Source organism: Triticum urartu, chromosome 4A (assembly GCF_056163025.1).
Source record: "Triticum urartu cultivar PI428250 chromosome 4A, HENAU_Tu73, whole genome shotgun sequence".
NCBI lineage: Eukaryota > Viridiplantae > Streptophyta > Magnoliopsida > Poales > Poaceae > Triticum > Triticum urartu.
In genome coordinates, this window is record NC_141876.1 from 156,752,706 (window position 1) to 156,824,794 (window position 72,089).

Sequence of the window (72,089 nt, forward strand, 5' to 3'; positions counted from 1 at the left end):
TATCAACACCCCCCGGTCACTTCTCCAACCCCATGGAGAACCTCATTGCGGCGTCGGCTCGTTTGGCAGCTCTCCCTATGGAAGGCGACTTGCCAGCAGCAATTGAAACCCGGAGGGTAAGAGAGCTACTTCAGACAGCTTTGGCCCAGCAGGATGCATACTCCTACAGTCGAGACATGATTCATTCAACTCCTCGCCCAAGCCGGAGCCCAAGTTACAATAAGCACATGGAATCTGCAGAGATGTCAAGTAATGCTCAATGCCACAACCGGCCATATAGGCATGAGCCGGTGCAGGCTGGAGCCCTAAACTTGGCGGATCAGGAGAGGATTCGTCAAGAGGCGAAACGGGCGGCTCAGATAGCAGCAGAGCAGGCGGCTCACCAAGCCTTTCTGGCTTATCCAGCAACCTCGGTTGAGGCAGGAGTGGCTACAAGAACCGGAGGCATACCTTGCCTGGTCACAGCCATATGCAATGAGCGGTTGCCCAAGGATTTCGAGGGACCTCGTAAGGTACCTAACTACATGGCTGACTTACAGCCAGGGGCTTGGATTGAGAGTTATGAGATGGCTATGGAGCTATTGGAGGTTAGCGATGCTGCAATGGCCAAGTACTTTACCATGATGTTGGATGGAACGGCTCGGACCTGGTTCAAAGGATTACCACCCAATTCCATCGGCTCATGGGAAGAGTTGAAGGCATGGTTCATCCAGAACTTTAAAGACACGTGTAAGCAGCCAATGTCGATTGTGGACCTGACCAATTGCAAGCAAGAGGATGGAGAATCTACAACCCATTGGGTGCACCGGGTCAAGGAGATAATACATTCATCTGATAAAATGGACGCTGGCTCATCAGTTTTAATGTTGGAGAAAAAAATGCTGTTTTGAACCTCTGAAGCAGAAGTTGGGGCGGCTTAAACGTGATTGTAATGATATGGGAACGTTGATGGCGGCTCTTGTCAAATATGCCGATTCTGATACCACCAAAGACCCGGCATCTGATGAAGAAAAAGCAACGAAGGTGAAGAAGAACGACAACGGCAAGGGTCACCAGCATAACCCGACGAATCAAGGAGGTAATAAGCGTAAGGATGATGAGTTTGTTGCTAATACTAATGCGCAGGGTGGTAATCAATGGTGCAAGGGCAGACAACCCCCCCGATCAGGCGGGTCAGGCCCCACCCTTGAGCAGTTGTTAAATGAACCTTGTTTAAGACACGGCACGCGGGAGAAGCCAGCCACCCACTTGTGGAAGGATTGCATGATCATGAAGGCGTTTAAAAATTCAAACGCATTTGATGGGGGTCACGGCCCGGGTGGCGGCTCAGGTGGAGGCGGCTTTCAGGGCCCGGGCGCCGGTTCAAGCGGAGGAGGTTTTCATGGTCAGGGTCATCCTGGTCACCAGGGAGGATATTATCAGCAACACGGCCAAGGGAATCAACAATAGCAACAATCCGGCTATCAGAGCAAACCAAAGCACTTGAGTAGTGGACAGTATCATGTCTTTACTACCAGTTTATGCAAGAGAGACCAGAAGCTCCACAAGAGTGCTGTCAATGCCGTTGAACCGACAATTCCACGTTATCTGCGCTGGTCAGAGCAGACTATTGTGTGGAGCAGAGAGGATCACCCGCCCCGGGTTGATAATCCGGGTCATTTGGCTTTGGTCGTGGCACCTCAGGTTGGTGGGTACAATTTTACTAAGGTACTCATGGATGGAGGTAGCAGCATCAACATCCTTTACTATGAGACGTTCCACCAGATGGGATTGACGGACAAAAATCTTAAACAATCCAACACTGTTTTTCATGGTGTGGTGCCTGGTAAGTCGGCATACCCAGTTGGTAAGATCGAGCTGGAAGTAGCCTTTGGGAATGAGTATGACTCCAGAGCAGAAAAATTAACCTTTGAAGTGGTTAAAATCAAAAGCCCATATCATGCCCTGTTTGGGCGGCCGGCTTATGCCAAGTTCATGGCTCGGTCGTGTTATGTATATTTGCAGCTCAAGATGCCGAGTCACAAGGGAACCATTACTGTCCATGGGAGCCGGAATATAGCCTTGGAATGTGAAGAGGGGGATGCTGCCTATGCTGAATCTGTTTGTGCAACAGAGGAGTTGAAATTCTACAAGGATCATGTTGACCTGGCGGACATGACGTCGTTAAAGAAACCAACAAGAGAGCATGAGCCGGAGTTAAAGTTCAAATGAGCTGATGACACTAAGATGGTTGACTTTGTGCCTAGCGATTCATCCAAACAGTTCATCATCAGCGCAAACTTGGATCTGAAATAGGAAAGCGCGCTCATCGAGTTCATCCGTGAGAACCGGGACATCTTTGCATGGAAACCTTCAGACATGTCAGGTGTCCTAAGGGAACTCGCTGAGCACACTCTTAATATCGATCCAAAGTTCAAACCTGTCAGACAGTTTCTTCGGCGGTTCAATGAAGAAAGGCGCAAGGCCATTGGAGAAGAGGTGGCCCGGCTCTTGGCGGCCGGGTTCATTGTGGAGGTCTTTCACCCAGAATGGTTAGCTAACCTGGTGCTCGTGCTCAAAAAGAATGGCACCTGGCGTATGTGTGTGGATTACACAGATTTAAACAAGGCCTGTCCGGCTGATCCTTTTGCTCTTCCCCATATTGATCAGATCATTGATGCTACGGCGGGTTGCGCACGGTTGAGTTTCTTAGATGCTTACTCCGGGTATCATCAGATTAAGATGTCAGTCAAGGATTAAGAGAAGAAAGCATTTATAAATCCTTTTGGGGCTTTCTGCTATGTGTCTATGCCTTTGGGCTCAAGAGTGCTCAGGCGACTTACCAACCGTGTGTGCAGAATTGTCTTCATGATCAAATTGGGTGCAATGTTCATGCCTATGTGGATGATATAGTGGTGAAGTCCAGGGAAGAGGAAACCTTGGTCACAGACCTGAAAGAGACTTTTGATAATCTTCGGGTTTACAAGATGGTGCTTAACCCGTCCAAGTGTGTTTTTAGAGTGCCAGCCGGCAAGCTTTTGGGTTTTCTGGTGTCTAACCGAGGTATTGAAGCTAACCCGGAGAAGATCAAGGCAATTACATCCCTGGCCAAACCAACCTGTGTCAATGATGTTCAACGACTGGCGGGTCGTGTGGCTGCTTTGAGCCGGTTCATAAGCCGGTTAGGGGAAAAGGCTATGCCTCTATATCAGTTGATGAAGAAAACAGATGTGTTTGTTTGGAGCGATGCTGCGAACGCCGCTTTTGAGGATCTGAAGGCACAACTGGCTGAGCCGCCGGTCCTAGCTGCTCCAATTGAGAAAGAGCCGCTATTGTTATACGTAGCTGCCAACTCATGGGCTGTTAGTGTGGCTATGGTGGTAGAGCGCAAGGAGGCTGGCAAAGAGCATCCGGTTTAGCGGCCGGTTTATTATGTCAGTGAAGTGCTAATTGAGTCTAAGCAACGATATCCACATTGGCAGAAGCTTGTTTATGGGGTGTTCATGGCAAGCCAGAAGCTTAAGCATTACTTTCAGGGACATCCAATCACTGTGGTTAGCTCTGCTCCTTTGGGAGACATTATTCAAAACAGAGAAGCTACAGGGCGAGTTGCCAAGTGGGCAATTGAGCTTGGGTCTCATGGGCTGAAGTATGTTCCACGCACTGTGATTAAGTCTCAAGCCCTGGTTGACTTCATCAATGACTGGACAGAGATGCAGATGCTAGAAGAAAAGCCGGACAACACATATTGGACTATTCATTTTGATGGGTCCAGGCAATTGGAAGGCTCGGGGGCTGGAGTTGTATTAACTACCCCACGAGGTGATAAATTTTGTTATGTGTTACGATTGATGTTTCCGTGCACTAACAATGCAGCAGAGTATGAAGCATTGCTCCATGGTCTTCGAGTGGCAAAGGAGATGAGCTTGAGCCGCGTCAGATGTCTTGGTGATTCAGATCTAGTGGCTTAGCAGGTATCTGGCAAGTGGGATCCCAAAAACCCTCTCATGGCGGCTTATCGCCGAGAGGTCGATGCTGTTGCAGGATACTTTAAAGGTTATTAAGTGGAGCACATTGACCGTCGAAAAAACGAAGCAGCTGATGCTTTGAGCCGGCTGGGGTCTCAACGTAAGCCGGTACCACCCAACACCTTTTTAGATGTTTTGCATAACCCCTCTGTCAAGTTGCCCACAAAAGAAGATTTGGCTGTTCCTGACCCGGAGGCATAGTTGGTGGCGGCTCTTCACGTCATCCCAGATTGGACGGTGCCATTCTTGGCTTACATGACCCTGGGAGAGTTGCCAGCAGATGAGACCCTGGCTCGGCAGATAACCCAGCGATCTAAGTCCATAACGATTTTGGATGGAGAGTTATTTCATCACAGTGTTTCCGGAGCGTTTCAACGGTGTGTTTCCCCTGAAGAAGGTCAAGAAATCCTTCGCGAGATCCATGAAGGCGATTGTGGTCATCACACCGGGTTAAAATCCTTAGTGGCCAAGGCATTTCGTCACGGTTTTTATTGGTTGACGGCTCACGCTGATGCAAAAGATATGGTCAGTAGATGTGATGGATGTCAGAAATTTGCACGACGAGCGCATGTGCCGGCTCAAGAGCTCTGGATGATTCCAATCACTTGGCCATTTGCAGTCTGGGGGCTTGACATGGTGGGACCTTTCAAAAGGTCTAAGGACAAGAAGACACATCTCTTGGTGGCTGTTGATAAGTTCACTAAATGGGTTGAGGTGGAGCCTGTGAGTAAGTGTGATGCAGCCACGGCGGTTCAGTTCATGAAGAAAATAATCTTCCGTTTAGGTTTTCCACACAGTATTATCATAGACAATGGCACAAATCTATCCCAAGGGGCTATGGAAGAGTTTTGTCAGCGAGAGCACATCCGGCTTGATGTTTCTTCTGTAGCTCATCCTCAATCCAATGGTCAAGCTGAGAGAGCCAATCAGGAAATTCTGAAAGGACTAAAGCCCCGGCTTATGGTTCCTTTACAGCGAACGCCGGGTTGTTGGGTAGAGGAGTTGCCTTCAGTGTTATGGAGCATCAATACTACACCCAACAGGTCTACGAGTTACACACCCTTCTTCATGGTTTATGGGGCAGAAGCAGTATTGCCCAGTGACATCCGTCATGACTCGCCCCGTGTGGCGGCTTATGTTGAAGCTAACAATGAAAAAGCCAGACAGGATGCGCTTGACTTGTTGGATGAAGAAAGAGACTTAGCAGTAGCACGGTCAACAATCTATCAACATGACCTGCATCGTTATCACAGCCGCCGGGTTAAGACCAGGACTTTTCAGGAAGGCGACTTGGTGCTCCAGCTCATCCAAGATCTTTCAGATGCACACAAGTTATCCCCACCTTGGGAAGGACCCTTTGTGGTCAGTAAAAATTTAAACAACAGGTCTTACTACCTCATTGACGTTCGAGAGCATGCAGACTCGGTAAGTCGGAAGAGGAGACCCGCCGGCCGTGGAACATTGCTCAACTTCGGCCGTACTATACCGGAGCCACCGGCTCTCATCATGTACATACGTTCACATTGTATATATGATGATAAGCAATAAAGTAAGACCATCGGTCTCTTTTCTTTTCAAAGATTATGCATCTTTATTATTATTTTCACAAATGACTATTAAGGAGCTGATCATATTTGAATCAAGTTTAACCTTTTCTAGTCCGACTTATGATCATATTCGAATCTAGCTGTAAATCTCATGGTCACTTGGGGGCTTCCTATTCAAACATAGGTCGTATTCGAACCAAAGAGAACATAGCTGTCGTAACCCTCTTGATCGGCTCAAGGCCAAACTCACTTGGGGGCTTCTTGATCGTATCCGAATCATAGCTTAACCCCTTTTGAGCCGACCTGGATCGTATTCGAATCAGGGTCGTTAAAAACCTCTCAAGGTCATTTGGGGGCTTCCTATTCAAACATAGGTCATATTCGAACCAAAGAGAACATAGCTGTCGGTACCCTCTTGATCGGCGCAACGCCAAAGCCACTGGGGGCTATATGGTCATGTTCGAACCTTAGCTTAACCCCTTTGGTCCGGTTTACTGATCGTATTCGAATCAGAAACCCCCAATCTTTTAAATACAGAGTTAAAATTATGTTTTTTATCTGTTGCTTGCCTTTGAGTTTTTGTTGTTTCAATATTACAAATGAGATGGCCTGGTTTTCTTCGCCGGCTCAATTATTGGACAACACAGCCACCCGGGTTATCCAAGCCGGTGGTCTAAGGATCCAAAGGTATGAGCTACTGAGATATGATGATTATTGAATATTCAAGGAGTATTAACTTTTATACATATTGAATTATCAAATTCATCACCCGGGTTATTTGAAACGGCAATCTAAGAATCAACAAGGACAAGGTATGATTCTTACTTATACGCGCTTACCGACTACGTTAACTTAAGAGTTAGTATTAAACCTTATCATTTATTTATATTTGTCTCTGTTTTTTTAGGTGGAGATATGGGTTGTAAATTAGGTGTTTAAACCCAGTTGGTTCTAAACCGCCTTGCCAGGTTTTTCCTTGTGTTCACAGGAACAGAGTTTAAACATTGCAGAGACAAGCATTAAACGATGCATAAGAAAGCATTAAACATTGGCATCCGGAAGCACATATTCACATAGAAGTGTTTTATGCACGAGGGCATAAGCAAACACGCGGTGTTTTAAACAGTTAAGATATTACACGGCTTTATAAGCCCATGAAGATGATCATTGTCCTTCCCTCACCGGTTCACCATCTTGAGTCTGCTGGAAGTTGGATTTGGACCAATCAAAGCTGTTCATGGCGACAAATTCAGCTTCGTCGTAAATCAGGCCGACCGGGTCAATTTCTGGGGCGAATGTATCTTCTCTCACAGGTGGAACCAGATCGGCAACTTTGTATGAAGGAGTGGCCATCTTCTTGTTCGCACTGTCAAAACTCGGCTGGTATTTGTCCACGTTGGTGTCATCTCCAAGGCTAGTCGCCTGAGGTCGGACTTCACGGACGCAGGCTATAAAGTCATCTTGATCAAAAGGAGACCCGTCCTCCTTCACGGTAGGATAGCCCCTTGCCACGTCCGCCGGGTCTAGGTCTGGCACCCAAGCTTTGGAACGGCTTAGGGCAGTCAGTGCACCGGCTCGCACACAGGAGCGTTTTACCTCTTGGAATCTAGCAGGAAGGATGGACAGCTTCTTCAAGACATCACTAAGCTGGTTGGATCCTTGATTTACCAGGGAGATAGCGGCCAGAGCCTGTTGTGCACCAATGTATAATTGTTCAACCAAGGTGTATACTGCCTTCAGCTTAATCAACGGGTCTTGGCTCAGATTTTTGCTTCGCGGACCTGTACATATTTTTAACAGAGTCAGTTGGTGGATCATATTCCGGTTTGACAAAAAATATATTCAAGATCAATTCAGATGGCTTACCAAAAATCGCAGCAACCATCTGAGATACCCGGCCCTTCAAATTGTTCAGCTCTGTTGAAATTTCTTTCAAAGCTGTTTCGGCTGTCTCAGCTCGGCGGGTCAGGAGTGTTTTCTCATTCTCCCAAGTTTTCTCTTTGGTAGAAAAGCTGGTCTTCAAAGTCTCCGTTTCAGAAAGGCTCATTTGCAATTTGGAGGTGGAAGATTTGATTTCCGACTCCTGGCTTGCTAGCCGGGTCTTTGCGTCAGTCAATTGGGAGTTCAGTTCAGATAATGCATTCTGTGAAACATTCAGATAAGTCAAGATTTAGTTTTAAATTCCAGTATCCAAATTCAAAATTCAAAGTCCCAAGTACTTTACGAATAAACCACTTGGCGCTTGGGGGCTAATGTATGCCAAATCAAATTTTTGCAACTCTACTAGCATATTAGAAGTCCCAAGTCCTTTACCTCCCTGCAGGTAATAGCAAGAGAGTGAAGAACGAACGATCCTCAAAAAAGTCAGCAGTGAATGAGTCCGACTCGAGTTCGTGAGTCAAAGGCGTGGCAAGAGAGCGAGTTCGACTCACGAACGATCCGCAAGTGAAGGACCGATCCTTTAACGCCAGTACTGTTGCGAGACTAAGTAACAACACTTGGCACTTGGGGGCTAATGTACGCAGTTCAGCAAGGTTATCAAAGATAAACCGGAATGTTAAGTACTTTACAGATGGTGTTCAATTATGAAGTACCGATTCATTAATGATTAAATAAACCGGTCCTTGGGGACTATGGGAAAGTCTTGTTCTACCAATATCAGGCAAAGATTCAGAAGTAAAGGTGTCGGCCTATATTTTAAGTCTACAGGTTATTCTGTTTCTATCATAATCTACAGACTTGGGGGCTGAAGGAATATTGGTAAACCGGAAACTACATACCTCATACTTCAATTGAAGCTGCTTGACCATCTCAATCTCAGAATCATGACTGGAGTGTACATGACTGAGATAGCCAGATAAGATATCACTGGCATTAAGACGGTCATAGTTGGCAACATCAAGATGAACCTTCCGCCTCTCCAAAGCTTCTTGCTTAGCTGTGCACCGTGCCAATACCGTCGGGTTCCCCGGCTCAACAAAGCGGCTCCCAGTAATTTGAACATCTTGAACACGGGGAGACGGTGGGTCGGTTGAGCTTGATGGACCAGCCGCAGAAGGGTTAATAGTGGTCTTGACAAGGGATGGCTCTGGAGGATTTGCTTCATGGACAATAGGCGGGTCTTCTGGGGCGACAGTTAATGGAGAAGGTGGCCTAGCCGGCTCATATGCCAGTACTGGCGGGTCTTCCACTGGTTTTGTTGTCTTCGCTTTCTTGGACTTAGCCTGACCGCTAAAGAAAAATGTTACTGGATAGTCAGCATTAAGATAACAATTGATAAAACTCGGAAGAAAAGAGGATTTTTAATTACCCAGGAGCAGTCTTGAAAGCCGGAAATTGTGTTTGGGATGAGTCGCCCGAGGAACGAGACACCTCCTGAAAAGGTAAATGAAAGGAGTTAAAGGAAATGCAAGGAGCAGGATTCATTAAAACAAAGGTAAGGACAGTAATAAGTAAACCTTGTTCGGACGTTTCTGAGGGGTCTGTTCAGGGACGACAGTCGGCTCATCTTCAATCTCAACTTCACGGCGGCTTTCATGCTGCTGCTTTTTCAAATGAAAGTTGGGATCCAAGTGAGCTAAGGGGTTAGAAAACCTTACTTTACGGATCACTCGTCGAACTTTGTGTCTTGGTAAGGGCTCTGAGTCGGAGGAAATGATAGTTACCTCTGCTTCCCCGGCTTGACTAGCCCCAGTGTCATCCTGGTAAGGATCAGTATCAGTGAGATTGTTAAAAAGTTGGCCAAGGGAATCAAGGGCTACCTCCGAGTCAGATGAGTCATCAAGCTTCATTAAATCTTCAGCAGTAGTTTTCTTCTTCTTCTTTGATTTCCGGGTCGTCTTCTTGGTGTTCATAGCGGCGGCTTTCGCCTTCTTGGCAGCTTCGTGGTCATATTTCACCTTCCAGAAGTCAGAATTGGCCTGTAAAGACAAGAAGAAAGATCAGTATTAAGTACTAATAGCTGGGCAAAACACGAAGAAAAAGAGATCAGAATGTACGTACTTCCGGCACCGGATTAATCTTGCAGAAGGGACTTAACCCAACAATACTGCAATCTTCGTACTTCTGATTTACCAAAAGGGTTGACATCGAAACAATGTCTTCTTCGGTGAGTTCAACTGGGCTGTGACGAAGAGGGTTGTCCGGGCTTCCGTCATATTCATACATCAGTTGAGATCGACGACTTAATGGAATAACCCGCCATGAGATCCAGCAACGGGTCAGATCTACTCCGGTTAAACCATTACCCAACAAGCCATTGATTCTTCTAATGGAGGGAAGAAGCTTCCTACGTTCAGCGACGGTAAGCTTATTCGGAAGGGTGAACTTGGAGTCAAGACGACTAGGGCGGTAACCCGGCAGAGGCTTCTCGTTTGCTGGAGAAGTATCCTGACAATAAAACCAAGTTTGGTTCCAGTCCTTTGGGTGGCTCGATAAGACGATGAGAGGGAAAAAAGCACCCTGACAGCGCTGAATCGAGATGCCTCCAAGTTCTAAGCTAGAACCATTGGTGCATTCATTCTGACAAATCAGACAAAAGTACTCTCTAAACAGCTCTACGGTGGGCTCTTGCTGAAGATATGCCTCACAGAGCACTTGGAAGTTACAAATGTTGGTGAGGGAGTCCTGGATTAGGGGGTGTCCAGATGGCCGGACTATACCTTCAGCTGGACTCCTGGACCATGAAGATACAAGATTGAAGACTTCATCCCGTGTCCGGAAAGGACTTTCCTTGGCGTGGAAGGCAAGCTTGGCGATACGGATATGCAGATCTCCTACTATTATAACCGACTTTGTGTAACCCTAACCCTCTCCGGTGTCTATATAAACTGGAGGGTTTTAGTCCGTAGGACAACATATAGAACAACAATCATACCATAGGCTAGCTTCTAGGATTTAGCCTCTCCGATCTCGTGGTAGATCTAATCTTGTACTACCCATATCATCAATATTAATCAAGCAGGACGTAGGGTTTTACCTCCATCGAGAGGGCCCGAACTTGGGTAAAACTTCGTGTCCCTTGCCTCCTGTTACCATCCGGCCTAGACGCACAGTTCGGGACCCCCTACCCGAGATCCGCCGGTTTTGACATCGACATTGGTGCTTTCATTGAGAGTTCCTTTGTGTCGTCGCCATTAGGCTTGATGGCTCCTACGATCATCAATAGCGATGCAGTCCAGGGTGAGACCTTCCTCCCCGGACAGATCTTCATCTTCGGCGGCTACGCACTGCGGGCCAATTCACTTGGCCATCTGGAGCAGATCGAAAGCTATGCCCCTGGCTGTCAGGTCAGATTTGGAAGTTTAAACTACACGGCTAACATCCGCGGGGACTTGATCCTCGACGGATTCGAGCCACTGCCGAGCGCGCCGCACTATCACGACAAGCATGATCTAGCTCTGCCGCCAAACAATGCCCTGGAGGCCGCACCCGTATCGGCTTCGACCCTTAATTCGGAGCCAACTGCCCCGATCGAGGATGGGTGGTTGGACGCCGCCTCGGGGGCTGCGATCCCAACGGCGATCGAGCCGAACACCAGCCCCGCACTCCACGAGACTCATGACTCCAAGGAGCCGGACTCCTCTCCGGACTCCGAACCCTCCGCGCCCCTGCTGATCGAATCCGATTGGGCGCCGATCATGGAGTTTACTGTCGCGGACATCTTTCAGCACTCGCCTTTCGGCGATATTCTGAAGACACTAATGTCTCTCTCTTTATCAGGAGAGCCCTGGCCGGACTACGGTCAGCAAGGTTGGGATACGGACAATGAAGAAATTCAAAGCCCACCCACCACCCACTTTGTAGCCACTGTCGACGATTTAACCGACATGCTCGACTTCGACTTCGAAGACATCGACGGTATGGACGCCGATGCAGGAGACGATGAAGAACCAGCGCCTATTGGGCCCTGGAAAGCCACCTCATCATATGACATATACATGGTGGACACCCCAAAAGAAGGAGACGGCGATGGAACAGCGGAGGATGACTCCTCCAAGAAACAGCCTAAGCGCCGGCGTCAGCGGCGCCGCTCAAAATCCTGCCAAAGCAAATACGGTGACTCCAGCACGGGAGATAATAATACTCCGGAGAGCGCCAAGAAAACCCCCTCCAGCAAGATTCAGCACAGGAGGATGGAGAAGCCAGCCCTCACGAGAGAGCGGCAGACAGAGAGGTCGAGGACGATAACTATACGCCTCCTCCGAAGACGAGGCAAGCCTCGACGACGACGAATTCGTCGTGCCAGAGGATCCCATCGAGCAAGAGCGTTTTCAATGCAGGCTTATGGCCACGGCAAGAAGCCTCAAGAAAAAACAGCAACAGCTTAGAGCTGATCAAGATTTGCTAGTCGACAGATGGACTGAAGTCCTTGTGGCCGAAGAGCATAAACTTGAACGCCCCTCCAAGAGCTACCCAAAGCGCTAGTTGCTACCCCGATTAGAGGAGGAAGCACTTAAACCTACATCACTAGCACTTGATACGGCCGACCGGCCACCTCGTGGCCGCGACAGAGAGGCCTCTCGGCCCTCCACTCAAGCCACACCCCGTACCAAGGCACGGGAAAATGCGCCAGACCTGCGAGATATGTTGGAGGACAAGGCAAGGCAAACAAGATCGATCTATGGATCACGTGGGCACCCCATGACTCGAGACGGTAACCGTCACGCCGGACACAAATCTGGTAGGGCCGAACACAGTAGACAAAGCTCATTGGAGCTACGTCGTGATATAGCCCAGTACAGAGGCGCCTCACACCCACTATGCTTCACAGACGAAGTAATGGATCATCAAATCCCTGAGGGTTTCAAACCCATAAACATCGAATCATATGATGGCACAACAGATCCTGCGGTATGGATCGAGGATTATCTCCTTCATATCCACATGGCCCGCGGCGATGATCTCCATGCCATCAAATACCTCCCACTTAAGTTTAAAGGACCAGCTCGGCATTGGTTTAACAGCTTGCCAGCAGGATCAATCGGTTGTTGGGAGGACCTGGAAGCCGCATTCCTCGACAATTTCCAGGGCACTTATGTGCGACCACCAGACGCCGATGACCTAAGCCACGTAATTCAGCAGCCATAGGAATCGGCCAGGCAATTCTAGACACGGTTCCTAACAAAGAAAAATCAAATAGTTGACTGTCCGGACGCCGAGGCCCTAGCAGCCTTCAAGCACAATATCCGTGACGAGTGGCTTGCCCGGCACCTTGGACAGGAAAAGCCGAAATCTATGGCAGCACTCACGACACTCATGACCCGCTTTTGTGCGGGAGAAGACATCTGGCTTGCTCGTAGCAACAATATGACCTAGAACCCTGGTAATTCGGATACCAGGGACAGTAGTGGCAGGTCGCGTCGCAACAAGCAAAAGCGCCACACTAACGGCGACAATGCTGAGGATACGGCAGTTAATGCCGGATTCAGAGGCTATAAATCCGGTCAGCGGAAAAAGCCATTCAAAAGAAATCCTAGGGGCCCGTCCAGTTTGGACCGAATACTCGACCGCTTGTGCCAGATACATGGCACCCTCGAAAAGCCGACCAATCACACCAACAGGGATTGTTGGGTGTTCAAGCAGGCAGGCAAGTTAAATGCCGAAAATACAGACAAGGGGCTGCATAGCGATGACGACGAGGAGCCCCGGCCGCCGAACAACAGTGGACAGAAGGGTTTTCCCCCACAAGTGCGGACGGTGAACATGATATACGCAACCCACATCCCCAAGAGGGAGCGGAAGCGTGCGTTAAGGGATGTATACGCGATAGAGCCAGTCGCCCCAAAGTTTAACCCATGGTCCTCCTGCCCGATCACCTTTGATCGAAGGGACCATCCCACTAGCACCCGTCATGGCGGATTCGCCGCATTGGTTCTAGACCCAATTATTGACGGATTTCATCTCACTAGAGTCCTTATGGACGGCGGCAGTAGCCTGAACCTGCTTTACCAGGATACAGTGCGGAAAATGGGCATAGATCCCTCGAGGATTAAGCCCACCAAAACGACCTTTAAAGGCGTAATACCAGGTGTAGAGGCCAACTGTACAGGCTCAGTCACTCTTGAAGTGGTCTTCGGATCTCCGGATAATTTCTGAAGCGAGGAGCTAATCTTCGACATAGTCCCATTCTGTAGTGGCTATCACGCACTGCTCGGGCAAACCGCATTTGCCAAGTTCAATGCGGTACCGCACTACGCATACCTTAAGCTCAAGATGCCAGGCCCTCAATGAGTAATTACAGTCAATGGAAACACCGAACGCTCTCTCCGAACGGAGGAGCATACGGCGGCCCTTGCTGCGGAAGTACAAAGCAGCCTCTCCAGGCAGTTCTCCAGTCCGGCCGTTAAACGTCCGGACATCGTCAAGCGCGCCCGGAGTAACCTACAACAAGACCGCCTGGCACGTTCCGAGCAGGCGTAGCAATGCGGCCCCAACCCCAGCCCTCGCAAAAATACGACACCAGTACTTCGCGTACATAACTACGCTCTAGAAATACCATGGGTGCAGGGGGAGGGGCACCATCACGGCACGCCCGAAACATGGCTTAAACCGCACCAGGGGCTGCCGATTTTTTTTAATTTTCTCTTACTTTCAGGACTCCGCTCTTCTGAAGGCCTGTTCGGCAGTTCAATTGCCGCACAAACGATGCAAGAACCAAGGAAGCAGACAAGCCATGCCGCATTACGGAACTCCCAGGTGGTCTCTATCACGAGCAGTATACCTGTTTCGCTTACCATTCCGCAGCCTGCCCCTGGAACGGACATGTTAAATAGTCCAACCTTTTGCTTATCGCATTATTTGTATCGTTCTACTTTGATCGCAGCCCTTTTTCATAAACAATGCATAGCTTCTGTCTATTTTTGCATTACTCTTTTTCTTTACAAATATATGTTCCTTAACGACATGTTGCACCCGTACACTTTGGTACGGACAAAATACGCCAGGGGCTTTAGTACCCCTCAATATGGTGTGAGAAGTCCGAACACTTTAACAAGTGCGGCACCCCGAACTTATAGCATTATATGCATCGGCTCCGAATCATGTCTTGGGTCAATAGTTGGGTTTGCTCGGCTCCTATGTTTTGGTGCCTTACGTTCCGCTATATCGGCTAAGGTAGCACTAGGAGAACTACTACGATTGTGCCCCAGTTGAGCTGGGTCGAGCACCTCAGTAGAGAAAGCTAAAACTGACTGTCATGATGAAGCGAGAGCTGGTCACTGTTCGAGAGGTTTTTCGAGTCCCTAAAGACTTATGCTGCTTAGAGCGAGGAGTCGGCTCTGTCCAGCCAAGGCGTGGATAGCGCCCCGAATTCGGTCTTCCGAATACCAGGGGCTTCGCCGAAATTTAAAATTATAGAATTCTATGGCTAAGTGAGAGTGTTCACGCATTATAGTCCGATTGCCTTGTTCGTTGTGCTAAGCGCCTCCCTCGAAGGACCCAAACATGGGAAAAAGAGCGCTAAGGTTTATCCCCGAACACCCCAGCACTAGCGGCACGGGGGCAGAAGCCGACGACTCGCCATCTCTCAGAATTGATAAACAGCCGCACAGAAGGTAATATTTTAAATTCCAACAGCATTGCTTAGCACATATGAACAAGTTTTCAGTGCACAGGACAAAACGAGCGAGTTTTACTCAAAAATTACATCCCTGGAACATTCATCCTCCATAAGGCAGGAACCCTTCAGAACATCCTTATAATAATTCTCGGGCTTGCGATGCTCCTTCCCCGGCGGTGGCCCGTCCTTCACAAGCTTCTCAGCATCCAGCTTGCCCCAGTGCACCTTAGCACGGGCAAGGGCCCTACGGGCACCTTCAATGCAGACGGAGCGCTTGATGACTTCGAGCCTTGGATAGGCCCCCACTAGCCGCCGCACCAGCCCAAAATAGCTCCCAGGCAGAGCCTCCCCATGCCACAGCCGAACTATGAGGCCCTTCATGGCCTGTTCGGCCGCCTTGTGAAGCTCGACCAGTTGCTTCAGCTGGTCGCTCAGGGGCACGGGGTCTCCGGCCTCAGCATACTGAGACCATAACACCTTCTCTGTCGAGCTGCCCTCCTCGGCTCGATAGAATGCGGCAGCATCGGACACACTACAGGGAAGATCTGCGAATGCTCCTAGAGAGCTCCGGATTCGGGTAAGTAACAAGTAACTCACATTTATGTGTTTGCTTTGCATAAAGAATGCCTTACCCACCGCTATCTTTTTCACCTCATCCAACTCCTGGAGGGTCTTCTGGGATTCGGCCTTGGCATACTTGGCATTTTCAATAGCCACCGCGAGCTCGGACGCTCGCGTCTTTGAGTCAAGCTCCACACTCTCATGTTTTTCCCTGAGAGCTTGGAGCTCTTGCCGCACCTTGCCAACCTCGGCCTCATACTTCTCCCGCTCAGTGCGCTCCGTGGCCGCCCTCTTCTTGGCCTCGAGCAGCGCTTGCTTAAGGGTCGCCACCTCAGACGCGGCCCCTACAATAGCCACGATAATCCTGTCATTTTTTGCAATTGCACCTTTTTTTATATATATTTAAAACAAGGTATTTCTTACCTTCCTTCTCCTTGAGTTGCTTCTTGGCACGCCCGAGCTCTTGCTCGGACTGCTCGAGGTTCTACTTTAGCGTGTCCACTTCCGCAGTCAGTACAGCGGACGCCAGCAGAGAAGCCTGCATACGCATATTGACTCCTTTTTGTTGGACTCCTGCGAATTTTATTTGATCCTATATTCGGCTTTTCTTCCCGAATGCCAAACAGAGCATCAGGGGCTACTGTCTATGCGGTAATATTATTTACAGTCTTTACTTACCTCAAAGCCTGTTAAAAGGCTAGTACAAGCTTCATTCAGTCTGCTCTTGGCGGACTGAACCTTCTGGACCACCGCACTCATAATGGTGCGGTGCTCCTCGTCGATGGAGGCGCCTTTGAGCGCCTCCAACAGACTGTCCGGCGCCTCCGGTTGGACGGGGGTCACCGGCATGGAGGGCTTGCTCCTCTTGGAAGGAGGTCGCCCGCCGGACTCTGGAACCTTTGAAGGATCCGGAGCGGTGTCCGGCCTAGAGCCGGACTTGGAGCCCTGGGGGATTCTATCCCCTTCACTCCTGGAGTCCGGGAGGTTTCCTTGCGGCGCCTCCAAGACCACCTCCTCCTGGCTTGGAACCTGTTGGGACAACACTTCGGTGTCGTCCGTAGGGCGGGGGGAGGAAGCCGTCGGAAGCGAATTCACATCCGACGAGTCCAGTGAACCGCTCGACGACGCGTCGAGCCGGTCTTTGGGTGGGATGCATAATCATATTCGACATAAGGGAAAGCTGTGCAATAAAGGAATACTATGAATTACTCTGGTATCCGGATACTTATGATTTCGCCAGGGGCTTGGCCCTGAGCGGCCACTCCTCTTCGCCGTCGTCGGCGTTGGTGGAGTAGTCCGGAGGAAGGGTTTTCCCCTTCTTGGACCCTTCGGCCTCCCCAGTTGGGGCGGCCTTCCTTTTCTTCCCTTCCCCCGCTGGAGGGGGAGAGGTCTCTTCTTCCTCCTCCTCGTCTTTGTGGGAGGATGCGTCTTGGAGTCGTCGGATGATGAATCCGACACCTCCGGGCGCCGGGCACTCTTTCGAGTCCCCGTGGCCTTCTTCTTGGCCTTCTTCTCCGGCACCACATAGGGTGCCGGAACCAGCAGCTTCGCCAAGCGGGCATCGGCTGGGTCTTCGAGCAAAGGAGCCGGACAGTCGATCTGTCCGGACTTCTCTTGCCAAACCTGTCAAAGGTAAGGTAGCTTAGATCCCGCATAGAGTTAAACTATGAAAAACTAATACCCTGTAAAAGGTACAAACAACTTACCGCTCTAGCGTGACGCTGCGTGCTGAATCCGCGATCCTCGGTAGCAGATGCAGGAGCCTCGGCGCCCTTGAAAAGCACCTTCCAGACATCTTCGTACGTCGTGTCGAAGAGCCTGCTCAGAGTTCGGTGCTGCGCCGGGTTGAACTCCCACAGATTGAAGGCCCATTGTTGACATGGGAGGATCCGGCGGATGAGCATAACCTGGACTACGTTGACAAGCCTGAGCTGCTTGTCCGCCAGGGTTTGGATGCACGTTTGCAGTACAGTCACCTCTCCTTTGCTGCCCCATGACAGGCCCGTCTCTTTCCAGGACGTGAGCCGTGTTGGGGGTCCGGACCGGAATTCGGGGGCTGCGATCCACTCAGGGTCGTGCGGCTCGGTGATGTAAAACCACCCCGATTGCCACCCCTTCAGGGTCTCCACAAAGGAGCCCTCGAGCCATAAGACGTTGGGCATCTTGCCCACCATGGAACCTCCGCACTCCGCCTGGTTGCGGCGCACCACCTTCGGCTTGACATTGAAAGTCTTGAGCCATAGGCCGAAATGGGGGCGGATGCAGAGGAAAGCCTCGCACATGATGATAAACGCCGAGATGTTGAGGATGAAGTTCGGGGCCAGGTCATGGAAATCCAAGCCGTAGTAGAACATGAGTCCCAGGACGAATGGGTGGATAGGAAAGTCTAGTCCGCGGAGGAAGTGGGGAAGGAACACTACCCTCTCATGGGGCCTTGGGGTGGGGAGGAGCTGCCCCTCTTCGGGAAGCCGGTACGTGATGTCGTTGGATAAGTATCCGGCCTTCCTCAGTTTTTTGATGTATCCCTCCGTGACGGAGGAGACCATCCACTTGCCTCCCGCTCTGGACATGGCTGGAGAAGGTTGAGGTGGGAGTGCGGACTTGGGCGCTGGAGCTCGAGTGCGCAAGAATGGATAGGCAAAGGAGGAAGAAGGCGTAGGTGAAAAGGTGGATCCTTATCCCCTTATATGGGTGGACGCAACTATGTGTCCCCACCAGCCTGGTAAAGCTCGCTTATCCCCAAGCGCCGTAATCAATGGCGCGGTTGGGTTACCCACGCCCGTATTGATGAGAATCCCGGAATAAGGGGACACGATCTCTGCTTCAACAAGACGTGCCAAGGAAACCGCCTCGCATGACGCGCTGAGGTGGGATAATAAAACGATTCAAATAAAGGCTTGGCCGTGGTGTGTCACACTACGGAATATGTCAGCAGATTAGATTTTTGTAAATATTATTCTCTCTATGGCAATATGTGGAAACTTATTTTGCAGAGCCGGACACTATCTTTGTGTTCAAAATCTTCTATGAAGTACTTGGAGGAGGAACCCGCCTTGCAATGCCGAAGACAATCTGCGCGCCGGACTCGTCGTCATTGAAGACTGGTTCAGGGGCTACTGAGGGAGTCCTGGATTAGGGGGTGTCTGGATGGCCGGACTATACCTTCAGCCGGACTCCTGGACTATGAAGATACAAGATTGAAGACTTCGTCCCGTGTCCGGAAAGGACTTTCCTTGGCGTGGAAGGCAAGCTTGGCGATACGGATATGCAGATCTCCTACCATTATAACCGACTTTGTGTAACCCTAACCCTCTCCGGTGTCTATATAAACCGGAGGGTTTTAGTCCGTAGGACAACATACAGAACAACAATCATACCATAGGCTAGCTTCTAGGGTTTAGCCTCTCCGATCTCGTGGTAGATCTACTCTTGTACTACCCATATCATCAATATTAATCAAGCAGGACGTAGGGTTTTACCTCCATCGAGAGGGCCCAAACCTGGGTAAAACTTCGTGTCCCTTGCCTCCTGTTACCATCCGGCCTAGACGCACAGTTCGGGACCCCCTACCCGAGATCCGCCGGTTTTGACACCGACAGTTGGAAATAGAATTGGGTCCAAGGTCCTGAGGATGGAGTTTGAAAAAATGAAGGACCTCTCTGAAGAATTTTGAACCGGGCGGTGAAAAGCCACGGTTCATGTGGTCAGTGAAGATAATCACTTCTCCATCTTTTGGGTTGGGACGTTCTTCCTCCGGGTCAGGAGCACGATAAGACATGACATTCCTTGAAGGCAGAAACCCAACGAGGAAGAACTCTTTCAGACGCTCCTGAGTTATGGTTGAGGGAACCCAGTTGCAGATGGTGGGTGTCTTTGACGGCATGATGAACAAGGGACTGGAAAAGGAAAAATAAAGTGCCGGGTCAATTAAGAGTTAAAGGTTGAAATTGTAAAACAAGTAACGACGGCTTAACTAAGGGCTAATGACATATAAGGAAAAGAAAGCCGGAATGGTAAGCCGCCATGACTACAGATTTTTTCAGAAAGCAGATTCAGCTAAGTGTTGGCATAAACAAGTTTCACCAAGCTATCATTATCATTTTGGATCAAAAGACTGTTTCAAAAAGGAAAATATTCTAGACATAAAAACCTAGTACAGATGAATTCGTCGACTGTAAAGAAGCATCTATACAGGCAAAATGGATTTACTGATATCAAAAATGAATGCCAAAACAACTACCGCGCGAGTTATATCTCTTCTTTGGATCAAAAGAAGTTGCGGAGAAGATCTACAAGATGATCCATGGCGAACAGGAGAAGAACACTGAAGAACTTGCAAACCTAGAACAGATCTAGGTGCGAGATGCATTCCTGCCGCGAAGAGTCACCGCGTTCTCTGGTCGGACTCAAGGTAATGCAGCGGCCAAGCTTGACAACGACGATGAGAGTTGCAGTGACAGCAGAGCTCGAGCAGCGACGGAGGTTGCGAGAGGAAGAAGATGAGGAAGAAAGGAGAATGAGAAGGACCGGCCGCGTGCCTATTTATAAGGGCAGATGCGAACAGGCGGGCGCGAAAATCAAGGAGACCCAATAATAATTATCCAACTAAACAGACTCCTCGATTCTCGGAAGGCATTAAAAAATGAAAGATCCGTTGTAAGATGACGTCATGAAGGTTTTTTGTGTTTTCAAAAGATGACGTCACGGCGGGTTACAGAAGTTTTCAGACAGAGGATGGATTCCGACTAAGTATTGAAGGTTGACAAAGAACAAAGTTGAAAGTCAATCTGGGGCCTAATGTTGGGGATATTACTATCAGTTGAGACCCGCCCAGGAGGGGTCGGGTCAGCTTCAATGGCGGGTTATGCAAGAAGCTCAGTAAACATCCAAGTTTGTAGTTTATTAAGTCTTATAGAAGGCCCAAAGGCCTGGGGACGGCTTGAGGCCCGATATTGTAAGTAAACCGCCATGTGTAAGGAAATACTTGTACAGAAAGACATGTAAAGAAAGTCACCAAGCCGGACACGATTATGAGCCGGCCGGGACTCTGTAGGCCACCTGGCGTCAACTCGTGTATATAGGGGGACGACCCGGTGGCGGTTTAAGGCAAGAAACAACCAAGTCGATAACCAAGCCGGCGAGTTGAGCCTCTTGGAAGTCGAAACCCTGGCAATACCAATCCCAACTAGACGTAGGCTTTTACCTTCATCATAAGGGGCCGAACTAGTATAAAACTCTCTTGTGTCCTTTGTCCCGATTAACCCCTTTAAGCTGCCTAGTGCAATGGTCCTACGACTAAGTCCTTGCTCTAGGACATCTGCCGTGTCAACTCCACGACAACCTCCGTTCCGAATACCCGGAGTTCTTTTAGTCCTAGATCTCGGGACGAAATCCTTTCGTAGTGGTGGAGTGTTGTAATGCCCCGGATGTAATTTACCATATTTGTATTCCAACGGTTAACCGAGGAACCGTAAAGGCCTCATGTGTGTTGCAGCCTAACACCCCTCCAAAGTGGCCCAAAACCCATCCAAACCCCCTCCATCCTCTTGGCTGTTCGATCACGATCGCGTGGCCGAAAACCGCACCTAATTTTGAACCTTCTAGCTCCCTCTACCTATAAATATGTGCACTCCTCCGAATTTTCGCGCAGTCCAACCCTAGCCCCGCTCCTCCGCGCTGTCGGACACGACCGTCGCCGGCCGGACGCGTCCGCCGCCTCGCCCGCACCAATCCACGCCTGCCACGTGGCGCCACCGCGCCGCCTCCACCGCCGGCCCGTCGCGGCCCGCAGCGGGCCCTCCCGGCCCGGGTAGCCGCCGCCCGCGCCCCCGCGCCTCCCCGCGTTGGCCCTGCCGCCCGAGCCTGTACTCGACCGCGCCGCCAGGCCGCCGTTCGCCGCCGTCCGGCCGTGCCGCCCAGCGCCGCCGTCCACCGCCGCCTCACCCGCCTCCAGCGCCGCCGCCTTCGACCTCCGCCGCCTTCGACCTCCGCCGCCGCCCGCACCAGCTCCGGCCGGATCCGGCGAGATCCGGCCCGGACCTGACTACCCCGAGCTTCTCCGGCGAGAACTCCGACCTCCGCAACCTCCCTCTCCAGCAGACCTCGTAATCCGCGCCACCAGATCTGGATCTGGAGAATAGGGTTGACCCGAAATTCCCTCCAAGTCATTTTTTTCTACATCCTGGAGCACTATTCATCATGTCATAACTCTGCATCCGTAGCTCCATTTTGGGCGTGCCTTATATCAAAATGTTCGTTAGGATAACCTCTTCATTTTGTTCCATTGCACCATGATTGTTTGAGTCCATCTTGATGCCCAAAATGACTGTTTCAAGAGTGCTATAAAATGTTAGGTGCTGTTTCTTAACAGATCTTGAGCATTTGTCATTTTTGCCATGTTTATTGTGTGCTGCATATGGTCATGAGTTCTACATGTGTTTTGCAATATGCCATGCCATATTTACAAAGGTGTATGCCATGTATTTTTATGATCAATGTGGTGACTAGCACAAGCATGCAAAGTAGCTCTCGTGATGTTGCTCATTTCAAGGACTTAGAATTTCACTAAGTCTTTTCCCTGCTGTTATTTTAATGCCATGTATTCATGTCGCTACAGAGTGATCCATGCTTCTTTTGAGTATGTTCAGTAAGGATGATTTGGGCATATGGTTATGATATATCCATCCATGTCCCTATTTGCATTTATGGAGTACCCTATCATGACTCAATCTTGCTCTACTTTTGCTATAAAATGTTCCTGGCAGATTGTTTACGTGTTAGTCAATTTTGCCAAGGTTGTTGTAGTTGATCCATGCATTCTATGAGATTGTTCTTGCCATGGTTAGCTTCTTGATCATGTCTTCTTGCTGGTAGTATGCCTAGTTTGTCATGCAATGCCTTGTGTTGAGTGCATCTAGCTCGCAAACGTGCCTTCATAATTCTGTTTTTGCCATGTCCAGTTTTCTGCTAAGTCTGAATCTGTTAACGAAACTTGCTATGTTTACATCGGTGCCATCATGTTTTCTGTGCCCTTTTGGCCAATGGTCAATAAGGGATTTTTGTTATGTGCTTTGAGTAGATTCATGCCATGCCTTGTATTGCTATGTCCTGTTCGTGTAGCATGTTGATATCTTTCTCTAAACATTGCTTCCTGATGTTAAATCCTGACATGTTATTTTCACTAAGTCTATGATGCTGTTATCTTTTGCACTTTTGCCATTCTTGTTTGAACATGTTATTGTGTGATTTAGCCATAGCTCAGTGTTCATTTTTGTCAAGCATCTTGAGTAGATCACTTCCATGTGCTTTGTTGCTATGTTGGAGTGCAGTAGCTTAGTTTCTTATTGCATTCTAGATGGCATCGTGCCGATAATCGCAGAATTGTGCCAATATTGTTTTGCTTGCCATTTGCAAACCGTGCATCTGTTTCCAGTGATCTTTATATCGATTTTGACTGAAATCAACTCATCTTTCCAGCGACACTCTTGGTTTGCCAAGTTGAGGCCTGGTTCAATATTTTCCTTCCGGAGCACGCATATGCATTGCATATCACATCCCGCATATCATGCCATGTTTTGCATCATGTTGCTTGCGCATTGCACTGTGGTTGATTGTTATCTCATTTGCTTGTGTTCTTGCCTTGGGTAGAGCCGGGAGACGAGTACGTGATCGAGGAACCCGTTGAGTACGCTTACGAGGATCAAGCTTACGTCAACTCGGAGAACTTTGCAGGCAACATGACCATACCCTCGAAATCACTTCTATCTTTGCTTGCTAGTTGCTCGCTCTATTGCTATGCCGCGATACCTACCACTTGCTATATCATGACTCCCATATTTCCATGTCAAAGCTCTAACCCACCTTGCCCTAGCAAACCGTTGTTTGGCTATGTTACCGCTTTGCTGAGCCCCTCTTATAGCGTTGCTTGTTGCAGGTGAAGATGGAGTTTGTTCCTTGTTGGAACATGATTATTGTTGGGATATCATTATTATATCTTGTTTACTTTAATGCATCTATATACCTAGTAAAGGGTGGAAGGCTCGGCCTTATGTCTGGTGTTTTGTTCCACTCTTGCCGCCCTAGTTTCCGTCATACCGGTGTTATGTTCCTTGATTTTGCGTTCCTTACGCGGTTGGGTTATAATGGGAACCCCTTGACAGTTCGCCTTGAATAAAACTCCTCCAGCAAGGCCCAACCTTGGTTTTACCATTTGCCACCTAAGCCTTTTTCCCTTGGGTTCCGCGGACTCAAGGGTCATCTTTATTTTAAACCCCCGGGCCAGTGCTCCTCTGAGTGTTGGTCCAAACTAGAGCCCCTTGCAGCGCCACCTCAGGGAAACTTGAGGGTTGGTTTTAGTTGTATGGATTGCTTATCCGGTGTGCCCTGAGAACGTGATATGTGCAGCTCCTATCGGGATTTGTCGGCACATTCGGGTGGCTTTGCTGGTCTTGTTTTACCATTGTCGAAATGTCTTGTAACCGGGATTCCGAGTCTGATCGGGTCGTCCTGGGAGAAGGAATATCCTTCGTTGACCGTGAGAGCTTGTGATGGGCTAAGTTGGGACACCCCTGCAGGGTTTTGAACTTACGAAAGCCATGCCCGCGGTTATGGGTAGATGAGAATTTGTTAATATCCGGTTGTAGAGAACTTGACACTTAACTTAATTAAAATGAATCAACATCGTGTGTAGCCGTGATGGTCTCTTTTCGGCGGAGTCCGGGAAGAGAACACGGTCTCGTGTTATGCTTGAACGTAAGTAGTTTCAGGATCACTTCTTGATCTTATAGCTTCTCGACCGTGCTTTGCTTCTCTTCTCGCTCTCATTTTGCGTATGTTAGCCACCATATATGCTAGTGGTTGCTGCAGCTCCACCTCACTACCTTTTCCTACCCATAAGCTTAAATAGTCTTGATCGTGAGGGTGTGAGATTGCTGAGTCCCTGTGACTCACAGATTACTTCCAAAACCAGATGCAGGTGCCGATGATGCCAGTCCAGGGGATGCGACCAAACTCAAGTGGGAGTTCGACAGGGATTCAGGATGTTACTATGTTTCCTTTCTAGACGATCAGTAGTGGAGCCCAGTTGGGGCGATCGGGGATCTTTCGCATTTGGGGTTGTCTTTACTTTGGTTCCGTAGTCAGACCTTGATTGTATTCTGGATGATGTAATGCTATATTTATGTATTGTGTGAAGTCGTGATTGTAATCCAACTCTTTATCTCTTTCTTATTCAGTACATGGGATGTGTAAATATTACCCCTCTTGCGACATGCCTACAATGCGGTTATGCTTCTAAGTCGTGCTCCGACACGTGGGAGATATAGCCGCATCGTGGGTGTTACAATATACCCCGCGGTGTGACCCGACCGGAGATATGACCCGGCTAGGACTTAATGTTTTATTGGTAACCCGACAGACTATAAGCCGACGGGAACAGTTAAGTAGGCTAAGCAAGTAGACACAATCATGTAAGCCGGCAGACACATTCATGTAAGCCGGCAGACATAGTCATGTAAGCCGGCTGATTATTTACTGTAAGCCGGCAGAATGTTTAAGCTAGATAGTTAAGGAGACAGTTAAGCCGGACAGTTAAGCCAGACAGTTAAACCAGACAGCTAAGTCGGACAGTTAAGCCGGACAGTGAAGCCAGATGGTAAGCCAGATTGTAAGTCAACAGTTAAGAAGCCCAAAACGTTAAGAAGCCCATGGAGAGAAGTAAGAATAGTGAGGTCTTAAGTCCGAGTTGGACTCTACATGTAACCCACCCCTTCAACATATATAAGGAGGGGCAGGGCACCCCAAGAGGGAGAACTTGAATAATCATTAAGTCTAGACACAACTAGGAGAGCCGGAGTTACTGCGACTCCCTCATGATGATAATGAGACCTAGCCACAAACAACATGTAGGGTTGTTACCGGATGATGTTTCCCGGGGCCCGAAGCTGTCTAAATCTTCATCTTGCGTGTTGCGCCTCTCGATTCCGATCAACCCCTTCAAGCTACCGCATAGATGCGTTGGCCTCACGACTAAGTCCTCACACTAGGACATCTGCCGTGACGTTTCCATGACATATTCAACTCCTTGAACTTGTCGAAAACCTTTCGCAACAAGTCGAGCTTTGTAGATAGTAACGTTACCGTCTGCATCAGTCTTCTTCTTGAAGATCCATTTATTCTCGATGGCTTGCCGATCATCGGGCAAGTCAACCAAAGTCCACACTTTGTTCTCATACATGGATCCCATCTCAGATTTCATGGCCTCAAGCCGTTTTGCGGAATCTGGGCTCATCATCGCTTCCTCATAGTCTGTAGGTTCGTCATGGTCAAGTAAAATGACCTCCAGAACAGGATTACCGCACCACTCTGGTGCGGATCTTACTCTGGTTGACCTACGAGATTTGGTAGTAACTTGAAGTGAAATATCATGATCATCATTATTGGCTTCCTCACTAATTGGTGTAGGTGTCACATGAACCAGTTTCTGTGATGGACTACTTTCCAATAATTGAGAAGGTACAGTTATCTCATCAAGTTCTACTTTCCTCCCACTCACTTCTTTCGAGAGTAACTCCCTCTCTAGAGAGGATCCATTCTTAGCAACAAATGTCTTGCCTTTGGATCTGCGATAGAAGGTGTACCCAACAGTTTCCTTTGGTATCCTATGAAGACACATTTCTCTGATTTAGGTCCGAGCTTATCAGGTTGAAGCTTTTTCACACAAGCATCACAGCCCCAAACTTTAAGAAACGACAACCTTGGTTTCTTGCCAAACCATAGTTCATAACGCGTCGTCTCAACGGATTTAGATGGTGCCCTATTTAACGTGAATGCAGCTGTCTCTAAAGCATAACCCCAAAACGATAGCGGTAAATCAGTAAGAGACATCATAGATCGCACCATATCTTGTAAAGTATGATTACGACGTTCGGACACACCATTACGTTGTGGTGTTCCGGGTGGCGTGAGTTGCGAAACTATTCCGCATTGTTTCAAATGAAGACCAAACTCATAACTAAAATATTCTCCTCCACGATCAAATCGTAGAAACTTTATTTTCTTGTTGCGATGATTTTCCACTTCACTCTAAAATTCTTTGAACTTTTCAAATATTTCAGACTTATGTTTCATCAAGTAGACATACCCATATCTGCTCAAATCATCTGTGAAGGTGAGAAAATAACGATACGCGCTACGAGCCTCAACATTCATCGGACCACATACATCAGTATGTATGATTTCCAACAAATCTGTTGCTCGCTCCATAGTTCCGGAGAACGGCGTTTTAGTCATCTTGCCCATGAGGCATGGTTCGCAAGTACCAAGTGATTCATAATCAAGTAATTCCAAAAGTCCATCAGAATGGAGTTTCTTCATGCGCTTTACACCAATATGACCTAAACGGCAGTGCCACAAATAAGTTGCACTATCATTATCAACTTTGCATCTTTTGGTTTCAACATTATGAATATGTGTATCACTACTATCGAGATTCATTAAAAATAGACCACTCTTCAAGGGTACATGACCATAAAAGATATTACTCATATAAATAGAACAACCATTATTCTCTGATTTAAATGAATAACCATCTCGCATCAAACAAGATCCAGATATAATGTCCATGCTCAACGCTGGCACCAAATAACAATTATTCAGGTCTAAAACTAATCCCGAAGGTAGATGTAGAGGTAGCGTGCCGACAGCGATCACATCGACTTTGGAACCATTTCCCACGCGCATCGTCACCTCGTCCTTAGCCAATCTTCGCTTAATCCGTAGTCCCTATTTCGAGTTGCATTCTTGATTTAACACTTGATGCTCCTTCTTGATTTCTGCCTCCGCAGCCTTTAGCATTGCGAAGAGCTCGGGAATCGTCTTATCCATCCCTTGGATATTATAGTTCATCATGAAGCTTTTCTAGGAAGATTAACTCCCAGTTGAGTTAAGTGGTTATGGTACCCAGACATTCTGAGTATATGTTCACTGACAGAACTATTCTCCTCCATCTTGCAGCTGTAGAACTTATTGGAAACTTCATATCTCTCAATCCGTGCATTTGCTTGAAATATTAACTTCAACTTCTGGAACATCTCATATGCTCCATGACGTTCAAAACGTCGTTGAAGTCCCGGTTCTAAGCCGTAAAGCATGGCACACTGAAGTATCGAGTAGTCATCAGCTTTACTCTACCAGACGTTCATAACATCTGGCGTTGCTCCTACAGCAGGTTTGGCACCTAGCGGTGCTTCCAGGACATAATTCTTCTATGCAGCAATGAGGATAATCCTCAAGTTACGGACCCAGTCCGTGTAATTGCTACCATCATCTTTCAACTTTGCTTTCACAAGGAACGCATTAAAATTCAACGGAACAACAGCACGAGCCATCTATCTACAACAACATAGACAAGCGAAGTACTATCAGGTACTAAGTTCATGATAAATTAAAGTTCAATTAATCATATTTAAGAACTCCCACTTAGATAGACATCCCTCTAATCATCTAAGTGATCACATGATCCAAATCAACTAAACCATGACCGATCATCACGTGAAATGGAGTAGTTTTCAATGGTGAACATCACTATGTTGATCATATCTACTATATGATCCACGCTCGACCTTTCGGTCTCAGTGTTCCGAGGCCATATCTACATATGCTAGGCACGTCAAGTTTAACCCGAGTATTTCTACGTGTGCAGAACTGGCTTGCACCCGTTGTATGTGAACGTAGAGCTTATCACACCCGATCATCACGTGGTGTCTCGGCACGACGAACTTTGGCAACGGTGCATACTCAGGGAGAACACTTGTACCTTGAAATTTAGTGAGAGATCATCTTATGATGCTACCATCAATCAAGCAGAATAAGATGCATAAAGGATAAACATCACATGAAATCAATATAAGTGATATAATATGGCCATCATCATCTTGTGCCTTTGATCTCCATCTCCAAAGCACCGTCATGATCACCATCGTCACCGGCGTGACACCTTGATCTCCATTGTAGCATCATTGTCATCTCGCCAACTATTGATTCTACGACTATCGCTACCGCTTAGTGATAAAGTAAAGCAATTACAGGGCGATTGCATTGCATACAATAAAGCGACAACCATATGGCTCCTGCCAGTTGCCGATAACTCCGTTACAAAACATGATCATCTCATACAATAAAATTTAGCATCATGTCTTAACCATATCAGATCACAACATGCCTTGCAAAAACAAGTTAGACATCCTCTACTTTGTTGTTGCAAGTTTTACGTGGTTGCTACGGGCCGAGCAAGAACCGTTCTTACCTATGCATCAAAAACCATAACGCGGTATAGTGATTGCTTTTTGATCTTCAGAAAGAACCCTGTTCATTGAATCTGATTCAATTAAAGCTGGAGAAACGGACACCCACTAGCCACCTGTGTGCGAAGCATGTCGGTAGAACTAGTCTCGCGTAAGCGTACGCGTAATGTCGGTCTGAGCCGCTTCATCCAACAATGTCGTTGAATCAAGAATCAACTAGTGACGACAAGCAATATGTATATACCCACGCCCACAACTCCTTTATATTCTACTCGTGCATATGACATCTACGCATAAACCTATCTCGGATGCCACTGTTGGGGAACGTAGTAATTTCAAAAAAATTCCTACGCACACGCAAGATCATGGTGATGGATATCAACGACAGGGAAGAGTATCGTCCATGTACCCTCGTAGACCGTAAGAGGAAGCGTTAGGAGAACGCGGTTGATGTAGTCGGACGTCTTCACGATCCGACTGATCCAAGTACCGAATGCACGGCACCTCCGAGTTCAGCACACGTTCAGCTCGATGACGTCCCACGAACTCCGATCTAGTAGAGCTTCACGGGAGAGTTCCGTCAGCACGACGGCGTGATGACGGTGGTGATGTTGCTATCGACACAGGGTTTCGCCTAAGCACCGCTACGATATGATCGAGGTGGATTATGGTGGAGGGGGGCACCGCACACGGCTTGGAACAATCAACTTGTGTGTTCTAGGGTTCCCCCTGCCCCCGTATATAAAGGAGCAAGGGGGAGGCCGGTCGGCCCTTGCAAGGCGCGTCAGGAGGAGGAGTCCTCCTCCTAGTAGGAGTAGGACTCCCCTTTCCTACTCCTAGTAGGAGGAGGAAAGGAAGGAGGAGAGGGAGAAGGAAGGAGAGGGAGGAAATGAGGAAAGGGGGGCCGCCCCCTAGTCCAATTCGGTTTGGACTAGGGGGGCTGTGCGCCCTGCCTCCTCTCTTCCACCACTTGGCCCATGAGGCCCAATACTTCTTCCCCGTATTCCCGTAACTCCCCGGTGCTCCGAAAAATACCCGAATCACTCGGAACCTTTCCGATGTCCGAATATAGTCGTCCAATATATCGATCTTTATGTCTCGACCATTTTGAGACTCCTTGTCATGTCCCCGATCTCATCCGGGACTCCGAACTACCTTCGGTAAATCAAATCACATAAACTCATAATACCGATCATCACCGAACATTGAGCGTGCGGACCCTACGGGTTCGAGAACTATGTAGACATGACCGAGACACGTCTCTGGTCAATAACCAATAGCGAAACCTAGATGTTCATATTGGCTCCTACATATTCTACGAAGATGTTTATTGGTCAAACCACATAACAACATACGTTGTTCCCTTTGTCATCGGTATGTTACTTTCCCGAGATTTGATCGTCGGTATCTCAATACCTAGTTCAATCTCGTTACTGGCAAGTCTCTTTACTCGTTTCTGTAATGTATCATCCCGCAACTAAGTCATTACTTGCATTGCTTGCAAGGCTTATAGTGATGTGCATCACCGAGAGGGCCTAGAGATACCTCTCCGACAATCAAAGTGACAAATCCTAATCTTCATCTATGCCAACTCAACAACTACCATCCGAGACACCTGTAGAGAACCTTTATAATCACCCAGTTATGTTGTGACGTTTGGTAGCACACAAAGTGTTCCTCCGGTAATCGGGAGTTGCATAATCTCATAGTCATAGGAACATGTATAAGTCATGAAGAAAGCAATAGCAGTAAACTAAAATGATCAAGTACTAAGCTAACGGAATGGCTCAAGTCAATCACATCATTCTCCTAATGATGTGATCCCGTTTATCAAATGACAACTCATGTCTATGGTTAGGAAACATAACCATCTATGATCAACAAGCTAGTCAAGTAGAGGCATACTAGTGACACTCTGTTTGTCTATGTAATCACACATGTATTATGTTTCCGGTTAATACAATTCTAGCATGAATAATAAACATTTATCATGAAATAAGGAAATAAATAATAACTTTATTATTGCCTATAGGGCATATTTCCTTCAGGATGCGTGCAGCTGGAAGCCATGGTAGTCATGGAACCGAGGACAGGCCGGCCGTGCTTGGAGATTGATAAGCCGTCCTCTATGGTGGGCGTGCCATTGAGCACGACGAGGGGTAGCGACGGCTAGCACCGGTGGTGGGCGACGATGAAATTAGGGACGGAGGTGAGGCCGCGCCAGGAGCGGCAAATCGCGCGGCAACGGAGGATCTCCTTGGCTGGAAGGTGGACAAATATCTCCCACACTAGGATCTCCTCCGGCAGGTCGAGGGCTACACGGCGGCTGCGCATCCGCTTGGGTGCTCCTGCAGTCGCCTCCTCACGCCGGACCGCAAAGCTTTGTTTGGTGGCTAGGGCTACTCCTTGCTCGACAGTGGATGGAGGGTTGTGGGTTAGGAGAGAGATGACAAGTATCCACCGGCCGGGCCACCGCGCAGCCGACCGCGACCGCGGCCGCGACGAGAATGTCGTCCGGGCCATGGTAGCCAGAAGCAAGCGCAAAACCCTAGGTCACGGCCTTGTGCACGCACGGATGCTCCGCCGCCCAGATTGATACTTGGGTCAGGTTTTCTGCGGTGCATGTGGATGTGGTGAAAGGAGGAACGGATCCACCGGCCTGGACTGGCTCGTGGCACTAGGTGCGGCGGTGTGCTGAGATCGAGATCAAGACGGGTGTATGATTTGGTTTACTATAAAGATGGTACTGTTATCCCCAGCTGGGAGGGAGAAGGACCGTACTTGTCATAAGATTTCCAATGGTACTGATTTTTTCATCTGAATTATTATCTTTTAAAAGTAGAGCAATAACAGGATGTTGTCTATCAGTTTTAACCAAGGGCAAAATTTTGTTTGGCATCAATATATCTATTTCGAGATAGAAAGAATTTGAGGATCATCATGTTCTAGTATGAGACGTGGCTCAATGATATTTGCATCCCCAATGCCAAGCCCACCGAGTTCACTAAAAGCAATAAGCAGGAGATCACCATGATGCATATCGCCATCACATCCAAACCCAAATATCTAGGAGCTGAGGTGTGGACATGATTAAGAGGGCAGGGCAAAGTCAAGCCCCAGGGTGGTGGCGACGGCAATGGTGGCCTGCACGCTACGGGGCTAGCAGCGTGGCAGGCAGTAGTGCGCATCATTTCATAGTGGTGCGCGTGGCCAGTGCTCATGGAGACTGTGGATGATGAACTACTGGACCTGCGGTGAATGGCCATCCGCAAGATCTACATCATCATCTTTGGGTCAGTTCACCTTGAAAGCCATTCGGTGATACGAGGTTGTTCGAATATTATGTTTTCTGATTTTTGCACATGGGACTATTAGTGCTGATGCTACAACTGAAACCTAAAAATTTCTACTTACCACTTACCATGCACGACCAACTATGGTGCCAAGAGTTGACATCCAACTTACACACATTAGCAATAATTTCTACACATGTTTGAAACTGTCTTATTGGGATAAAATAAAGTATTTTCCACGGGATTCACAGTTTCCAGAGTGATGGTTTGAGGTCTGTTAGTAGCCTTTTCTTAAGTGCGGTTACTCTCTCTTTAACACCGGGTATCCCTGATCTTCATTTTAGCTGCTCTCCTCAAAGACATGCTCACTTTTTTTCTTGAAAAAGAGAAGACATGTCACGTCTATAAAGGTTATTAAAGTTTGACATGGTTTTCTTTTTATAAATGGGTGATCTACTCTACTCCATTGCACCTTATGTTCTCTTGTATTATCAGGAGATTTTGTTGGACATCCTTCCAATTGCTGAATCTGGAGATAAATGTGCACTATTTTACACATATTGTCAACCCAGATAAACAAGATTTTTGAGATCCCTGAGTTTTTGAGGTGGCACGGAGCCGCGAAGCATTTCTTCCCTGTGTCACCCTAACATCTTAATAAGAAATCATGCGAAGGTTAGCCCAGCCTCCCTGAAACTTACATTCACATCACATTCTCAACTGAGATGATGACCTAGATCTTTATATGTTATATGTGGATGAACAACAAACAAATTAAGTCTTGTTCACGTCCGTCCTCATGTACACATGTAGTTCTATTCTACGATTTCATCTCTGCACTCCATTCTGCATATGGATATAAATACTAAGGCAAAACCGACCATATATGAATAAATACTAGGGCCAGCTCATTTTTCCTTATGGGTTCAGTCAATTCTATGTCATTTCTGAATTTGCCGACTCAAGGAAAAAGAATCTCCACTGTGAGCAGTGCTATATTGGTTTGGATGTACAACTCTGAATTTTCAGATATGGTGAGATGTGACTTTGTGCTTCAGTGACATCTCCAAGAAATACTAGCGCATCTATACAAGATCAAACATAAAGGCGATTGCGAAATTGGTGTGTTTTACTTTTGTTTTGTGGGGATTTGTTGTATAATGGGAAAAGAACACTACTATTGGAGTGAGACCCATTATTTCTATTGGGATACAACCAAAATCAGGGTGAGACCAGATGCTTATACCAAAATATTCAGTTTAGTGAGCATAATTGAATCTTCTCTCCCGTTGCAACGCACGGGCATGTCTGCTAGTTACTTATCAACAAAGTAGTCATTGAATTGGTAAGTTTTGTCTAAAGGCCTCAACTTCTCAGCATATTGCAAATTATGATGTCACATGTTCTGCACTTAAGAGCTGAATATATCAATCGATCGTCGAATCATAGCTAGTGAATTAGTCTACACCTCTACTATCACTATCCATTACAGCTTGGGAGTGATACTCTCTAGGAAACCACTTAACTGTTATGTCCATTCATAACCTAGCAAATAGAACAATAAAGTACTCCCAGTTTACAAAGGGAGTACGCATTAGATTCTGTGAACTCCAGTATGGGACACTAGAACTTGTCAACTATGTCACTGGCAGAGGCGCACAGTAATTAGTTCATGTCATATAAAACAGTTGACTGATTTTCACCTAGAAATTGCAATACCTAAGAATATTTTGGTCATGGAGTGTTGGTTAGAGACATTGAATTGCATCTAAAAGGATAACGCAAACAAACAATAAGCCATGGGAAATTCTGTTGGGAAACATATACACAATTTACTTGGAAATGATAACATAGGCTTCAGAGTTCAGAATAGCAGCACTTGATGCTAGACATGCAATAAGTGAATGAAAACGGTTTGTATTTGGGGGAAAAGAGGAAATGGTGGTAGTGTTAGCACCAAAACTGATATAGAAGTTATTAGTGGATACTTCGTGTGTAACCAATATTCTGAAAGTGTCGACTCAAATGAAAAACAGAGATTGTATGGAGAACTCATATAGTAAAAACTATATCTAGATGGGAAAACTCATATATATTCTTCCATAGTGTTGTTTTTGCACTTAAAAGCATATATATCTAATTACTAGTAAAAACTATAAAAGATGGGAAATATATAGGGACAATAATCATATTATCATGGTACCTTAAAGGCTTAGAGACTTTGGAAAAATCTTTCTTGTCCAACAACTCGCCTCGGGAAAAATTCATGCTTGATGAGGCTTTCTTTAAACAATGTCCAAGTCCAATAACGTCCAAATCCCATGATTTCCATCGGAATTCCTGTAGCAACTTTCCGTTGTTGTCGCATTGGAACATGTGACGTGCGGATTTACTGTAGACCAACACATCTCCCTCATGGGACAAAACCATATGTTCTGTATCTGCGAGATTACATAAGCTCTCTACCGGGAATTTAACATGATACTTGAATGACCGCAACTCTTTCTCGTAGTCCTGCAACACCCAAATTCTGGCAACTGTCCTCCCATCGTCAAAGCAGCTGAAGCCAATCGAATCTTCCATGTCGCTCAAACGAGTGCAGAAGCTGGTAGCACCAGCCGGGCGACGCATGAACCTGAATGACTCTGTCAATGTATTGAAAACGACTATGCCAGCATCATGGTGAACCCAAGCATGATCCCAATGAAGGCAGCTACGAAACTTGATGGGTGGGGCCAAATTAGTAGGATCAATTGTGCGTGCGGCCAACATAGCTTTCTCGATGGCAGGGGTATCTGAAGGAACTCCAATGCACCTCGGCGAGCCCCTCCGTCCTACCATAATGATATAGTAGGTAGCTTGGTGTATCAGTTCCCAATACAAGATGTGGTACTCGCAGGACGGACAGTGCAGGTACAGTGCGGCGATGTTGATGAGACTACTGTTGGGGAGGCCTGTAAGTGGAGCGCACTGACGCGTGGCCGGGTTACAGATGCTGAAGCGGTCATTAGAGGGGGTGAGGAGGAGGAGGCCGTCACAGGATGCGTGCAGCTGGAAGCCATGGTAGTCATGGAACCCGAGGACAGGACGGCTGTGCTTGGAGATTGATAAGACGTCCTCTGTGGTGGGCGTGCCGTTGAGCACGACGAGGGGTAGCGACGGCTGGCGCCGGTGGTGGGCGACGATGAAATCGGGGACGGAGGTGAGGCCCAGCCAGGAACGACAGACCGCGCGGCAACAGAGTATCTCCTTGGCTGGAAGGCGGACAAATATCTCCCACACTAGGATCTACTCCCGCAGGTCGAGGGCTACACGGCGGCTGCGCATCCGATTGGGTGCTCCTGCAGTCGCCTCCTCACGCCGGACCACAAATCTTTGTTTGGTGGCTAGGGCTACTCCCTGCTCGACGGTAGATGAAGGGTTGTGGGTTAGAAGAGAGATGACAAGTATCCGCCGGCCGGGCCACCGCGCAGCCGACCGCGACCGCGGCCGCGACGAAAATGTCGTCCGGGGCATGGTAACCAGAAGCAAGCGCAAAACCCTAGGTCACGGCCTTGTGCACGCACGGATGCGCCGCCGCGCAGATTGATACTTGGGTCAGGTTTTGTGCAGTGCATGTGGATGTGGTGAAAGGAGAAACGGATCCGCCGGCGTGGACTGGCTCGTGCCACTAGGTGCGGCAGTGTGCTGAGATCGAGATCAAGACGGGTGTATGATTTGGTTCACTGTAAAGATGGGCCTGTTATCCTCAGCTGGGAGGGAGAAGGCCTGTTATCCTCAGGGCTTCCGACTTGCGTGACGAGGAGCCATACGATCATTTTCTCAAAAAAAAAAAAAAAACTAGCTCCTCGTTGCTGAAAGCTCGAATGTGTTGCTGCACAAGACGAGGAGTCCACAACCCCAATCCCCATCCCTTACATGCCAATGCTGCCGTACAAGGAGATGAGGAGCAACACCGGTTCGATCTCTTCTCTGTTCATCTCCGGACAGTGAATGAAATAGATAATGCAAGTTTTTCTTCTCCTTTGCGAGCGCGACACTTATTCGAACTTGAGCAGGACACATGGCGCTGCACGAGGTCAAAGTTTTGACTCACCTGAGTCTGGGGCCGTAATACGTAACATGTCATTCGCTAATCCAATTTTAGTAATCAGGATTATGCTAGATGGTTGGCTCGTCACAGGTCTGGGCCAGAGATAGATAGATATGCCACATGCTCCAAAGTTTCCATCCGTACTGAAAACTACCTAACACGCAGGTAATGCACATCCATTAATCTAGGCAGTGCTCACCCACGCTTTGTTGAGGGATCTCCAACTCGGATCCTCAAACATCCCGCATACGGACTATGAAAGCTATCCAACACGGTTCTGTATTGATTCGCGGCACGGTCTGGACGTGTTTTCTGCTGCAAATTGAAGAAATACGCGGGGGCTTTGCGGGAGTATGGACCGCTCTCACGTCCACTTCTAACCGCCCTGGCCTACCCAAACCCCTCCACCCTCGACTGCGCGCGTTCCCGTCCGGCGCTAGCTTCCCGCATTCATGTCAGTGTAGAGCGGCTGCTCCTCATTGAAGAGCGGACGAGACCTCTCACTGACGCCGGCATTGAAGCGGCTCGCCGGCCGAGGGCGCCGCCGGCGACGCGTCTCCGGTATCTGCGCCTGTGACTGGAAGGGATGGGACGAATATCTACCACGCCAATTCAATGTCCCGTCCGTCCGTATGCCGCCATTAAGCAGCCTTGCCGGCCGAGAAACCCACTCTGGCGACGCGCATTGACGCTCCTAGACGTCTCGCCTCACCAGAATACGCTATTTAAAGGCCGCCAAACCCGGCCAACTCCACACCACAACACAAGCCGTTCCCCATCTTCCTCCCTTGCACTACATCTGCGATGACTGCAGACGACGAAGCTCCATGGGAGTGCCTTTCCACGGAGATGAAGCACGTTGTGGCCACCCTTGCTGCCGCCTGGCAGAGTCCCCGTGCCAGATGAATCGAGGCCGGCTTGCAGGCCAGCTCGCCCGAGGTCTCAGACGACGAGAACACGATGGAGACGGGCTCCGACGACACCGCCCCGGCCCCCGCGCCTCCTGTGCACGTCGACTTCACCATGGATCGGGCGTAGGCGCACTACAACGCCGACATGGCAGAGGTAATGCCTGCGTCGGCGCCTTTGTCGGTGTTTCAATAGGCGCAGGAGGAACAACGGTACAACCTGTTCCTCCTGGAGCAGCACTGGCTGGTGGAGGGCCAGATCTACGGCGAGTGCTCGAGTAAGGAGGCCATGGCCGCGGCGAACCCCAACTTTGTCGCGGAGCAGCGTGCCACCTACGATGCCATCCACACTCAAGCCGCCGCTCGTCAGGAAGCGGCAACCGCGGAGGTGCGGCTGCAGGCGGTCGCAGAGGAGAACAATGCCTCCTACGCGCCACCGGCGAACTATCAGGCACCCAGGTGGGACGACGATAGCGCCGGTGCCACTATTTCCATCACGGACCTCACGTCCATCGGCGATGGATAAGTCGCAGACTCCTCCGAGGATGAGTAGGCCATGGGAGGCGGCAGGGCCTGATGTCCCATGTGGGCCGGTCCGTCTCCCTGTTCTACTCTTCCTCGCTGGAGACCACACCTTCACTTCATGGGTCTTATCGCTGGTGCTCATGGAGACGGCGGATGGAGGACGACACAGAGCTTGGACACCGGGCGCCACCCGCCGTAGGATAGGTTTAGGGTCGGGTCATTTTGTTGGGGAACATAGTATGCAATTTCAAAAAAATTCCTACGATCACGCAAAATCTATCTAGGAGATGCATAGCAACGAGACGGGGAGAGTGTGTCCACGTACCCTCGTAGACCAAAAGTGGAAGCGTTAGGTTAACGCGGTTGATGTAGTCGAACGTCTTCACGATCCAACCGATCCAAGTACCGAACGTACGGCACCTCCGTGTTTAGCACACGTTCAGATCGATGACGTCCCTCGAGCTCTTGATCCAGTAGAGGGTTGAGGGAGAGTTCCGACAGCATGACAGCGTGGTGACGGTGATGGCGATGTGATCTGCGCAGGGCTTCGCCTAAGCACTACGACGCTATGACCAGAGGAGTAAATTGTGGAGGGGGGCACCGCACACGGCTAAGAGAACTATTGGTGTGCCTTTGGGGTGCCTCCTGGCCACGTATATAAAGGAGGGGGGAGGGAGGCCAACAGCCGGGAGGGGCACGTCATGGGGGGAGTCCTACTTGGACTCCTAGTCCAAGTAGGATTCGCCCCCCTCTTTTCCTTTCTTCCACTGGAGGGAATAGGAAGGAGAGGGAGAGGGAAAGGGAAGGGGGGCTGCTACCTCTTGAGCACTGCGTTGGTTTTCCCTTGAAGAGGAAAGGGTGATGCAGCAAAGTAGCGTAAGTATTTCCCTCGGGTTTTGAGAACCAAGGTATCAATCCAGTAGGAGACAACACGCAAGTCCCTCGTACCTACACAAACAAATAAGAACCACGCAACCAACGCGATAAAGGGGTTGTCAATCCCTTCACGGCCACTTACAAGAGTGAGATCTGATAGAGATAATAAGATAAATATTTTTGGTATTTTATGATATAGATTGAAAGTAAAGATTGCAAAGTAAAATAGATGGGAAACTTTTATGATAAAAGATAGACCCGAGGGCCATATGTTTCACTAGTGGCTTCTCTCAAGATAGCATAAGTATTACAGTGGGTGAACAAATTACTCTTGAGCAATTGATAGAAAAAGTGCATAATTATGAGAATATCTAGTCATGATCATGTATATAGGCATCACGTCCGTGACCAGTAGACCGAAACGATTCCGCATCTACTACTATTACTCCACACATCGACCGCTATCCAGCATGCATCTACAGTATTAAGTTCATAAGAACATAGTAACACATTAGGCAAGATGACATGATGTAGAGGGATAAACTCAAGCAATATGATATAAACCCCATCTTTTTATCCTCGATGGCAACAATACAATACGTGCCTTGCTGCCCCTGTTGTCACTGGGAAAGGACACCGCAAGATTGAACCCAAAGCTAAGCACTTCTCCCATTGCAAGAAAGATCAATCTAGTAGGCCAAACCAAACTGATAATTCGAAGAGACTTGCAAAGATAACAAATCATACATAAAAGATTTCAGAGAAGAATCGAATATTGTTCATAGATAAACTTGATCATAAACCCACAATTCATCGGATCTCGACAAACACACCGCAAAAAGAATTACATCGAATAGATCTCCAAGAAGATCGAGGAGAACTTTGTATTGAGATCCAAAGAGAGAGAAGAAGCCATCTAGCTAATAACTATGGACCCGAAGGTCTGTGGTAAACTACTCACACATCATCGGAGAGTCTATGGTGTTGATGTAGAAGCCCTCCGTGATCGATTTCCCCTCCGGCGGAGCTCCGGAAAAGGCCCTGAGATGGGATCTCTTGGGTACAGAAGGTTGCGGCGGTGGAAATAGGGTTTCTTGGTGCTCCTAGATGTTTTTGGGGTGTATATATATATAGGAGGATGAAGTAGGTCGGTGGAGCTACGAGGGGCCCACGAGGGTGGGGGGCACGCCCAGGGGGGCAGGCACGCCTCCCTGCCTCGTGGCCTCCTCGCTTCTTTCTTGACGTCTACTCCAAGTCCCCTGGATTACGTTTGTTCCAAAAATAACTCTCCTGGAGGTTTCATTCCATTTGGATTCCGTTTGATATTCCTTTTCTGTGAAGCACTGAAATAGGCAAAAAAACAGCAATTTGCACTGGGCCTTGGGTTAGTAGGTTAGTCCCAAAAATAATATAGAAGTGTATAATAAAGCCAATTAAACATCCAAAACAGATAATATAATAGCATGGAACAATCAAAAATTATAGATACATTGAAGACGTATCAAGCATCCCCAAGCTTAATTCCTGCTCGTCCTCGAGTAGGTAAATGATAAAAATAGAATTTTTGATGTGGAATGCTACCTGGCATAATTCTCAATGTAATCTTCTTTATTGTGGTATGAATATTCAGATACGAGAGATTCAAGACAAAAGTTTAATATTGCCATAAAAATAATAATACTTCAAGCATACTAACTAAGCAATCATGTCTTCTCAAAATAACATGGCCAAAGAAAATTCATCCCTACAAAATCATATAGTTTGGTCATGCTCCATTTTCGTCACACAAGAATGCTCTCATCATGCACAACCCCGATGACAAGCCAAGAAATTGTTTCATACTTTAGTGATCTTAAACTTTTTACAATTTTCACGCAATACATGAGCATGGGCCATGGATATAGCACTATGGGTGGAATAAAATATGATGATGGGGGTTATGTGGAGAAGACAAAAAGGAGAAAGTCTCACTTCGATGTGACTAATCAACGGGCTAGGGATATGCCCATCAATTGATCTCAATGCAAGGAGTAGGGATTTATGAAGCTATGTACCTAGGGTAGGGTCATAGGCCTGACCTAGACGCCCTCCCCAAGGACATCACCCTAAAGCTAGAAGCATTGAAAGGGTACCATCATCCACTCAACCAGAGACATTCCACTCGGAAGAATCAATGTCACTCGACCGTCACAGAAACCACTCGACAAACAGAAGATCTAAAGTCTCTCTACACAGCAATGGTCGGGCGTTTACTCATAGACTTAATTATCATTTATAGCACTTTAATACAAACGTTACCTGTAACGCCCCTTCTTTATGTACATTGAACCCCTTGTAACGTGGGCTGGATGGGGTCCTGGCGCACTCTATATAAGCCACTCCCTCCACTGGCACAAGGGTTCGCATCTTTTGTAAACTCACACACACATACAATCCAGTCGACCGCCTTAGGGCACCGAGACGTAGGGCTGTTACTTCCTCCGCGAAGGGCTTGAACTCGTAAACTCGTGTGTACAACTACTCCATAGCTAGGATCTTGCCTCCTCATACCTACCCCTCATTCTATTGTCAGTCTTAGATCCACGACAGTTGGCGCCCACCTTGCACTACAAAAAAAGACACATCCGTCACATTTTGGGTCGAACGAATTTTTTTCTGTCATACATATGACACTTCTATGACAATAATTGTGACAAAACCCGGTATCATCATAGATGTGGTGGCTCCTACTTCTATGATAAAAAAATCATGACAGAAAATGGGATTTTCGTCCTGGGCGGGCCGGAGACGCAGCTGCATGACATTCTTTGGGCCGTCCATGATGGAAAAAACCGTGGTAGAAGCGAGGGGGAGGAAAATTTCGGGGAGTTCCCGGTTACGGTGGGAGGTCAGGGGCCGAGCGATGCGCGTTTCTCTCGTACACGTACGCGCGTGTGTGCGAGGCGTTGGCTCTAGCTGAACCGGAGCGAGGCGTTGTGCTCTAACTGAACCCGAGCGATTGCACTGCAGGCTACGCGTTACTGAACCCGAGCGATCGATCGATGGCTGTTAACTGAACCCTATCGTGTGATTCCTTCGCTACTGCTGCTAACTGAAGCCGATCAATGGGATGAACAGTGAGCGTTGCGGGGGGGGGGGTGGATGAACAGTGAGCGGTGGCGTTGCCTCTGGATGAACAGGACCCCGTGGTGTGGTGGAGGGCTGGATGAACAGTAGACGGTGGAGGGGTGCCCGTGGAGGGGTGGATGAACAGGACCCCGTGGTGTGGAGGGCTAGATGAACAGTAGATGGTGGAGGGGTGCTTGAACAGGACCCCGTGGTATGGAGGGCTGAATGAACAATAGACGGTGGAGGGGTGCCCGTGGAGGGGTGGTTGAACAGGACCCCGTGGTGTGGAGGGCTGGATGAACAGTAGACGGTGGAGGGGTGGTTGAACAGTAGCCGGTGGAGTAGCGCGCGGTGGAGGCTGGATGAATAGGAGCCCGTGGAGGCTGGAGGAGGTCGACGGTGGAGATGAACAGTATCCTGTGGAGTCCCGTTTTGCGGTACGCCACACCCCTCCTGATGAACAGGACCCCCGTTTCGACCGTAGCGCTCCAACACAAGTCCGTTTCCTCCATTTTGCGGTACGCCACACCCCTCCCGATCAACAGGACCCCCGTTTCGACCGTAGGAGGTCCGTTTCCTCCGTTTTGCGGTACGCCAGACCCCTCCCGATGAACAGGATCCCGTTTCGAACGTGGCCGGTCGAACACAAGGCCGTTTCCTCCATTCTGCGGTACGCTAGGCCTCGTTTCCATCGTCTGTTCTGTCCAAGCCCTCCCGATGAACACGACGCATTCCGTTGCCTCCCCATGAACACGACGCATTCCGTTGCCTCCCCATGAACACGACAACGACGCTGTTTCTCCGTTCCGACCCAGCCATGTACACGAGCCCTGGCCGTACGTATGCGCGAGTAGGCGTTCGAGACCCCGCCCGTATGTACACATACGTGGCCGTATTTTCTTTCTTGCACCCTGGCCGATGTACGTACGTGTAAATGCTACGTGCACGCCTCTACATCGACCAGTATGTACGTACACGTTCGCGACCAGAATGACAACGCTACGTATGCTTCGACCAGGTGGGTCCCGACTGTCAGACACTTCCTTGCCTGCGAAGATGTAGCTGGTCGGTCCCAACAGTCAGGGGGCGAATCGTTTTTTTTGCCCGGACGCACTTCCTTGCGTGCGAAGATGTAGCTGGTGGGTCCCAGCAGTCAGGGGGAAACGTTTTTTTCACGAAATACAGTGGCCCGTCTGGTGGGTCCCAGTTGTCAGGTGGAGGAATCATTATTTTCCGCATAATAAGGAGGCACTTCCTTGCTTCGGCCATGGACCCAGCTGTCAGCCTCTCCACATACAGTCCATATCCGATGGAAGTCGTTCCTTGACCATGTTGACCACGCCGCGCCGAGAGCACCAAGGCGGTGGACGACGGCGAGGCTTAGGAAGGGGACGACACGGAGGCAGGGAAGACTCGGCAGTTGTTTCCCACGCGGAGGGGAGTACGACTGTACGAGGGTTTACTGGTTCGTCTGTCGTCGCCGGAGAATAACAGCATGTGTGGGTGAGTAGAGGGATGGCTAGGCCAGCGATGGGAATATGGTCGGGCGGTGAGGCCTGCGCGGCAGCACAGCCGGCTGCGAGGAGGAGGGAGCAGGTAGTCCCGCCGGCGCTTGTTTGAGCGGCTGGAGCAGGAAGAGCAGAGATTGAAAAAGCATGACGGCCGTTGGATAGACTTGTGCGTCAACCTTTTTTTAGGAAAGCCTCAAATCTGTGGAAAACAGCATACAACCCATCTGCCATTATTTCTAATAATTTACAGCCCATTTGCTAATTCTTAAGGTTTTTTTGGAGCCCATATTCTTTTTGTTAGCATTACAGCCCATATTGTGGCAACGGTTAAAAAATTATACGAAATTTTGTATATTTCGGTGCGGTCCGAACTCTTTTTAATCCCGAAATTTTGACTCACATTCAAACTGATTTTAAAAATAAATGTATATCAATATAAAATCCAACAAATTCTCCATGCATAAAAATTAATGTAATTTAAAATCTTGAAATGAAAAAAGATATTTGAAACTAATTGCCGGTTTGATGTGTTTTAAAAATGTACAACCCATTGCTCATTACTGATGGGCCATTTTCTCGGCCAGCCGAATGAAAGCTCTCCTCGTCTTGAAAGATTTGCAGCCCAACAGGCCTGACAAAGTGACTTACTTGGCAAATCACAAAAAGACTGGGATGTGGCCGTGGACACAGCTGTCAGCCTCTCCACGTACAGTACTCTTCCGATGGAAGTAGTTCCTTGACCACGTTGACCACACCGCACGGAGAGCACCACGGCGATGGACGACGACGAGGCCTAGGAAGGGAACGACGCGGCAATGGAAACCCGCGCGGAGAGGACTACGAGGGTTCACTGGTTCGGCTGCGGTGTAAGGCTGCCGTCGCCGCAGGGCCTGGCCAGCGGTGGGAATAGTAGGGGGCGTTGAGGCCTCTGCGGCAGCACAGCCGGCCACGGGAGGCAGGAGCATGCGGCACGACCGGCGCTGCTTTGGGTGGCTGGAGCAAGAAGACCAGAGGTTGAAGAAGCACTACGGCCGTTGGATGGACATCGTACGGTCACTGGAGCTAGAATCGTTCATATTGACTAAGTTGACAAAGCCCTTCGTCCTCATCAACTTAGTAGGCCCACAAGTCAGCCTCCCAGCAAGGTGGGTCCCAGCTAGCCGGGGGAGTATTCATTTTTTTTGTGCGTAATAACGAGGCACTTCCGGTGGGTCCGAGCTGACAGCGGGGGGAACGTTTTTTTCGCGAAATACGATGGACCGTCTGGTGGGTCCCAGCAGTCAGGGGAAACGATTTTTTTTGCAAAATACTGGTGGCCCGTCCGGTGGGTCCCCGCTGTCAGGTGGAGGAATAATTATTTTCCGCGTAATAAGGAGGCACTTCCTTGCAGCTGCCGTGGACCCAGTTGTCAGCCTGTCCACGTACAGTACTCTTCCGATGGAAGTCGGTCGTTGACCAAGTTGACCACGCCGCGCTGAGAGCACCAGGGCAGTGGACGACGGCGAGGACTAGGAAGGGGACGACTCGGAATCAGGGAAGACGCAGCAGTGGATGCCCACGCGAAGAGGAGTACGAGGGTTCACTGGTTCGGCTGCGGTGTGAGGCTGCTGTCGCCGCAGAATAACAGGGGGTGTGGGTGAGTAGAGGGATGGCCTGGCCAGCGGTGGGAGTAGTAGGGGGCGGTGAGGCCTCCACGGCATCACAGCCGGCCACGGGAGGCAGGAGCACGCGGCATGACCGGCGCTGGTTTGGGCGGCTGGAGCAAGAAGACCAGAGGTTGAAGAAGCACTACGGCCATTGGATGAACATCATACGATAACAGGAGCTAGAATCGTTCATATTGACTAAGTTGACAAAGCCCTCCATCCCCGTCAACTTGGTAGGCCCACAAGTCAACCTCCCACTATGCTGGGTTCCAGCTGGCAGGGGGAATATTAATTTTTTATGCGTAATAAGGAGGCACTTCCTTGCGTGCGAAGATAGCTGGTGGGTCCGACATCTCAGCGGGGGGCACTTTATTTCGCGAAATACAGAGGCCCTTCCGGTGGGTCCCAGATGTCAGGTGGAGGAATCATTATTTTGCGCGTAATAAGGAGGCATTTCCTTGTGTGCGGCCGTGGACCCAGCTGTCAGCCTCTCCACGCATAGTCTACTTCTGATGGTGTTGTTCGTTGACCACATTGACCACGCCACTCCGAGCGCATCCAAGGTGGTGGACGACGGCGAGGCCCCAGACAGCAACGAGCCGGAGATGGGAAGACGCGGGAGTAGAGTCGTAGACAGAGAGGTGTACAAGGGTTAACTGGTTCTAGTGCGGTGTGGTTCGGCATTTGGTGGAGAACATGAGGTGTGGAGGGGTGGAGGGATGGCCTGGCCAACGGTGGAGTAGCGCTTCATAGCGAAGCGTGCTAAGCAGAGCTGCTAGCAGCAGGAGGCGGGAGGTGGTCCCGGCGGCGCTGGAGGAAGAAGACGAGAGATTGAAGATGGATGTCGGTCGTTGGATGTAAATCCAACGGCTAACATGCCAGAATCATTTGTTGACTAAATTGACAACGACTTGCATTGGCTTCGACCTATTGGCCCACATTTCAGCCTCCAAAAATGTGGCACGTATTCAGCCCATTTTTCCCAGAATTTACAGTCTTTTTTTTGCGCGGTAGAATTTACAGTCAATTTGATCTTTTTTTTTGAATTACATCCATTAGCTGGGCCGGGTGAACAAATAATGTAGCGTCCATGCGGCCCGTTTATTTTATTTCCTAAAAAATTACAGCCCATTTGCACTTTCTCGAAATACAAGATTTTGCTGGGCTGATTCTAATTATAATGTTGGGTTGGACCAGCAATGTTATCAAAAAATAAAAGGGGCTGAGCATTTTGTTATAAATAAATTTAAATAATAAGTGATATTATTACATTCGTCCTTAAATTTACAATCTTACCAAGCTTTATATAATAACATATAAAATAATGCTTTTTAGAAAAACAGGGAGCATCTCCCCGGTTATATTGCTGAGAACGAAACCACAACATATTCTGATACAACAGCTCAAAGAGCAGTTCGAAAGCAAAGGTAGAAAAGCTACAAACTAGGGGGGTGGATGAACAAGTTCTCTGAATAACACAAATCACCCGAGCGGTGCCAAAGGCAGAGCGGATAGAGCACTCAAATGACACAAGGAGGGTCCAGCGAAGCCTTCATGGTCTTCAGCCGAGGGGCCATGTCAGCCTGCGGTGACCAGTAAGCAAGCGGAGACACCGGGCTGGAAGGCGTAGCATGGTGGATGTCCCTCTTTTTTGGCGCCAGGTGCCCATCTTCATCAGAGATCTTGAGACGAGCCTGCGGGTCTAGCCCCAGAGCAGGTCGAGCCTTATTCAACCACAAGTGATCGCCAACGGTTTCTGGAGGGATCTTGTTAGGGTTTCCATGAAGCTCATCAACTTCTCCTTGTCCGATCCGGAGGAGAGAATCGCCCAATTCCTCACCATGTTCCTGATCAATCTCAAGACCCGCGGAATGGAAATTCAGGAGGTGTTACTGAAAATCATAGCATTTCTATATTTCTAGAGGCACCAAAGGACAGCTGAGCTAACGGTGTTTAAATTTTTGGTAGCAATCCAGAATCTGGCGACAGATTCGAAGGATGAGCCAATCTGACTAGAGAAATATTCCTCAATATGGGCCCAGAGATGTTTAGCAACTATACATTGAAAAATAGGTGAGAACAAGACTCTTGTTCCAAGCAGTAAACACAATCAAGGGGTTTGATGATGTGTCTCTTCCTAAGGTTATCCCTAGTCATCAATTTTTTTGGAGAGAACCCAGAGAAATACATGAATTTTAGGGGGAACTCTATATTTCCAGACAGCAGGGATAAACACGGGTTGAACCCCTCTAAAGATGATAACATGATAGAGGGAGCTGGAGCAATACTTCCCCTTATTGTCCAGCTGCCAAATCAGGGCATTCGGCATGGTAGTAAAGGTAATGCTTTTGGCAATTTCCTCCAACTGGAACCATTGTTCCATGAGACTATCACTAAAGTTCCTTCTAAAAGAGAGTTTTAGGCATTGACCGTCCCAAACTTCATTGACACTTTTGTTAAGCTCATTGCGGACAGAGTAAATAGGCCAAAATTGGACTGCTAGGTGGGATGTGCCAAACCAAGTATCTTCCTAGAACCTGGTTCTGCTCCCATCCCCTATGTTCCATCTGTAGCCAAATTTCACAGCATGCATAATAGAGTTTAATCCTTTCCAGAATCTAGAGGTCTTAGGGTTGGAGGAAGGGACAAAAATATTAGGTTTATTTCCTAAGTATTTATGGGAAATAAGAAGCTTCCAGGGTTTCAGGTCTTCCTCATAGAATCTTTTAATCCAACACCCTAGAAGACATATGTTAATTTCTTGGAGGTTAGGTATGCCTAGGCCTCCAAAATCTTTTTTCATAGAGACTAGGGCCCAATTAGCAAGGTGTAGCTTCCTATTTCCCTCAAAATCATTCCACAAGCAATGAGACATCTGAGAATTGATGAGGTTCACTGCCCATTTAGGGAACTTGAAGAAGGAGAGGAGATACACTGGAATGCTAGCCAAACAAGCTTGTATGAGGATCAATCTACCTCTGTAAGAGAGAAGTTTGCCCCTCCACCCAGCAATCCTTTTAATGATTTTATCCAGAAGGGGTTGGACATCCTCTCTCCTCAGTTTATCATAGTGGAGAGGGATACCTAGGTACTTAATGGGGAAGTTACCTTTATTACAGACTAGAATAGAGAGGAAGTGAGATAACTCCTGATCATCCATGTTGATAGGGATGAGTTCACTTTTAGAGTAGTTGATTCTCATGCCTGAGACTTGTTCAAACTAGGTTAGAATAGTTTTCGGATTGCTACCATGTGTGGAGTCATTGTCTAAGAAAAGGATGGTATCATCTGCATATTGAAGGCAGATGATGCCACCAGGGCAGACCTCAGGACAGAGCCCTGCAATCAGACTATGATCAGCAGCTCTGCCTAGCATTTTAGTAAGAATGTCCACTACTAAATTAAACAAAAGCGGGGAGATGGGGTCACCTTGCCTAAGGCCTTTACCAGCAAGGAAAAAAATCACTTTCACAGTTATTTAACTTGACCCCAACAGACCCCCATGAGTAAGTTGCTGGATCCAACTCTCCCTTATGAAAGGCTTGGAAAAGATCTAAGAGACCATTTTTCACCAAGTCCCAAAAATGCTGGTAAAACAAGAAGGGAATCCCATCAGGACCAGGAGGCCCATCAGGATAAGAGCTAAAAATGGCTTCCTTCACCTCTGTCTCTGAAAAAGGGGCTTCTAGCAGGTCATTTTCAGCAGGAGAGACTTTTTGAGAAGCAGAGAAAAAATTGTTTTGTAGAGAGAACCCAGAAGGGTTTTCTTTCTTAAACAGGTCTTTGTAGAAGTCACTAGCCACTTTCAGCATCTCATCTACCTCAGTAACAGGGCCATTAGGGCCATCAAGGGAGTGAATGAGGGTTTTCCTCCTCCTCTGGTTAGCTACTGCATGGAAGTAAGCAGTATTTCTATCACCCTCCTTAATGTTCCTATCTCTAGACCTTTGTTTGGCTTTGATTTCTTCTTGAAGCCAAATTTTCTTGAGCTCTCCATGGACAAAGTTTAATCTATTAGTCTCAGCCTCAGAGAGGTCAGTGGTTTCTGCCTTAATATCTAGAGAATCAAACTCAAGGAGGAGAAGCCTTTTGTATCTTCTAAGATTAGCTTCCTCATTGGAGTTCCACCCTTTGGTAGTTCTTCTAAATCTCCTGATTTTGATCTGCCAATTTTCTAGGAGGCAGCTGCTCCCAGTAGGCTCATTCCAGATTTTCCTGACTAGCTCAGTAAAATCTTCTCTAAGCAACCACCACTTTTCAAATTTAAAACTATTGCTCTTTGGAGTTTGGTTAAGACCAGAGTCCCAGAGCAAAGGAGTGTGGTCACTACCACATCTGGGCAGAGCTCTACAACTAGAAAGGGGAAAACTATCTAATTCCGTGTCACAGAAAATTCTGTCAATGGTGGACATAATCCTGGAGCAGCACTTCCAACATATCTAGCAGAACTGTGGGTTTTCCTTCTGACAGGGCAATTCTCAACTTTATGGGTAACCATTTTGCAGATAAAACAACTCTTGGGCTTGACACATTTATCCAAATGATGCCCTGGTTCCCCACAGTTGTAGCATATCACTTCAGAGTATGCCATAAGGCCCGAAGCAGGGGCAGGAGCAGTTTTCTGGATGTTTTATCTCTTCTTTTGCTGATTCTTATCTTGAGATTTCCCACTGATCTGAGAGTCAGAACCACCAGCAGATTGATCTTGGGCAATTACAGGAGCCTGCCCAGATTGTGCCCCCATTTGGGGCGGAGGTGGGCCGTACCACTGCCCAACCGTCGCTCCCCCATTGTGATAGGGGAAATTCATCGGAGTTCCTGGTTCCTTCTCATCCTCCAGCCAGATGTTGTCTCTCAGGAAGCAAAAATAACCACCAGACAGCTCAATTGAAGCAGATTGCAAGCCTAATTTCAATCTTCTGCAGGTTTGGGGGAGAGGTAAGGTAGGGGATCCACCTGCTCCAGCTCCGGTGACGTGCTGGTGGGCAGGAGTCAAGTCAAGCATTCCCATCTCGCAGCACGACATGGATCTCCTGAATTCACTTCTCCTTTCACCCATCGAACGAACGCAATCGGCGGCTCACTGGAGTGGGGCATCCTGTGCTTCTCCGAGAAATCTTCTTCGAAGTAGATCCGCATGGCTAGATTCAGCAGCTCCCAATCCACCTGATCCTTGCACATCCGAGCATACCTGCGCGAGTGAGAGAACGGATTCGGTCCCTCCTAGGCTTCCTCCCTCGCAGCTTCCTCCTCTGCTTCCCTCCATTCGCGCGTGCACTGGGTCTAGGAAAAAGCGTCGTCGCGGATCCGCATCGCCCGCTCCCTCCATCTCCTCCCTCGAGTCTCCCGCAGCACCGCCGGCGCGACGGAGTCGAGCGGCTGGAGCATCCGTGGGAAGGCTTTGTAGACATGTGGGAGATGCATCTTGTACATCTGCCTGTCTTCCAGCCATTCCCCCGTGGATATGGCCGGCGACTCCATGGAGCGCACGAGCGGACTTGTTGAGGGGGGCAGGCACGCCCGGAGTCAGGAGGCGGGGGTTGGCGGCAAGATCTATGGCGGCGGCGAGGGTGGAGGTAGTGGCGGGGGCGGCGGCGAGGGTGGAGGTGGTGGCGGGGGTGAAGGGGATCGCGAGAGCGGTCATCTATTAGCCAATTATGTGAACTAAACAGTCAACATATAAAATAATTTAAATATATATAATATAGCTAGAAGGGAAACATAAGTTGGACCTTGCGTTCCAATTCTTATATAGAAAAATAGAACAGACCTTTGTGTTTTCTTCAAAAAAATACATAAATTGGGCTGCCAAAAATAAAACCTCGGATGGGAGGTCCATAGGCCGGTCGATACATGACGGCCCTAAGAAAATACAAACAGGCCTATGGACCTCCCATCCGAGGACGTGGGCTGCGCATGTTAAAAATGAAAGCCTAGACGGGGCAGCCCAAAACCACGTCCAACACTTGCCAAAACTTGGTCCCTCGTTTTCTCTGTGTTTCGCACACTCGACATTGTGTGGGCATTTTGACTGTGCATCATATGAAGATGTGCTATGCATGAATGTTGATCAGCATGATATTAACTGGCTGGTAGTTCCATTTTCGACCATGAATAAAACTTCTAACATGATGTTAACCCTGTTTGAAAAGGACGTGTTAATATAAATGCTCTGCCTCTAAAAGTTGCAGTTTCTTATCTGAAACTAAACTTGCAGTTTCTTATCTGAAACTGAAACTTGCAGTTTCTTCTCTGAGAATCACATTGTCTGCACTTTTATACTCCTATGAAACTACATTTTTTTAAGTGCTAAAAATAGATATCTAGAATTCATAAAATACTTCATATGCTCAATACTGCAAATCTGAAATTCAAAAGACATTCATATCTGAAAGTACTCTCAAAATACACAACACAAAACACAATTCATAACCTGCAAATACTGACAACCCTAAGCTCCTCCTAACAATTCACAACCTGCCCGACTATTGAGCTGGGGGGGCAGCCCCCTCCTATTCCTCGGCGGCAGACAGCCGCCCCGGGAGACGATGTGAACGGTGAGGGAGAAGATGGCGGGGAAGCGTCATCGGGCCAACTGCTTTTCTCCTCTTGCAGTTGGGTTCGGTTGACGAAGACTCCACCGGCTCGCTCTGGCAGGACACCCTCACAAACGACACCCTATAGATGCTTGATCCTTCAATCTCTGGTGGATGCTCCATCTGGGATCGATACTCCCACCACCGCTCCCTCACGATTGGATTCGGTGAATCTGTTTGCTCCATGGCCCAGAGGAGCAGCTCCATATACTCCGGCGCAACTCCCTCCGGGAGTATCGCCGCCTTTTCGCTTTGTTGCAGATATTTGGCCATGGATGTCACCGTCGCCGCTAGTTGGTCCTTGTTGTCAAACCAAGACTGTATCTCCAACATCCTAGCTAGCTTCACAGGGTCGTCGTCTGCGATCCTCACGTATCGGTTGTACTCCTCCATCGATCTACTTCTCCACAGCACCTTCACTCGCCGGCGGTGGTTTTTGAATGGAAGAGGAGAGGAGCAGCGCTGGTTTTGGATTAGAACGGGAGAGGAGCGACGCTGATTTTGGACCGGAACATGAGAGGAGGGCGGTGGTTTTGAAATGGAAGAGGAGAGGTGCGGCGCTGCATTTAGATTGGAACAGGAGAGGAGCGACGATGGTTCAAGAGGAGAAGAGCGGAAGAGCGGCGCTGGTCTTGGAAGTATTTTTTTGTTGTTTCGCGTATTTTGGGTCAAAGTTTGACCACGTACTGTATTTGACAAGCAAAATGTGAATGCATGTCACCAAAAATTGTATCGTTTGGTTCATATCTGACTGTACTTTCAAATTATACTCCCTCCATTTTTATATACAAGGCCACAAACTCATATTACAGGTACCAAGGTAAAAACAAATGCTATGTTTAAGTCAATGTTGCAAGCTAGCTTGTCACCTTGATTGTCGTGTTAATTAATGTGGTTTTTCTCTCCCAAGCACAACAAGCCAACCCTCTTACTCCTTATTGGTTGATTAATGTTGGGAATGCAAGCTAACCTTCTCACTCCCGCATGCACACAAGGGATATTAATGTCCTCGGGTGCTAGTATGAGGCAAACGCCATCAATTTTGCCTCGATTAATGTTAGTGGCCTTGTATAGTTGCAAATTGTAATTTTGATAGTGGCCTTGTATACAACGTATAACATATATTTTATGTGCGAAAATCATGGTCAATTATGACACAGAATAAAAGGGAGACTAGTTAATGTGGGGTCGCTTTCTTAATTGAAGGGTAAAATGATTTTGATCCAGTCAGAGCGCGCCGGCCCTCTCGTCCAATCCTAAATCGCTGCCGCACGCTCCTCTCCCTCTTCTCCATTGCAAAACCACCTCCTCTCCTCTCCATCATCTCCATTCCAAAACCACCGTCTCGCCTCTCCCTCTTCTCTATTGCAAGGCCACCGTCTCTCCTCCGTTTTCTAGACGCTTTGCTCCATAGCGCGGGCGCAATCCATGGATACAAAATTAGTATACTGTATACTATTTAAAAGCCAAGGGCGGGGCTTTTCCTGCGCGGTAGGCGGTGGGGCAGTTCCGCCTAGTCGGTTCGACAGAGACGCGAGAAGACGAGGGAGTAGGCTGCTGCAAACGTAGGGCTGTGTGATTTGACAGCGAGTTACCGCAGGACAGGTGGGGCCCCGTGATTTGACTTGCCATTATCATTTTAACTGCGGCGCTACGACCGGCGTGAGTCTCCCAGATTCCTGACCACCTCCATACAGGTGCCTCTCCCAATGCTCCACCATGTAGTAGAGGCTGGCTCTTGCATGAGAGCCCACTTCTCCACTTTTTCCTTGCCTCTCTTTCCTCCACATATGCAAAAATGTCATGTAAAGCACACTATTGTACTTACTTTTACTTGCTCCTACAGGTGCTTAAGCTTGCCACATAAGCATAAAGTCTGATGTGGCAAGTTAATCAAGAAGAGAGAGACTAGTTTGGTGACCCAAGGAAGAAACGGTGCTAAGCGCGTGTACCTAGGTGAAAAGACAATTTTGAGTCTATAGATAATTAAATGAAGCAAACTTAGCAACACCATTTCATTGGAAGAGGTCACTCCTTGGCAAATGCAATAAATACACGTGCTTAGCACCGTTTCTTCCTTGAGTATGAAGAAAGAGATAGAGAGGAGTAAACAAATACACTTATAGCCAACCTTGTTGTAGTATAAGTGACTAAGTGATGACCATGTATGACATGCCAACATCAGATAGCCTAACGCACCGTGTTAAATCTCCAAGGGCGCGACCGCACGAGTGATGCGACGGTCGTGGTAGGTGCGACCATGATACGAGCTGCTGGCAGCCCTTGGATCTGAGATCAAACGGTCGCATGCTAAGTTGCTGAAAATTTGCAAAATAACCCTCCAGGATAGGATATTCACCCATAGGTCTAGAATCACGCCATGCAACCATTCGATCTCAGATCCAAGGGCTCTCGGAAGCCCGTATCATGGGAGAATGGAAAGCCACTACCCTGTCGTTCGCACGCTGGCAGTTCGCTCCTACTCGTCCCCGCACGTCCTTCAATACTACGGCGGTTCGCTCCTAGTCGTCCCGTCCATTCACATTACGGCAGTTCCACTAATCCTAACCCTCCTCCAAAATCCATGGTGTCCCAAATCTCCACGATCGGCGGTGAGTACAAGGTTAGAACCATCACCGGCGATGAGTTCGACGTCATCTACACCCGTTATTCCGCGACGGTGAAAGGATGCCTTTCTCGCTTCAGACGCATGTTCGAAGACTCAGATGATGAGTGGGTCACCGGGCTAGATGTTGAGTACACCACAGTCCTGGGACGAGAGAAGGATATAAAGGACGAAGAGAGGAAGAAGCCCGCCGTGATCCAGGTTTGCGTGCATGACTTATGCTTGGTCTACCACATATGCCATGCCGACGTTGAGTGCCAGGATTTTAAGGACTTCCTCGAGAGCAACCTAGTCAAATTCGTTACTATAGACTTTGGTAACGACAAAGAAGTCCTGCATCAGATAGGCCTCGTTGTAGGCAACACCTTCGACCTCCAAAAGAATCGGCTGGTGTCCTCTCGTCAGCCTTCAATGCTGACCCTGGCAGGAGCCATGGTTCATCCTTCATACGGTAAACTGGAGAAACCTCATTACACGTTTCATCGTCATGCATGGCAGCGGAATTTACTAGATATAGACCACATCCACTACGCTGCAATGGATGGCTACCTTTGCTTCAATATCTACAAGGGTTGGATGAAGAGCAACAGCCAAGTGTGCGGTTCAAGCAAAGAAGTATCGGCCAAGAGGAACAGGGACAAGGACGAAGTCGAGGACATGGAAGAGGACTCCGAGTAAGGTGGCTGTGTCGTTGCTCATGGTGGTTCTAATGCAGTGTCTACCGGAATAATTGCAAAGTTTAATTTCAGGTGTGCTTAATTTAATTTGAGGGGTGTGTTGTGCTGAGCCCCCAGCAGAACTATGTTATGTTTCTTCTCGTTACTTTAACTCTTCAGTACGTACATACTAGTATTTCTTACATTTCATCTTTTAGTTGGTATAGTACTACCACTCGTTTCTTCACATTATATACGTACAATATATATGGCCAACATCATATAGCCAGCAGTTTAGTTGTCAAAGAATTCCAGGGTGCTTAGTTTTGTCAAAGAATTTCAGGATGCTTAGAGGGTGCTTGGATCCAAGGGACTTATTTTAGTCTGACTAAAAATAGTCTCTTTAAGAGGCTAAAGTTCCAAGCACCCCTGACTAAAGAGGGGCTAAAACTAGTCTTGAGACTAAATTTTTTTAGTCAGGGGTACCCCTACTAAAATGTGGATTAGTCCTCTCTCTACTCATTTAACTCCTCTCCTTTAACACAGGCGAGTTCTGGATTGGAGGGTTTGGAGGATAATAAATGCTCATTAACTTGATTTTAGCCTTTTTAGTATTTGGATCCAAGCATGTGTGAGGTTAGCATGTTTTAGTCCCACTACTTTTAGTCATGGGACTAAAACGTATCCAAGCACCCTCTTAGTTTTATTTCATGGGTGGGTTGTGCTGGACACCATTATTGTGACTAGCCTTTTTAATAGTACTATATGCATAATTTGGCGACGAGCGCTCTCTATATGTACCACCTTTTTTTAATTTCAAGTTTTGCTCCATGGCGCAATCCATCGATACTACTGCTGTACAAAAGTATACATTTTTTAAAGGCTAGAGGGCGGGGCAGTCTAGCTTGGTTGGTTTCACGAGAGGCGAGGGCCTTTTTGATTTGACGGCTCATTACTGCTGGAAGGCGGGACCTTGTGATTTGACTGCTCGTATAAATGCGATGACGAACTGATCGAGGAGGAGCAAAGAACCGTGCGGTATACTCAAGTTTTCCACTGGAGTAGTACTGCGACGGAGGATCATGAAACACGGCAGCCCAGTGCCATATGGCGATAAAAAATGATCTAATTTGCTAGTCATCTCATTGTTAGCATTGTTCTATTCATTCCCTCAAAAAAACATTGTTCTGTTCATGCCTCGCAGAGAACATGACACGTGCGGTGAAACACCCGAAGCAAAAGATGAAACACAGGAGCAAAAGAAGAAGGAAGATTATCACCCCAAATGATCTAATTCACCATGGAGTTGTAACTGCTTCTTCATCGCCTCCACGACCTCCATATCCTTGCGCGTCTCCTCCGCCATCTTCATCATTGTGTCCATGACGTGGCATTTCTCGGCGCGAGCCTTCATCATCTGTTCCACGGCCATATTACGTACCTTGACAGCAGCTGGGTGCTCGATGCGGAGCTTCGCAAACTCTTCCTTCTATTCCATGGCGAGGTCCTGCAGCATCTTCATCGAGGAACTACTATTCTCATGCAGCTTCTTCCAGCCGGTGTTCTTCTCCATCAACAGGTCGATCTCGTGGCAGAGCTTCGCATTGTCCTCCCGAAGTCGCAGGATTTCGCCGGTCGCCTTCTTCTCCGATGCAATGCTCTTCTTCAGCAGCATCACCAAGCCGGCGGTCAACTCCCCCTACTGATTGAGCTCAGTGGGCATGTCGTCGAGGCTCTCCTTCAGCAACTCCATCAAGCCTTGGATGAACTCCTTTTGCTTATTGAGCTGATCGGGCATGCCGTCGAGGGATAACGACTCCAGCTCCGCTGGCTCGGCATGTTCACCTCCGCGGCTAGGGCGCTCCTGGGAGCCATCGCCTGCCCGTGAGAGATCTTTCGAGGTCTCTGCGTGGCGGCGAGCCCTCTCTTTTTTTCCACAGCCTTGGTTGCCGCTCCCTTGTTACGAGTAGTTCTCGACCTAGAGCTCTGCTCACCGGCAATGGCAACGACGGACGAAGAAGAAGCACTTATGAGGAGGAAAGGTAGAGTGATTTTCGGTTAGGTAGTTCCCCTTTTATAACCTAAGTACTAGCACTAGTACTAATACCTGCATAGTGGGAACACGTTCAAGTTTGGTACGTACTACTAGTAGGTGTGAGCAGGCTTTCGAATGTGATGGGAACAAGGTAAAGATTAATTGATGGTTTTGGTTTCGAGCCCCGAAACGGCTCCCGATGAGTTTAGCGGAACATAAATTTCAAGTATTACACTGCTCAAATGCGTAAATATTATGTTACTGTCAAAAATTGGCACAAAATACGAAGGAGACCAATGGAAGTACTACTAGCAACCCATGATTTAACTACTCGCATGCACGCAGTGGAGTAATAATGTCTTTCTTCCGCCCTCACGTCAACTCAATTTGCATGCACTGTATTAATTGACCATCAATGAAGTGAACAACTTTACATGCGTCAAATTATCACATGGGGTGGATCTTGGTACAAAATTGCATCCGCCCGTGTACCCGCGTGTGCATGCGAGGAATGAGTGCGTGCATGGCGTGTGTGCACATCTTCGCTTCGTGCATGTACCGCCAGTATGGCTCAGGGAGGACGAGTACATTCTTATGGAACCAACAGCATGTCACTGTGATCAATCCACGCAAGGAGGTCACGACAACGCCTACACATGTACCACGTGGCTTCATGAACTGTAAGAGAGACACTGTGTAGCGTGCCATTGGTATTCTAATTTACAAGTTTTGCACATACTCGAAGTACTAGTAAGGTACACGTGCATTGCACGCATCAGATTTTGCAACCAAATTATGAATAAATACCACACTATAGCATGTAAGCTCTGAGTCATATATGCCTGATGTAGCCCTTCGTTTAATTCTTATAGTTCATCTTATTCAAAATCAATTAGTTTTTACAAAAAAACTAAGAACGCGGGAATAGGAAACACATGGGATTATAGTGGAATGTCGTCTTGAATCCTACAGGATTGTACGAGTGTTTGATTGTGCATAGAAAAAACGCAGAATTCTTTCAAAGAGGTTTGAGTGGATGGGATGTTTCCTATGAAATCTAGTGCAAATGAATCATATGGAAAAATTCCTATGGTTTACAATCCTACAATCAAACAACCAAGAAAGGAAAAATTCCTAATGATTAGAATCCTCCAAAATTCCTTTGAGAATCCTTTGAATCAAAGAAGCCCTTAATCTATTTTATGATTCATGGAATTGTGCGTTGTAAAGCATAAAGTAAAAACAAATAATGGCAATTCAACTAGAAAAAAGTTTGGGCAGTTATGATACGGAAGATTCTAGAACAAAAGAGAACCACTGTTGTTTTGAGGTTTGTGCATTATGCTTAAGTTCAACCATGGAGTCTGCTAGATTGTACATGTGGCAAAATCCGGTGGGGGGCTAGAAGATGGTGCAAGGGGCCGAGTGGAGGGAGACTATGAAGGAATGCACAAGTGCGAGATCGATATTTAGAGAGAGAGGGCGAACACGTGCGCTGATGCGCGCAGTGGTGGAGCCATGAAAAATAAATGAGCTAGGGGGCCAAGCATTGCTAATCCTTTACGAGGAGGGTCAATTCATGAACTTAAACCATTTTAGCAGCAATTGTCTAATGATCACATTCATATTAGCCTTGATACATAGTGATGTTAGGGGGGAGGGGGGCAGGGCCCTTACTGCCCCTGTCTTCGCCATTGTGCACGCGTCTGAGAGATGAAGCGTAAGGCATGGATGATGGGAGGGGGACGTTGGATACATAATTAATGTGGGTGTATTAGCTATATATGTTAATCCTATATAGAGAGGTATAGATTGATCGATGTGGACGTGGGAAAGAGGGTGAGACCTCACTGGATATATCGATTGATCGGTTTGTGTGGAAAACTATGAAAGACCTAGCTATATACACACATACATAGAGGAACATCGTTCGTTGCGCATGCACGCGTGAGAGATAAAGAATGCCCGATATGATGGAGAGGGGGATGTGTATTGGTGTGTGCCTTCATGGGAGACCGACCTGAAGAAAAAGATTGCATGCGTGCGATGGATAATGCCGACTGGTAGTGTGTGTGTGCATGCATGCACGAGAGAAAGTTAGTGGTACAATTATAAAGAGAAGACTACTGTGTGGGTGTAAAAGAATAGCTGAATGGGTGAGGTCACAATCAATGTAAAGTTGAATTCAAATATTTGAATAAGAGATCCTGATGTTTGAAACCCATGCATGCATTAATATAACGGAGATCTGCGCGGTGTGGTTTGGAAACGAGCATGTTGTAATGTATACACATTGAACAAGGTCAGACTGATTTGAATTTGAGATACCGATGGCAGACATCATTTGGCCACATTGCATCCATGCATGGACACACTATTCTAATTGGAGATGATGGGCGGCTTTTGCATCACATATCTATATCTATACCCCTATATATATTATATTATATATATTTTATATTGTGTGCGGGTAACTTTAACATTGAAAGATGGTCTTTGGATGAGGCGAATCCGATGGTCCAAAGATGGCAAATTTGAGCACTACTGGCCGTTGGATATCATCTAGATTCCACCAGATTTCGCCACATGTATAATCTAGAAGACTCCATGGTTGAACTTAAGCATAATGCACAAACATCAAAACACAATCACTTCTTATTTGTTCTAGAATCTTCCATATCAGAATTGCCCAAATGTTTTTCTACATGATTTGCCATTATTTGTTTTTACTTTATGTCTTATGACGCACAATTCCATGAATCTTAAAATAGATTAGCTTTCTTATAAAAACTAGACGATTTTGAATGAAATGAACTATAAGAATTAAACGAACATCTACCATCATGCATATATGACTCAAATCTTGCATGCTATAATGTGGTATTTATTCATAATTTGGTTGCCGAATCTCATGCGTGCAATGCACGTTTACCTTACTCTAGTCCAAATGGTGTTTGTGTGTGTTGTGCGTGTTGAGGTGCAAATTGTCTTTTTTTTGGTACAAGTTAAGCTTGTTCTTCCGAAATTTCAAGCCGCGCCTTGTTATGCCAAAAATTCAAGCTGGCGTCTCTGTCTATCGTGCTGCGAAACTCCTGCCTCTTCAACCCGCACCTTGTTAGCCCAAAATATTTAAGATATATCTTTGTCTCGTTGTGCTCCGACAACTCCCTCCATCTCAACCCGCGCCTTGCTATTCCAAAATTACAACACGCGCGAAAACTCCCACTCCTGTGAAATCCCGACACGCGTAATGCCCGTGGTACCCCTGAACCGAAAGAACCGCCTCAAATCGGTGGGGGTACTTTCGTAACTTACCCCACATTTCGCACAAGTGCGTCTCTAAGCCATGATTCCCCACTGCCATCCCATCCGCCCACCCATTCGTACACCAAGGCCACGAAAACCCGCGATGAAACCCCACACCCTGCTCCGTCCGCCACCCAGCCGAAGCCTCTTCCCCGACGACGTTGTCCACAGCAACACCTCGACGTCCCTCATCCACCGTACCGGATGAGGATCCGTCGTCGATCTCATCGTCCCGCCGGTTCAGCCACACCGTCCTCCACCTCCAAGGAGCTGCCCCGACGTTTCCCTTGTCTTTCGCGCCACCTCCATTCCCACACCGCCGTCTTCCCCTGCACCACCAGAAGAGCATCATCACCATTTCCTCGGATGAAGCCGCAGCCTAATCGGCGCCACCAAAGAGGTTGTACACTAATCGCCGCATTTTCTTCTTGATTCGATCTCACGGTGCTGCCGGTGCTCGGTCCCGAGTCGACACGGCGCGGCTCCATCCACGGCGGCGTCACCGGCCACTTCCTCCACGGCGTCGCTCCCTCGGCGGCGACGTCCACATCAGTAGGACCTGCTACTTCTTCAGCTCTCGCTCGCGCTGCTGCTCTGCTCTTGCTCTCGGTCCCTTGCCTGGTCTGCTCTTGCTATTGCTCTTGCTCGCGCTGCTGCTCTCGCTCTTGCTTGCGATGCTGCTCCGATTTAGCTACACTTCACTCTGATGCTGCCGGGGTGAAGGAAGAACCAGCCGTAACGGGGAGGGGGCTCGCCGGAGAGGTACCCCACTATCTATCTTAGGGTTCAGGATGGGGGCGGTGGTCGCCGGCGGTGGCGGGGCGTTGGCGGGGCGGTGGCGTGGGGATCGCCGGAGAAAAAGCTCGGCACGGGGGGCCTAGAGGGATGGCCGGGGCGGCGGCGGACCAGCGGTGGGGAGTGTTTTTGAGGCGGGCGGGGCGGCGCACCGCCAGCCGCGGGCGGCGAGGGGCTGCTATTTGGCTGGCTCAGGGGGGTGGAGGTTGAAGATGAACCGCAGGCCCTTGATTTCGTATCCAACGGCTGCAAAATCGACTAACCAGAGATGAAAAAGTCAGTAGACCGACGTGTAGCCTCACCTTGCTAGTGCATTTAGTTTCGACAGCAAAATCCAGTTTCGATAGCAAAATTCAGTTTCGACAGTTAAGTTCAGTTTCGACAGTTAAATTCAGTTTCGACAGTTAAGTTCAGAGATGAGTGGCTGATGTATTTTACATCTAGCACTTTGTGGTTATGTATTTTACATCATGTATTGGAGATGCTATTAGAATTTCACTCAGGTTAACGTTGTTCGTTGTCTCTCTTGTCCTGCTTCAGCCTCGGCGTCGTACAACTCACCGGAGCTGCTCCAACGACGAAACCCTCCATCACAGCGGAGTAGTACCTCGGGCTCCATCTCCAGACGCCTAAGATCTTCTTCCCCTCCTCCGACAGCCAAATCAGCCGAAGCATCCTCACCAGCCAACCCAATCACGCTGATATCGACATGGCTTCGCCAAAGAGGTTGTACACTTGTTGCATCTCTTTTTTTACTCTACATGTTATATATATTGTCCAATGAGCACTCGTAGTAATAGGAAATACGATTATTTTATCCTACTATATGACAAGCAATGAGGTACCAGACAACTTAGCTATCTGTGATGGACTCTCTTGAACGCCATCATTATTTATCTCTGCGCGTTTGAGCTATGCATTTGTCGATGTGCCTGGGAGTTGATCTAGTATGGCAGTGGCCTGGGTCCAAAGTAATAGAAGTAGCACAAAACATTTTTTAGTGTAGGATTTTCCTTGCTCAAGACTGCCTACTAGAATCGCTAGTGCTTGAAAGGAAATGTGAATGAAAAACATCGGAATTGGAAAGTTTCCTATGGTACTACTTTTCATGAATTTGGTGCAAAGGAATGGAGCAAAGGAAAACTGTAGGATTTGTTCCTTTAGTGTCTCCTTGAAAGAAAAACCGTAGGAATTCTAATTTCCACTTCTCCTCCTTTTCATATTCCTATTCATCAAGCACAAGACTAAGAGATAGTAGCATAATAGCATTATAACCGTACATTTTCTTGTGGTTTGATTTAATCTCACTATGCTTTTTTGCATCCTGTGATCTTCCAATTGTTGTGAATCAAACACCCAGATTGGCAGAAAATCCTGTGTTTTTAAATTCTCTATTTTGCACGTGCATTCCTATCCTATTCCTGTCTATTTCCTATCCCTGCATTGTTAGAATCCTCAAATTCAAACAAGCCCTTACTCAATTACTTTAGTTACAGATATGTGTCAAAGAAAACCTTGTGTGGTTTGTCCTGCTCCTGTGGCGCTGTGTTCCACCCCAGCTCAGCTGCTCCAATGACGGAAGGGTTCACGACAGCAGGGATCCGCTCTCCAGACTGTCTTTCGCCGCCTCAGATCTTCTTCCCCACCGCCGGCAGCCACGGCAACTGCATTACCATCATCAACTGTGCAGATGACCTTGAGGCCTACACGGGTCCGCAAGAGAGGTCGCACTCTTCCGTGTCTGCTTACGTTATGCGTCTCTTAATATCATGACATGCTACATTATTGTCGTGTTCACCTATTAGACTCCGAGTCAGGTCCAAACTAATGCTGAAACTTGAGTTTTTAAATGGTTGTGGGGTACATATTGGGGCAGCAATCAGTACTATCTGTCTACTATCTGGTTAATCTCCGGTGTCTACTATGAGTTTCATGTTGGGTGCAAACAAACATTAAAGGAGCCATTATTTGTATTTTTTAACTAAAGCTATTATCTGCCTGCTATCATTGTTTTTGGGTCTATCCACAGTTTTGCTACCATCACTCTGGATTTGTGCATGCACTCCTTCCATAATCTCACTATGTTTTATTCCTATGCATGCCAGTTATTGTACACAATGGAACTGATCATGTTGAGCAAAAGAGACAAGCCTTGCGTGGCAATAAAATTTCATGCAGATGTCGTTCCATGGTGGGCGCAAAGGCAGCCCCCCCTCCACCCATTTCAGATCGTAATCAAGAGGAAGATAACTGTTATGAGGGGGATTCAGAAGGAGAAGACCACTCCTATTTACCCCATGAGGTCTTCGCTCTAACTTGGCATGCTGATGTTGGTAATATCATGCATATGGTGCCTTGCATTGCTTACTATATACATTAAAGATCTCATCTGCTTAGTTTAGACATGCTTTGTGTCAATGCCATCTGTTTAGTTTCTTTACCGTATATGTGAATCATGCAATGCCATATTCTCTGGCCAGGCATCATATATGTGAATTTTGCAATGCCACCCTGGTTAGCCAGTCATCTTATATGTGAATTATATCGTGCCATCATTTTTTTATTACGTGTTAAATTTGTCAACAATTTTAGCACATTCAATTACTCTTCCTGTGCATCAGCCATGTGGCACGGTCATGGAAAAATATGGAGTGGAAACAAGGTCTTCAGAGCAGACAATGCTATCTGACGAAGCGCATGTCTTGCTGGTTACCGATAGCTCCTCAAAGGAGGATTCAGAGATAGATGACCAGTCATATTCCCCCTCCCCCCCGAGGTGCATGCCCTAACTTGGCAGGGTTATGTTGCTCATATCGTGCGTATGGTATCTTGCATTGCTATGTCATTTGCTTAGTTTAGACATGCTTTGTGTGAATGCCACCTGTTTAGTGTCTAATTACCATATATGTGAATTATGAAATGCCATCTTGTTGCAAGACATTATATATGTGAATTATGCAATGTTATCTTGTTGCAAGGCATTATGTATGTGAATTATGCAATGCCATGCTGTTTAGGCAAGCGTCATATATGTGAATTATATCATGTTGTCCTTTTTTGTATTTCTCATTGCTTTTGTCGACAATGTTTGTATATTCAACTGCTCTTCCTGTGCATCAGCCATTTGAATTGGTTATGGAGAAATTTGGAGTGAAAACAAGGTCTTTAGAGCAGACAATGCTACCTGCTGAAGCAGATATCTTGCTGGTTACAGATAGCTCTTCAGAGGAGGATTCAGAGGCAGATGACCAGTCCTATTATCCCCCTGAGGTGTATGCTCAAACTTGGCAGGGTTATATTACTCATATAATGCATATGTTGTATTGCAATGCTTAGTTTTTCATCATATACACAATATTAAATGCCATCTCCTTAGTTGACACATCATATATGCGATTGCCCTCTGCTCACTTCCTTAGTACATAAATCATATATTTGAATTATGTCATGCGATGATGTTTACATAGACAGCATGTATTTGAATTATGGCATGCCAACCCATTTTATAAAGACACAATATAGTTATATCATCTCATCCTGTTTACATAGTCATTATATTTAAATTATGTCATTCTATCCGTGAATTATATCATGCCATCATGTTTCCATCGACGGCATGTTTGTGATTTATGGCATGCCAACCACTTTAATAGACACATTGTATAGTTATATCATGTCATCCTGTTTACATAGTCATCATATTTTGAAGTATGTCATTCTATCCTATTTAGTTAGCCATCATACATGTGAAATTGTGTCATGCTATCATGTTTAATTAGCCATCATATATGTGAAATTATGTCCTGCTATTCTGTTTGCTTAGAAAACATAAATGTGAATTATTTCATGCCATGTTTTCTTCCATACTATCCATTGCACCTATCTATCTTACAATGTCTGTACATTCAATTACTTTTCTTGTTTATCAGCCATTTCAATTGGAGGGAGTGATGGCAGTATCTGTGGGAGTAAAAACACGGTCTTCAGAAAAGATCGTGCTACCTGTCGTTGCAGATTGAACCACGGTTGTACTTGCCCAAGAACCAGCCCCACCACACATAACCTACACTCATGCAGATTGTACCCCTACCCAGTTGGACAGAGAACCAGCTACACCCCTTCTAACCCCAACCCCAGCAGATAGACACCCAGTTCCCGTTGACACATCACCGTCTCCACCACAGAGCACCCAAACACGAGCAGTTAGTTAGGCAACTACAGTGCCCAAATCACGAGGACCACCACTCCGAACCCGAAGTCAACGCTTAAAGCAGAAGAAGAATTGTTCTTAGGTCAGGTTCCGTAGCTATGGTTCATACTACTTTGCTCCTGCATCACTGTATTTACTGATACCAACTAATTTCAAATTTGAAGGATGCAATTGAAACTCCAATGGCACAACAGGTATGTTTTAAACCTGTTTCTTCAACGTGTTTGGCTGTTTGCTATTGTAACTTGCTCTATATTGATTTCAGTTTCAATTGAATAAACAGTTATGTTCTCATGCCATGCACATTACAAGTGTTGTTATTGCTGTGTAGTTTCCCACACTTATATTCTGTCTATGATGCTTTGTCTTAAATAGATATGATTTGAACTGTATCTATCTTTATTTGGCAACATAAACTAGAATGATATAGACCATACAGTGACCATACTACATAGATATATGTTTGTTTCATGCTGTTATCCTGTCCACCTTACTACTGAACTGGTTTACCAAAATGAGTTTCATATACTACATTGTAAACCTGAGATGTGTTTGTTTGTTTCTCTTTTAGAACACGGATAAAATATTGGAGAAGAGTACCCTGTTATGCGATGGTAAAGGAAGTAATGCAGATAAGGTTCAAGATAGTGAGACATCCCTGTTGGTCTCCAAGAAAGCTGATAAAAACTATATTGAAGACACTGAGACAACCCCAAAGTCCTGTCTTGATGTAGTGTTCGAGTTACTAGCTACCACTGCTGGCACCAGCTCTTCGAACTCATTGCCTGAATCAGTTCGGCTTCTTGAGTCTCAACTTCAAGTTGAAAGACATCGATCAGATGTTATGCGACAGGAAGCCGAAGGACTGAGGAAGTCCCTGCAGAATTCAGATGCATACTTTCTGGTGCAACAGCAAGCGCTGGAGGACTTAAGCACCAAACAAGAGAAACTTAATAAGCTTGCTAAGCATCTTGCCAGCATTATGGGTACCCAGGATATTGTTTCTTGAGCTCTTCTGAAGTGGTTTTAGTTCTGGAATTGTTTTGCTGCGGCGTTTATATGCTGCTGTGTTCCCTATATTTGCACTGGTGGCGAACTTTGATGCCCAGTGGATGTAATATGTGTAATAGCCGTGATAGCCTAGTGTAAGTTGCTTGCTTATTTATTTCCTTGTTGTCTTGTTTATTTGTTTGCTTGTAGTCAGTGCAGTTCTTTTTCTACGGTTTGCTAGTGGCTGCAATAACCTATTTTTTAAAACTAGGCCACAATAACCATGGGCTAATATTTACTGTAGTGACACTGGGCCTCCTACGGGCCGTAGACACAGTGGTCCTTCTACGGGCCGTAGAAACAGTGGGCCTTCTACGGGCCGTAGAAACAATGGGCCTTCTACAGGCCGTATCATCAATGGGCCTTCTACGGGCCGTATCATCAATGGGCCTTATATGGGCCGTATGATCGATTGGCCAAACATGGGCCAAACAGACCGCATTCTGGCCGTAAACGGGCTAGAGTTGGAATCGTCCGTTCATGGGCCGACCATAACGGGCCATCGTTAATAGGCCGTATTTTATGACGCTATGAAAACGGCCCAATGTACTAACGGACCACAAACGGGCCGACTATAACCACGGGCTGAATTTGGCCCACAAGCAGAAAATGACAGTAACGGGCCATAAGTAAATGAATGCTGGAAATGAGCCCAAGAATAAATGGGCTCTGAGAAGGCCGAAAGATAACATGGGCTGGAGATGGCCCAACGGAATAACGGGCCGTTAATTGGTATAAAGTGATACACTGTTCATTACGGGCCAGTTTCACCACGGGCCGTTAATGGGTGTAAAGTGATACACTGTTCATTACGGGCCAGTTTCAGCACGGGCCGCTAATGGGCCAAGAGTTACAAAGGGCCTCATATGGGCCGAAAGACGTCATGGGCTATACATGGGACAGAAGTGAAAACGGGCTGGAATCATATTGGACGGCCTAGATGATGCTACTGGGTCTAATTCGGATAGGGCGTAACAAGCCTTGGGTTAGCGGGCTGTAAATGGGCTATATGCGAACATGCCGTTAACAGGCTTTCCATGGGCCGGCCCGCCAGCTTTTGACCAAGTCAAATGGGCCGGCCTTTTCACAGGAATGGGCCACTGTTGGGCCGTGCCACGTGTCGACGTATCATAGGCGCCTTCTGTCCAATGAGTGGATGACATCTGTCCCAACGATGAGCCGACACGTGTTTCCTCTAGCCAATGATGATTTTACACATGGAAAATCCCCATTGGTCGAGGCTGTTAACGGGTTATCGGATCCAAAACCCGACCCGATAGCTTAACGGCGTCCCGTTACGGTGGATGCCACGTGTCGGTCACCCTTGACAAAAGCACTTATCTGACGCGCGATTTATCATCATGGAAGTGGACACTTTCGTGATGATAATTTTGGTAATGTCATGGAACACTTCTACGACAGCACAGGTATGACTATCTTGATTCTGTCATAAATTTGTCATGGATGTACATGCATGACAAAAAAGTGACCTACTGTGACAAACACGAATCATCACGAAAGTGTATTTTTTAGTGTTGGTGCAGGTGTCTTAGCAGTTTGTTGGAGAAGTTGCGATTCTTCGGATTCCCATCATCATGGTTTCCGGTAGACGATTGGCTGAAGGCCGCGAGATCTATCTCAGCGCGCTCGTCTTCATCGCCGGCGACTCTGCTTGGCTCCATGAGGCTCCACTCGACGTCGACGCGCTCCCCGTCCGCAGGGCGACGCACTTCCGCGCATGCGTCCGCGGTATCCTTCTTCGACAGCCGTCGACTCAGTATCAATCGACTCCTACGGCATCCTCGCTTCTCGTTGTTCGCAGGCACCAGCGATCCAGTCGGTCGCGGCTTTAGCGGTGGGTGAGACATGCGGTGGCCCGCCAATCGGCCACCCCACAAATCACGGCGATTGAGCCCGATGAAACTCTCTATGGCCTGTTCGATCTGTCGACTGGCCCCGTCGAGACTGCATCCGAGTGCGACAGCAGCGACCCTGCGGCGGAAGTCTTGATGGTCAATGGACCACACAGTCCCCCTGGCTTCTCCCGTGAAGGCGGTGGCGATGGCGTCGGCGACCCATCACATGTCCACGAGGAGTACCGCCCCGAACCCCTCTCTTCGCAGCGGAGGGAAGATCTTCGCCGCCGTAATATGGATGCACTTCACACTCCTATCATTGGAGAAACCCCCGAGGCCTAGGACTTGGAGGAGGCGCGCCTAGCCAACTTGGCTGAGCGCACTCGACTGGAGAACCTCCAGCGCGCACTCGACGAGCGTGCTCGGCAGCGAATTCCTGAGTCCAGTCGATGACAACTTTTTCCGCCTCCGACTTAGGTATACCGAACTCCGATCCGGAATCTCACAGCTGCAGCTCGAATAGCAGAGTCAATTCAACCTTCCCAGTCAGAAGCTGGCCGAGGTTTGATGCAGATCCGGGCTTTACTTCGGGCAGCAGGAGAGCAGAATACAGCAGTATCTTAGTCGCGGAATAGGATTCAAAGCAGATCTGTGGTGGCAGATACTGTCCAATCTGCTCACAGCCCAAGATCGCCTCCGTGACATGAGGGACGTGGGCACCGGCAAGATCAGTACAGGAACCGTGAGCAGTATGATCATCGACTCGACCACAATGACCGTCGTCGAGTGCCCACGCCTCCTCCGAGGAGTGGGTCATACATGCCTCGGCGGCAAGATGACAGGCGCTCCCACAGCGGCAAACGAAGAATTCCGGTCGACCCCATAGAGCCAGGCTTTGATGAAAGATCTATTCTCTTTCAAGGTCTGGTTTCTAGGAATAGGGCTCACAGAGAAGGCCACGATAGAGATTATCCGACTGGAAGCAGGGTGCACGTTTCAGGACCCGAGTGTTTCAGCAGAGCCATCACAGCAGCAGTGATTCCTCCCAACTTCAGGTTGGCGACTGGAGTCAGCAAGTTCACCGGCGAGTCCAAACCATACACTTGGCTTGAGGACTACCGAGTGGCTGTGCAGATTGGTGGCGGCAATGATGATGTGGCCATGAAGCACCTTCCCTTGATGTTGGAGGGCTCAGCCAGAGCGTGGTTGAATCAGTTGGCTCCTGGCAGCATATATAGTTGGGAGGAACTTGCTCGAGTGTTTGTTAGAACCTTTGAGGGTACTTGCAAAAGGCCAGTAGGGTTGACAGAATTACAGTCCTGTGTTCAAAAGCCGAATGAAACCTTGAGAGATTATATCCAGAGATGGATCACTCTGCACCACACAGTGGAGAATGTGTCGGATCACCAAGCAGTTTGTGCCTTCAAGGAAGGATTTAAGTACAGAGAGTTGAACCTGAAGTTCGGTCGGACAGGAGATATGTCCCTGAGTTGAATGATGGAGATTGCCACCAAGTATGCCAATGGTGAAGAGGAAGACCGACTCCAGAGTGGCAAGCACAAAACAGTCGCCCAAGAAACCGGAGGAGGGAATTCCAGTTGGAAACATAAGCGAAAGGCCGAACCATCTGCTCCCGGTGAAGCTTTAGTTGTTGCCCAAGGAAAGTTCAAAGGAAATCCCAAAGGGCCCTGGACTCCCAAAAAAGTTAAAGATCAAGATGGGAATGATGTGTTGGATTTACCGCGCCATATTCATACCAAAAAAGATGAAGAGGGGAATTTCATTTACCCTAAACACACCACTCAACAATGTCGTCTCCTGATCCAGCAGTTCCGAGAGAAACAACCCAAGGAGAAGGAAAAGGAGTCGGACAGAGGTGAGGATAGGGAAGAAGATGATGATGGTTTTCCCAATGTCAATTCCACGCTGATGATTTTTGCTGATGTTGAAAGCAAAAGTCGATTGAAAGTTATTAATAGAGAAGTAAACATGGTTGCTCCAGCAACACCCAGTTATCTAAAGTGGTCCCAGACTGCCATCACATTCGACCAGTCGGACCATCCAACACATATAGCCACCCCTGGGAGGCAAGCACTGGTGGTCGACCCAGTAGTTGAAGGCACTCGACTGACTAAAGTGCTAATGGATGGTGGCAGTGGCCTGAATATCCTTTATGCTGAAACTTTGAAGGGAATGGGCATTCCGATGTCCAAGCTTAGTGAAAGCAACATGAGTTTCCATGGCGTTATACCTGGCAATAAGGCTCAGTTACTCGGCCAGATCACCCTTGATGTGGTTTTCGGTGATTCCAAGAATTACCGCAAGGAAAAGTTGACATTTGAGGTTGTGGATTTCAAGAGTGCTTACCATGCTATTCTGGGTAGGCCCGCTTATGCACGTTTTATGGCTCGACCATGTTACGCGTATCTCAAATTGAAGATGCCTGGTCCTAGAGGAGTAATCACTGTCACTTGCAATCGGCAGAAGGCAGAAGAGTGCTTCCAAAAGGGCTCAAAAATTGCCGATGCACAAATGGCAGTAGTAGAACTGCAAGAGTATCAGAAAAATGCAGATCTGAGTGATTTGCTGCGAGCCAAGAAGCCTGCCACAGATTCTGCATTTCAGTCGTCCGGTGAAACAAAGCCGATTCATATTCACCCGACCGATCCCAATGCTGCTCCAACCCATATCTCAACAACACTCGACGGCAAATAGGAAGAAGCGCTCATCCAGTTCCTCCGTGAGAACTGGGACATCTTTCCATGGAAACCTTCTGACATGCCGGGTGTACCCAGGGGACTGGCTGAGCATCGTTTGTGAGTCGACCCAAAAGTAAAACCAGTCAAAGAACATCTTCGACGGTCCGCCTTCCAGAAGAGAAAAGCAATTGGCGAGGAAGTGGCTCGGCTCCTGGCAGCTGAGTTTATCCGAGAGATTTACCACTCCGAGTGGCTCGCCAATGTTGTCATGGTCCCCAAGAAGGATGATTCACTTCGCATGTGCATTGACTTCAAGCATATCAATCGGGCCTGCCCGAAAGATCATTTTCCTCTTCCCCGCATCGACCAAATTGTTGACTCAAGTGCGGGGTGTGAGCGTTTGTCCTTCTTGGACGCCTATTCCTGGTACCATTAGATCCGACTGTTTGGACCCGATGAGATAAAAACGGCTTTCATCACTCCATTCGGATGTTTCTGTTATGTCCCTATGCCATTCGGCCTGAAGAACGTCGGAGCCACATTCATGAGGATGATCCAGAAGTGTTTACTCACTTAGATCAGTCGGAATGTGGAAGCATACATGGATGACATCGTGGTCAAGTCACATAAGGGTTCCGACCTACTGGCCGACCTCGCTGAAACCTTTGCTAACCTCAGAAGGTATGATATCAAGCTTAATCCATCGAAATGCACATTCGGAGTTCCTGGTGGAAAATTACTCGGGTTCCTCGTTTCCAAATGAGGGATGGACGCTAACCCAGAGAAAGTTGGTGCTGTACTTCAGATGAAATGCCCTGTGCGTGTGCACGATGTCCAGAAGCTTACTGGTTGTTTGGCTGCCTTGAGTTGATTCATTTCTCGCCTCGGTGAAAAGGCATTACCTCTTGACCGACTGATGAAGAAGTCTGGTAAGTTCGAGTGGACCCTCGAAGCTGATGCAGCGTTTGCAGAGCTCAAAGCCCTGCTTTCCACCCAGTTGGTGCTTGCTGCACCAATCAGCAAAGAGCATTTACTACTTTATATTGCAGCCACTGGACAAGTTGTCAGTATAGTACTCGCGGTCGAGCGGGGGGAAGAAGGAAAAGCCTATAAAGTTTAGCGCCCAGTATATTATGTTTCTGAAGTTCTGACTCCATCGAAGCAAAGATATCCACATTATCAGAAGCTTGTTTATGGGATTTACATGACCACGAAGAAGGTTGCACACTATTTCTCTGATCATTCCATTACAGTCGTCAGCGACACTCCATTATCAGAGATTCTGAACAACATAGATGCAACTGGTCGAGTGGCAAACTGGGTGA

The 72,089-nt window shown here is 47.8% G+C and overlaps 1 pseudogene; it reads right to left on the reverse strand.

Moving 5' to 3' along the window:
* Positions 1-34,480: 34,480 nt before the first annotated feature.
* On the reverse strand, positions 34,481-35,784 carry LOC147975222 (uncharacterized; annotated as a pseudogene).
* Positions 35,785-72,089: the final 36,305 nt, after the last annotated feature.